At 41.0% G+C, this 72,089-nt stretch overlaps 1 long non-coding RNA gene across 1 annotated transcript; it reads left to right on the top strand.

Annotated features, from left to right (window-relative positions):
* Positions 1–27,954: 27,954 nt before the first annotated feature.
* Positions 27,955–31,395, top strand: LOC132631244 (uncharacterized). The gene is made up of 2 exons (XR_009578825.1): positions 27,955–28,540; positions 31,175–31,395. It is a non-coding gene; the product is annotated as an uncharacterized LOC132631244 (long non-coding RNA).
* Positions 31,396–72,089: the final 40,694 nt, after the last annotated feature.

Raw genomic sequence — 72,089 nt, 5'->3', positions numbered from 1 at the left:
GTTGATATGAATTCTTATGAAGGTAACGGCGCGATATTGAAGGAGAACGAGTGAGCGATATCTTAGCTAAACGACCAAGGTATGTGAGGCTAGTCCCTTCTTCCTGATGGCATGAATCTTGTAGCACGAAATTCCTATTCTCTCCATGAGTTCTTATAGTCCGAAAGGCTAAGAGTCTAACTCCTTAATGTCTATATAAGATGAGGAATACGATATGATGATGCTAGTATAATGATGATGTTAATTATCGCTTACACTCACCTTATGTACTAGTTCCTTCAAGGTGAGGCAGAGTATCAATAGTTGTTCCATAATGGAATCGGGGGATCACGACCTTACGTCACCCCGATAGAATAAAGTTGATCTTGAGCCTTATGCATGTATTACAATGAGATAAGTATTTTATGATGAGTATATTATTATTATGAGCATTTTATGATAAGCATGACATGAGCATTTCACACCGTGCCTAGTTGGCCCGGCAGTCACCGCCAAGGCGGGCAGCTATACGGATACACCATGACCTTCGGGCATGGGCAGACACCACTAGTGGGCGGCATGAGATGGTACCCCGGACGTGGGAGGCCTGGACGCGGGCTAATATTATTGATTATCACACCGTTCCGACATGGACGGGCAGCTTGCGTATGATGCATATATGTTATGAGGATGAGTGTGAGTAAGATGGCACGCATGATTTCTTTTATGATTATCAAACAGATCCGGATATTTCACGTTGATGTTATCACTATGTTGTTGATGTTTTCTTTCATTGTTTATGCTTCTCATACTCAGTACAATATTAGTACTGACGTCCTTTCTTCGGACGCTGTGTTCATGCCCACAGGTAGACAGAAAGGAGAGCTTGGCCCAGATCCTCAGTAGCAGTCAGCTGGTTGAAATCACTCCATTGTCCGGAGGTGCTTAGGATTATCCTTTTGGTATATATGTATATTTTGGGCACGACGGAGTCTTGTTCCGTCCATGTATATACAGTATGTTAGTAGAGGCTCGTAGATACGCAGTGTGGGTTAGATGGTCTCACAAGACGTTTTCATATGCGTGTATATTATTTTGATGGCCAAAAGGCAATTGTATATAAAGTATTTATGTTTGTTTAATTATGATTTTCCTACAACTGGTATGTAAATTGATAAAAGAATATTAAATGAGCAAGATAAGTCGTAGAGTGAGCGGTGCTCGGTAACTAGCTCCGGGTACCCGTCGCGGCCCCTAGTTGGGTCGTGACAAGTAGGCTCCAAATTGCAATACTCAGCTCCTAGGCTCACATTACCTGTCATTTACCAATCTGGCTCAAAAACCATCATCACTCCGTCCTGAAATAATTCTCTTCGGACATCACAAATATATCCTCAAAAGCACATGAGATACTATATAAAGCATGAATATGACATGTACTACCATAAGAAATCAAGTTAAGCAATAAAGACTCAATCTTTAGCTCTTTTTCACTTTTAAACGAGTATTTAGGATTGATGAGAACATACAATCACAGACAAGATAGGTAGTAAGCATAGAAGCAATGAATAAGAGACCTCATATCCCAATCACAGACACAAATCAATCTATGCTATTAGCCAATGCCCAGAGCATGACATTCAAACCAAGCTATATAATTGAAATTACTCAAGTACCCATATCATGGCACTGGTACCCGATACAAGTGCTCGTCACCTCACAAGTTTTGGGACCCCCTTAAGTTACCACATTAACCCCTCTTACTAGTCCAATTAAACTAACCACGATGCTTAAGTTAAGGTCAAAAGTCTCAACATGCCTAGAATAGGAGTCCGACAATCACAGCAAAGCCTTGCCTTTTTGCAGAGCCTTTGAACGATTTCAATCAGTTCAAACATGGGTTATATGTAAGAATATGAGTTAACCGATACCCATATTTCCATGTAAAATATTGGGTCTATAAAATCAACCCAAAAACCCCGTTCCAAAACTCGAAGGTTAAAACTGTAATTTCGTTGCAAAATCAGGTTCAATATTGTCACGACCCGACTAGGGGGCCACGACGAGCACCCGGTGCAACCCCACCCGGGCACCCCGTTATCATGCATATCATAACATCTAGGTGAACCATAATTCATTTCATGCATTTTAAATCATTAATCAAGCTAGTCCCATTGGACGATCAGCATCAATTAACATATCATGGGCATCTATGCCATGTCAAATATACAAGGCCAACGAGGCCAACAAAAGATATACAAAACATAGGCCGACATGGCCAAACATCTCTACCCACATACACATGACTACGAGCCTCTAAGAGTATGACATATCATGAGCGGGACAGGACCCCGCTATGCCCATAGTTATATACACAAAAGAATGAGTACCCAAAAGATATGGCTCCGAAGGAAATGGAGCTCTCTATGAAATCTTCAAATAGGCAGCTATGGGTCAAGTCTGTCTCCCTGTGCACCTGCGGGCATGACGCAGCGTCCACAAACAAAAGGACGTCAGTACGAAGAATGTACTGAGTATGTAAAGCATGATTAACATTGATATACAACATAATGAACAATATATGGAATAGCATAGGAGGGGAGACAATAATATCATCATCATCATGTCGCTTACTTACTCACATCGTCATTCGTATTCTTATACATAGTCTCATCACATTCTTTTACATAATATATATACATACATAATCATTTCGTATACATGGCATTTACATAGCGTACCCGACCTCATTGGATCAGTATTTCATATACATACTTGGCCAACCAAGGCTCAATGTTACTCATACCTGGCCCTACCAAGGCTTCAGGGTTATCCGTACCATCTGCAGATGTGTGCGCGCGTTTCGTAATCGTATACATATTCTATACATATTCCTACACATATATTCTACCCGGCGTTAGAGGCTCGGGGTTTCATTATAGCCCTTCATAGGCACGTATGAGTATAACAACCCATAGGCACCTTTAGCATCATTATTATCACCATCATCATTACTATCATTATCGTTATTGTTACTTCTATATCGTAGTCTTACTCGTCACCTGAGGTGCGTAGCGCATTCGTAGTACCAATCAAGGATAGTGAGCTTATGAGCTCGGAAAGTGAAACATTTGTAGTCAACATGCTCATATAGAGGGATTAGGAGTTTGGCCAAAGAGCCATGCCTTATGAAAGAAGGGTTAGCCTTACATACCTCTTTGTCGAATTATTCTACACTTGCACGTACTCCTTCGATGCTCACGTTTTTACCTTCATTAAGGCCATACTATCATTAGTATCGATAACTAGTGCACATGGCTAGAACTAGAGAAAATTGGACAGCATCTCCTTTATCTATACAACATTTGTCCATATCATAATTCAACCCCAAACGTCAACAACACATTTATAATATCATTTCCATGGCCATTAATCATCTACATTATCCACATTCTCAATTCACTTCCATTTGTCCCTATTTAGGGTCACAACACCCAACTTCGTTCATCCATATACAATGTTTATTTCATGATCTTAACGTCATTTATAACACACTCATATCACAATACAACAACAATCATGATTCAATTCAAACTATGTCTCAAAAACGTCACTATTCATCATTCATGTCCTAGTGGACCATGTTTTCTACAATCCATGCATTTTAATTCTCCCATACCGTAAACATCATATAAAAATCATGAATCTTACCTTAGAAGTTGTAGGGACAAGCTTTTGTTGATAATACTCCACTTTGAGCAAAACCCTAGTCTTTCTCCATTTGGGTTTCTTGACTTTAGATGATCCTTGATGGGTTTCTACCTTGGATTTACTTGTTTAATGTGGTTGATGGATTAATACCCTTGAAAACTTGTACAAAAGTTGTAGAGAGATGTTTTAGAGAGAGAGAGGAAATGTGGAAATGATTTTCATGAACTTGGTCTTTATTTATTAAATCATCACCGAATTGCCGGGTTCCATTATACGGTCCATTATACGGTCCGTATAATGGTTATACGGTCCGTATAATAGACCGTGAAATGGGTCTGCCCAGCACCCCTTCACTGTGACTACTTGACGGTCCGTTATACGGTCCGTAAAACAGTTTTACGGTCCGTATAACTGACCGTAAAACGTTACTAGTGAGCAACCTTTCACTGTGACCATTTGACGGTTCGTTATACGGTCCGTATAAATTTTATACGGTCCGTATAACTGACCGTAAAATTCCACCAGCAACCAACCTTCACTGTGATGGTTTTACGGTCCACTATACGGTCCGTATAATGAGCCGTAGAACTCATCAGTCACTGAACTTAGTTTCGCCACTTCGTTTGATCTCCGATCCTCATGGAACCTTCTTAACACTTGTTTAACACTTCAATACTAATCTAAGGGACGTTATAACTCTTTCCCAACATGCCCTTAAGTCATCATTAACCCGATACTCGTATTTCGCTAGTTCATTCACTTGCGTACCAACGGAAGATTTTTCCGAGGTGTAACATTCTCCCCCCCTTAAGAACATTCGTCCTCGAATGTCGAGAACACCCGGGATTTTATAAAAATTTCGCCAGAGTTTCCCCTATAACATGGCACTAACAACCTGTCACAACAACCCATAATATCGATGCCACACAGGGCCACATCATAACAACATGAAAATTTTTGGCCACACACGACCCATAAGCATAAAAGGAAAACATCCATACCTTATGATTTTGACGTCTCATCTTGGACTTCTCCCAAGGGCTGAAATAAATGCGGGTACTTGGATTGCATATTTTCTTCCGCTTCCCATGTCATTTCCTCTCGATTATTATTTTTCCACAAAACTTTAACTGAGGCCACTTCTTTGTTTCTAAGCCTCCGTACTTGCCTATCTAATATGGCAATGGGTATTTCATCATAAGTTAACTTTTCTGTCACTTGAATATCATTCACTGGGACGACCCTCGTAGGATCTCCAACACACTTCCGAAGCATCGAGACATGGAAAACCGGGTGAACTGACTCCAAGTCTGGAGGTAAGTCTAATTCATAGGCCACTTTGCCTATCTTTCGCACAATTTCATAAGGCCCTATATACCGGGGACTAAGCTTCCCCTTTTTGCCAAATCTCATAACGCCCTTCATCGGCGACACTTTCAAAAACACCCAATCCTTAACTTGAAACTCTAAGTCCCTTCGACGATTATCTGCATAAGACTTTTGGCGACTTTGAGCCGCCAACAACCGATCTCGTATGAGCTTGACTTTCTCTATGGCTTGTTGGACCAAATCGGGCCCCATTAACTTGGCCTCTCCCGTTTCAAACCACCCAATCGGGGATCTACACTTTCGCCCATATAAAGCTTCATATGGTGCCATTAGGATGCTGGAGTGATAACTATTATTGTAAGCAAACTCAATGAGTGGCAAATGGTCATCCCAATTTCCCCCAAAATCTATCATGCATGCCCGTAACATATCTGCAAGAGTCTGGATGGTGCGTTCAGCTTGCCCATCGGTCTGTGGGTGAAATGCCGTGCTAAGGCGCACTTGGGTCCCTAGACCCCCTTGAAAGGACTCCCAAAATTTGGCCGTAAACTGAGTTCCTCTATCGGAGATAATAGACACTGGGACACCATGGAGTCTCACTATTTCTTTAACATAAAGCCTTGTATAATCTTCTGCCACATAGGTCGTCCTGACCGGTAAGAAATGAGCTGATTTAGTGAGTCTATCCACAATCACCCATATGGAATCATACTTGCGTCGAGAACGAGGTAGCCCTGTAATGAAATCCATATTAATCACTTCCCACTTCCAAGTTGGGATTTCTATAGCTTGCAATAAGCCACCCGGCTTTTGGTGTTCTATTTTTACTTGTTGGCAATTGGAACATTGGGCTACAAACTCCGCTACATCTTTCTTCATCCCATTCCACCAATATATAGACTTAAGATCATGATACATCTTCGTCGTTCCAGGGTGAACGGAGTAACGGGAACAATGAGCCTCTCTCAAAATCTGGTGGCGTAAGTCTGCCACATCGGGGACACATAGCTTGCCTCGGCATCGGAGGGCTCCGTCTCCCGAAATATCAAATGGTGACCCCTCTTTCTGAGCGAGCGTATCTCTGTACTGCATTAGCCTGGAATCCTCACCTTGCCGCTCTTTTACTTCCGCTACTAGCGACGGAACTGCCGAATTCTGAATGGTAGCTCTGCTGCTACCTGAGTCCACTACTCGGACCCCTAGGCTGGCTAGCTGCTGAAGTTCACGGGTCATTTCTCTCTTTTCTTGTCGCACATCGCATAAGCTCCCCATAGACCTGCGGCTAAGAGCATCGGCCACAACATTTGCCTTTCCGGGGTGGTACAGGATTTCGACGTCATAGTCTTTTAGCAACTCTAGCCATCGTCGTTGCCGCAAATTTAACTCTTTCTGCTTGAAGATGTACTGGAGACTCTTATGATCTGTATAAATATCCGCGTGGACACCATATAAATAATGTCTCCATATCTTTAAAGCATGGACCACCGCGGCCAATTCTAAGTCATGGGTAGGATAATTCTGTTCATGTTTCCGTAATTGTCTAGAAGCATACGCGATCACCTTACCATTTTGCATCAATACACAGCCTAGCCCGACGCCTGAAGCATCACAATAAACAACATATCCTTCCACTCCCTCTGGAAGTGTCAAGACTGGGGCAGAAGTCAATCTGTCTTTCAACTTTTGGAAACTACGTTCACAAGCATCTGTCCATTGAAACTTAGCTGACTTCTGAGTCAACTTTGTGAGCGGTGCAGAAATAGAAGAGAAACCCTCAACAAATCTTCTGTAATACCCGGCTAGGCCCAAAAAGCTACGAACCTCTGTAGGGGTTGTGGGCCTTGGCCAAGTTTTCACTGCCTCGATCTTTTGACTATCCACTCGAATACCATCAGCTGCAACAATATGACCCAGGAATGATACCGAGTTCAACCAAAACTCACATTTGGAGAATTTTGCAAACAACTCTCGAGCTCGAAGAACTCCAAGGACGGTTCGCAAATGCTCCGCATGCTCAGCCTCGGATCTAGAGTACACTAGGATATCGTCGATGAATACAATCACGAATAGGTCCAGAAAAGGCCTGAATACATTGTTCATTAAGTCCATAAACACTGCCGGTGCATTAGTTAGCCCAAACGACATTACTCGGAACTCGAAATGGCCATATCTTGTTCTGAAAGCTGTCTTAGGGATATCTTTCTCCCTAACTCTTACTTGGTGATACCCGGACCTCAAATCAATCTTTGAAAACCATTTGGCACCATGCAATTGATCAAATAAATCATCAATCCTCGGGAGGGGATACTTGTTCTTAATTGTCACTTTATTCAATTGCCGATAATCAATGCACATTCTCAAGGAGCCATCCTTCTTCCGGACGAACAATACGGGTGCTCCCCACGGGGATGAACTAGGCCGAATGAAGCCTTTTTCAAGCAAGTCTTTCAATTGCTCCTTCAACTCTTTCAACTCTGCGGGTGCCATCCTATAGGGAGGAATAGATATGGGATTTGTGTCTGGCAACACATCAATCGCAAAATCTATCTCTCGCTCGGGAGGAAGGCCTGGAAGCTCTTCCGGGAACACATCCGGAAATTCGTTCACTACCGGAACTGATTGAAGAGTCGGCGACTCAACTTCTACATCTCGAACTCGCACTAGGTGATAAATACACCCTTTAGTGATCATCTTCCTCGCTTTTAGATAGGAAATAAACCTACCCTTTGGTGACGCCGTATTCCCTTTCCATTCTAAGACTGGTTCGCCCGGGAACTGGAAACGAACCATCTTCGTTCTACAATCAACATTGGCGTAGCAAGAAGCCAACCAATCCATGCCCATAATAACATCAAAATCTACCATTTTTAGTTCATGCAAATCAGCTACTGTACGGCGGTCACATATCACCACTACGCAATCTCTATACACTCGGCTAGCTATCACCGATTCGCCAACGGGCGTAGACACCTCAAAAGGCTTAATAGACTCCGGCTCAATTATAAATCGACCCGCAATATATGGAGTAACATAAGACAATGTGGAGCCCGGATCAATCAAAGCATATACATCATGAGAGAATACCGATAATATACCTGTGACCACATCAGGAGAAGACTCAAGATCTTGGCGTCCAGCCAAAGCATAAATACGGTGCTGAGGACCGCTGGAACTGGGAGCTCTGCCTCTACCTCTACCATGGCCAACCGGTGCATGTGAACCTGGCCCCATAGGGCGTGCAGATGCTGAAGACCCGGCTATCGACCCTGATGGCTGGGCCCTACCTCTACCCTGTACTGAGGGGCAATCATGCATAATGTGGCCTGGTCGACCACAAGAATAGCAAGCATCTGAACCTGATCGGCACTGACCCCAATGCAACTTCCCACACTGGGAACATCGTGGCACGGGTGGTCTAGACTGGCCTGAATCATCTCTATACTGAGGCCCCGAATAACTCGGGCTCGGCCCTGAATGAGCAGATCTATCCAATCTCTGGCCTGAAAACCGTGGGAGCGCACTGGTCATAGAGTAGCCTGCATGCCTAGGGGGCTGCTACCGGTGCCCACCTCTGGACTCACTCATCGGCCCCGAAGATCTAGCCCTCTTGCTATGTCCCCTATCCTGTTCACGTTCATTCCTCCGCTGCTGTAGGTGTTCCTCCAATTCCTGAGCATGCGCCTGAATACGTGCAATATCCATGCCATCCTGAAGAGATGCAGTCAAGCATTTATCCATCAAATGTGGCCCTAGGCCCTTCACAAACCGGTGCACCCGATCGCCCATATCCGCTACCATGGCCGAAGCATACCTAGCCAAGGAATTGAAGCGGAGACTATACTCTGTAGCACTCATGCTACCTTGCCTCAGATTCAAGAATTTATCGGCCCTAGCTCGCCGAACTTCTGGAGGCATGTAGTGACGGAGAAAAGCATCGACAAACTCTTGCCATACCGGCGGAGGTGCATTGGCTCACCGCGAAGCCATCCAAACCGTGTACCACTGGATTGAGACATCCCTCAATCTGTATGACGCTAGCTCCACCGATTCGGTGTCTGAAGCATGTATCAATCGGATCGTCCTTAGCATACCATCAACAAAGTCCTGGGGATCCTCCTCCAGTTTCGACCCAAAGAATTCCGGGGGTTTCAAAGCAATGAAGTCACGGGCCCTTGCGCTAACAGTCCTGTCACCTTGCCCCGCGCTTGGCCTCTGAGTCTGGGCCGCAACCAACTGAGTCAACAAATTAATGGCCTCTCTTACGTCTTGGCCTGAAGCATTCGGCGGAGGAGCTGGAGCTGGGGCTGAGGCTCCCACGTGCTCCTCAGTAATAGGCACTGTCTGGGAGGACTGAGATTGAGCCGCACTCTGGGACTCATCTTCCTCTACTACTGGTGGCGGTGCTCTTTCAGCCCGCTTTTCTGCCACCGTCTTGCCCCTTTGGGCTGCTGTAGCCTTTTTCTTTTTAGGCATCTCTGAAATACACAACACACGATTTAAGAACAAGAATTTCTTACATCATAGCTTTATCGCACGATTCTTATGAAGAAAGAAGGTCATATATTCCTAAGATGTCCGCAGCTTCTCGTTTATAAGTGTGGCGCGCAACACACCCATAACCAAGACTCTACTAGACACGGCTCGTAGAAACATCCTAGGACTCAACTGCTCTGATACCACTTTTATCACGACCCGACTAGGGGGCCACGATGAGCACCCGGTGCAACCCCACCCGGGCACCCCGTTATCATGCATATCATAACATCTAGGTGAACCATAATTCATTTCATGCATTTTAAATCATTAATCAAGCTAGTCCCATTGGACGATCATCATCAATTAACATATCATGGGCATCTATGCCATGTCAAAGATACAAGGCCGACGAGGCCAACAAAAGATATACAAAACATAGGCCGACATGGCCAAACATCTCTACCCACATACACATGACTACGAGCCTCTAAGAGTATGACATATCATGAGCGGGACAGGACCCCGCTATGCCCATAGTTATATACACAAAAGAATGAGTACCCAAAAGATATGGCTCCGAAGGAAATGGAGCTCTCTATGAAATCTTCAAATAGGCAGCTATGGGTCAAGTCTGTCTCCCTGTGCACCTGCGGGCATGACGCAGCGTCCACAAACAAAAGGACGTCAGTACGAAGAATGTACTGAGTATGTAAAGCATGATTAACATTGATATACAACATAATGAACAATATATGGAATAGCATAGGAGGGGAGACAATAATATCATCATCATCATGTCGCTTACTTACTCACATCGTCATTCGTATTCTTATACATAGTCTCATCACATTCTTTTACATAATATATATACATACATAATCATTTCGTATACATGGCATTTACATAGCGTACCCGACCTCATTGGATCAGTATTTCATATACATACTTGGCCAACCAAGGCTCAATGTTACTCATACCTGGCCCTACCAAGGCTTCAGGGTTATCCGTACCATCTGCAGATGTGTGCGCGCGTTTCGTAATCGTATACATATTCTATACATATTCCTACACATATATTCTACCCGGCGTTAGAGGCTCGGGGTTTCATTATAGCCCTTCATAGGCACGTATGAGTATAACAACCCATAGGCACCTTTAGCATCATTATTATCACCATCATCATTACTATCATTATCGTTATTGTTACTTCTATATCGTAGTCTTACTCGTCACCTGAGGTGCGTAGCGCATTCGTAGTACCAATCAAGGATAGTGAGCTTATGAGCTCGGAAAGTGAAACATTTGTAGTCAACATGCTCATATAGAGGGATTAGGAGTTTGGCCAAAGAGCCATGCCTTATGAAAGAAGGGTTAGCCTTACATACCTCTTTGTCGAATTATTCTACACTTGCACGTACTCCTTCGATGCTCACGTTTTTACCTTCATTAAGGCCATACTATCATTAGTATCGATAACTAGTGCACATGGCTAGAACTAGAGAAAATTGGACAGCATCTCCTTTATCTATACAACATTTGTCCATATCATAATTCAACCCCAAACGTCAACAACACATTTATAATATCATTTCCATGGCCATTAATCATCTACATTATCCACATTCTCAATTCACTTCCATTTGTCCCTATTTAGGGTCACAACACCCAACTTCGTTCATCCATATACAATGTTTATTTCATGATCTTAACGTCATTTATAACACACTCATATCACAATACAACAACAATCATGATTCAAGTCAAACTATGTCTCAAAAACGTCACTATTCATCATTCATGTCCTAGTGGACCATGTTTTCTACAATCCATGCATTTTAATTCTCCCATACCGTAAACATCATATAAAAATCATGAATCTTACCTTAGAAGTTGTAGGGACAAGCTTTTGTTGATAATACTCCACTTTGAGCAAAACCCTAGTCTTTCTCCATTTGGGTTTCTTGACTTTAGATGATCCTTGATGGGTTTCTACCTTGGATTTACTTGTTTAATGTGGTTGATGGATTAATACCCTTGAAAACTTGTACAAAAGTTGTAGAGAGATGTTTTAGAGAGAGAGAGGAAATGTGGAAATGATTTTCATGAACTTGGTCTTTATTTATTAAATCATCACCGAATTGCCGGGTTCCATTATACGGTCCATTATACGGTCCGTATAATGGTTATACGGTCCGTATAATAGACCGTGAAATGGGTCTGCCCAGCACCCCTTCACTGTGACTACTTGACGGTCCGTTATACGGTCCGTAAAACAGTTTTACGGTCCGTATAACTGACCGTAAAACGTTACTAGTGAGCAACCTTTCACTGTGACCATTTGACGGTTCGTTATACGGTCCGTATAAATTTTATACGGTCCGTATAACTGACCGTAAAATTCCACCAGCAACCAACCTTCACTGTGATGGTTTTACGGTCCACTATACGGTCCGTATAATGAGCCGTAGAACTCATCAGTCACTGAACTTAGTTTCGCCACTTCGTTTGATCTCCGATCCTCATGGAACCTTCTTAACACTTGTTTAACACTTCAATACTAATCTAAGGGACGTTATAACTCTTTCCCAACATGCCCTTAAGTCATCATTAACCCGATACTCGTATTTCACTAGTTCATTCACTTGCGTACCAACGGAAGATTTTTCCGAGGTGTAACAAATATGGTCAAATTATCATTCTAGGAAGTCACATGAATCCAATGATACCCATAATACTATACTTCAGTTCCGATCCCAAAAGGTCACCCAAAATAGGATACTGAGCCACTAGGGCAAAATAAGAAATCAATCCAAAATTAGTTTACCCAACATTTGTGGAGTCTATATCCCAAAAATGAACCAAATCCATCATCAAATTCATGCTTAAATAAATAATTCCCAAATTCTAACTTAGGGTTCATCAACCCCCAAATCCCCTCCTTAATTCATGATTTCTAACATGGAAATCATTACTAATTAATGATATAGAGGCAAAGGGAGGTTAGAAACTTACCCACTTGATAAATCTTGCAAATCCTTTCAAATAGCTCCTTAAACTTAAGTTTCAAGCTCGAAATATGTGGATGAGGTCTAAACTCGAAATGGGGTTTTAAATCTGCCTAGTTATTTCATTTCTCGCGACCGCGGGACCTATCATTGTGATCGCGGGACCCCAAAAAATATCTCTCTTGTGATCGCGGCCCAAGGCATCGCGATCGCGATGGCTAATTGTGCAGAAACACTCAATCGCAGCTAGAGCCACTTGATCGTGATTAAGCACACCAGCAACAGGTTAAACCAAAAAAATTGGTTTCGCCAAATCTTGTTCTAATACCCGAAACTCATCCAGAACCCCCAGACACAAACAATTTCAATCATAAAACACATTAAAAACTCACTCACATATCAGAATTTCCAAAAGAGGTCATCTTGACCCAGTGTTGACCGAGGCCAACTCCAAATCTCATAAAACTAGATTTCCAACCAAAGGACCAATATGCCCCTGATTCCTTTGGGAACCGAACTAACTACTCAACCAAGTCATAATCGACAATCCGGACCTAATGGAATTGACTAAACTTCCAAAAAAGACTCATTTACCCCCAATGTTGAATTTGGTCAACCTAACACTTATGAACTTCCATAAATCCCATTTTCGTACCCAATTATCATCTAAATGCCTCGAGAATCGCGCCACTCATCCCCACAAGTAAAATATACCATAACGAAGCTAGGGGAAGGGTCAACAAGGGTAAAATAGTCAAAATATCCAAAAACGACCTAACAAGTCGTTACATCATCCACAGATGATTCTTCCAAGCTTATACGCATTTTTCAAGAGGGATTCAATTGCTTTTTCGTCAACCAAAAGGATTTTTGCCAAAAAAAAGTTTCAAATGATATGCCATGACTTTATATACAAGATTTTAAACTACTTTTAAGCAAATGATTACAAATCAAACACTGAAGCTCGAAGGTCAACCGTATTCTACGGATTCTTAAGATCGGGGCATCTTAACGCCTTCCCTGAGGAATCACCAGAACCCTTACCTCGAACTCTAGTTTAAAATGTTTTTTCTTTGAATAAACCCTTTTACTTGGTTTTCTTAATTCCCCTTATAAATTAGGCGGCGACTCTAAAAAAAAAGCAAATAAATCCAAAAGAGTCCACAAATTCGAAGTAGCTTTTATGCCTCGGGTAAAAGTGAACCATAACAGATGGAAACTCTGCTGGGTATTTTTCAAATAGGTTCTAACCATTAGGGTTTCAATATAATGTGATTTGTTGTAATCATTTGCTTAATTGTTTACTTTCTTGTACATATAACTGTCATTGCATGCATATCATAAATTCCGCCAAACTGGAAAAAAACTGCATGGTTTCAAAGGTGACACGCGCGTTCACGGTTGATCCTTCACTAAAAATCCAAATTATGTCCTTGGAACATGTTAAAGGCGGAGTTGGTTTTGTCACGAACCAACTAGAGAGCCATGACGGGCACCTGGAGCTAACCTGCCGAGTACCTCTAAACATACATCTCATAATCATTTCTAGGTGGGCCATAAGCTAGCTCATATGCATCATACTCTGTAAGGATGTGTATCACAAGGTAATGGCACGTCATTACGTAATCACCAGCAACCATGCCCATAAACATAAGCTAACAAGGCTGCCTAAACTCTATACATCAATATGTACTGATAAGACTACGGAATATCTAGATACACACATTTGTCTACGAGCCTCTATATAAATAATACAGGAATCCATAAGGACGGGGCAAGACTCCATCGTGCCCAAGTATATACACAAAAGAGTAGTACCGATAAGCTGCAGCTTCGAGACAATTAGAGCCTTTCTGAAACTCTGCTGGTAAAGCTCCTAAGGATCAGGTCCGTCTACCTGCGGGCATGAATGCAGCGTCCACAAGAAAGGACGTCAGTACGAATAATGTACTGAGTATGTAAGGAATGAAAATAACATAAAAATAAATATGGAACATAACATGAGATAAAGTTAATCTGTACATCTGATTGCCTCGTAATGCGGATATCATGTATGCTTAGCTTTCTTAAAAAAAACATTTCTCATACATATATAACATAATAATTAGCCCGCATCCGGGCCTCCCGTATCCGGGGTAACCATCTCACGCTGCCCATTAGTGATGTCTGCCCGGCCATGTAGGTACGGTGTTATTATCATTATCCATAAGTCGTCCACTATGCCCACCGTAGTGGTGTCTGCCCGGCCAACTAGGCTCGGTGTAATCATACATATACATAAAGCATGCATGAGAGCCCAAATAAAGGCTACAACTCTATCGAAGTGACGTAAGGTCGGTAGCCTCCGATTACATTATGGAACAATCATCATCGCTATATCTCACCTTGAAGGGACAATTAACATGAGGTGAGATCAACAACAATGAATAGATCAAGAGAGTCATGAAATAAACTCAATAATCTCATGATAGCATTAAAACCATAAACTTTGGAATTTCTAGAAATATGATGATGATCATCATCATCATTATCATCATAAAAACATACTCATCTTCAGCATTATAAGAACTCAAAGAATCATGAATCTCTGGCTTTTGGGAATAGGACATTGTGGAAACATATATGGGTTCACCAGAAAGGAATCATGCCTTTGGAAAGAAAGGGACTAGCCTTAACATACCTGATTGATCTCCTACTACTTAACGCTTATTCTCCCGAACTCGTAAATCTACATTCAAGAGAAAGCATACTACTGTTAGACTTATCGTCACATGTCTATCTCAAGTCTTTAAATTAAACTCCTTTAGAATCTGCCAAAATTCGGGCCGCATCTCCCCTGTTTATATCCCTAGCCCGAAATCACAATACCAACAACCAACACAACAACAATAACAAAAACGCCAATAACAACATCATCAATACCAACATATTTCATAAAACGTCCCACACAATGTTTATTCAATTTCTCAACTAACAAATTTGGTATACGATCATTTAATAGTTGTACATTTGTAAATAAGCCTAAACCAATATCAATAAAGGAAGATTCATACCTTACTCTTGCTAGAACTGCAATACTTTCAATATTCACCTTGAATTCCAGCCAAGATTCACCGCAATACGATATTATAATCCCAACTACACGTTGTCCGAATCGAAATCCGAAGATTATACTTGATTTAGGCTAAAATTTGATGAATGGAAGTTGGAAAAAAGTTTCCAGAAATTTAGAGAGTTTTGGGGTGTTTTTGGATGGAAAATGAGGGGGTAAGCCCCCTTTTATAATGTTCCAGAGTCTTCCTGAACCGACCTAAAAATTACTCAGCGTGTTCGCGCCTCGTTGGGGCGCGTTCGCGTTGAGTTGACCTTCAGTCTTCTACGCGTTCGCGCTACCTCCAGGCACGGTTGTGTAGAGTAAATTCTTGCTCTGGCAATCCGTCTTAAAATGCTCATAACGGTTGATTCCGATGTCGGAACGATGTGCAGTTTGTTGCGTTGGAAACTAGACTTCTCGAACTTCAATTTCGGCTTTTACTTTACCACAAAACCCTTCATATACTAAAAGATTTTCTTTCTCCAAGTTAGACCAAAATTTCCCCTCATATTTTCTCCAAAGCCCAACAAACTTAGTTTTCTTGATTCACTTGCCCTCAAATCCTTCTGTAGCTTATTATATGAACTTAAACCCTCATAACTATAAGATAAGCGTATATAATCTCGTATATCCTTGGAGGTATCTCCAATGTCCGCAATTGAACACCTAACAGTTAGCAAATCTTAATGTACAAAAGTTACGAGGTGTAACAGGTTTACGGTCGTCTAATATCCAACAACAGTTCACCTCAAGTAGTTCGTTCGAGTCCCAAGTCATTTGAAAAGCCCACTCTAGTATTGCCTAGGATAGAGCGAAGCCAAATCCTAACGGACTAGCGTATACTTACCATGACGGGCTTGGGTATTTTAGACGTATCTAATCCTATTAATATATTACCTTGTGTCAAGACGGTCTATGACCTGAAGGCACCGTAACCCACTATGTGCTAGTTGGAAACATGATTTGTGCCTATGTGTTGAACCATTGTCCTTTGAGGCGAAGAGATTTAACCGTGTTTTGTTTTGAATATGCCGACCAGTTTAAAGTTCGACATGGTCCTCGAGGCACCCGATATGCTAAAAATTTAATGGGGTTGGTTAGATAACGCATAACAAAGGGAAGTCACAAACTGCTTAGGACACCTACCCTCTTTGATAACTATGAAGGGTTTTAGGGAGATAATCAAAGTGCTTGCGGAATATTGAGATTGTGATAGGATGGTGTTTAGGTTTGGAGATGTAGAGATGACGCCGACTTTAGAGGAAATCTAAGATTGCATAGATAGCAATGGAACCTGCTTAAGGAGGAGGAAGAAACTTGACCATCGCTTATTAATGCCACATAAGACTACCCCCGATGAAATCCTAAAACTACTTTCCTTAGCCCATGCCAATTGGATCTTCGGTCCGACCGTAGCCTTTAGGGATTTGTACAACTGATTCTGAACCAAAAGAGGATTCTTCGACTATTACGTGGAATTTCAAACCTTTGCTGATTCGAAAGCTACCTGACACTTGGACTTTGCCATATACCTATTGGGACCCATGGTCTTTCCCAAAGATAGACACCAAGCCATAGACACCCGAGTCATTTCTGTCACCTATGCTATCTTTCATGGCATAAACACAAACGAAGAAACCAAATACTTTGATGTGGTCTTCGTGATCCTTGTCGGCATATACCGAGCCTTAGGCCAATTCTGAAACCATAATAGGTACTTCCAAGGGTGAAACCTACTATTACAATGGTGGGTCATCAAACATCTGAACAAATTTGAGGGTCTTCAATACCTAACGGCCAAAATAGAAAAGTTAGACTCAAATCCCACTATCCAAATTTTGGGTATCGGACCAAAAGGGTTGGGCCTTCATCTTCTCAAGGCTTAGGAAGACAACTTACAATGGATGCTCCCCTACTTCAATCCGACCGAGTTGTGGTTAGGAAGGAAATTCTCATTCCTACCACTCATGGAAATTTGAGGGATCCGCCCTTATGCACCTGCTAGAGTCTTGAGACAATATGGTAGAACCCAAGTGATACCCCAAGTAGGAAACATGGGTCAATATGTGTTCGACTATGAGGAAGACAACAGTCAGAGTGTGGGAGACCTCATCCGGGAATGTAACGGCAGAATCATTTGGGTCCTGAGACTTTAGCTCAAGATAGGATTCATCCTAGATATGAAGAAGGCAATAAAGATTAGTTGAGGGAACATTTGCAAGGCACCCTCGCTCCCGGACCCAACTTATACCATTATGTCTAAGACAAGCCTTCTCAAGCCGAGATCAAGATGCTTCTAACCCAGAGGCGAGCGGATGATAGGGATGCAAAATATTTAGAGAAGATTGAACATAATCAAGGCGTCATAGCTAGCTTGAAACATGAGTTAGGGTTCACACATGAGTGGTTGGAGGATCTCGATGATCGCATGACGAAAGCGATGGATAAGACTGTACCCATGACATTAAAAAAGATAGGGTTCTTGATAGAGTCATTACTGACATCGACTCATCTCCAGATTTAGACCACCCTTCAAAGGGCCAAGAAGGCTCAGACGGATAAAGCATCATCGTCTTCCACTGGAGGCCATTTTTGCTGATTTTACTTTTATAGCCCCTTGTCGGCTTTATCATATTTTGTAACCCCGTTGGGGAAAATATTATTAATGAAAACTATGATTTATCGGGGCAATGCTTTGATTCGACAAATGAACAATCATGTTTCAAACGATTAGAAGGGCCTTGTTCAAAGGTCTAAAGAACGTGCATAGCATAATTTATTGCAATTATATGATTATGTGATTACACATGTATGCTTTCATACATTTCGTCTAAAGGATTGATTGATTCTACATTCCGACTACTACCCTAGAGAAAAACACAAAAGAATACCAAAATAGCCAAAGAGCACCACATGCTAAATGACTAACTATTTACACCTCTAGAAGTTGACTTGCTACCATGGACGCTCAAGATAGCTAAAGTACTGCCACCCCTATTGTCAACTTGGTTAACGGGGAAGAGAATGAGGGCTCACTCCGTAAGAATATCCATAGGCTAGAGCGAAAGATCAATTTGGTCAAGGTAAAGGTCAAAGAGGCCGACCAAATCTTAGACCTGGCTGGAAGCCCACCGAAAGAAGCTGCTGAGTCAGGATGCTACTGTAAATCTCTCAGACGAGGTAAAGGGAATAGTACCAAGCTAAACACCGCTTCTGGGCAAATCCAAAACACCCAAACAGGAAACTGAGACTACCAAGGAAAAGGTCGAACCTTATGAGGAAGAACAAAATTGGTTGTCCAAAAAATCCACCACTACTGCCTCTGTTGCTGAAGCTGACAATTATGAGATACCTCAAAGGTCCACCTGCCCACCGTCACCAACTTGGTGGGCAATTGCCTTCAAATCCCATGCATGCCCCTACAGAGTCATACCAAGGCATATACGATACGAGGAAATAAACAAAACAATGAAGGCCATGGGGGTTGCATGCTCTAGTCACAAGAGGCTCCCACCATGCACTCCAAATTATGCATACAAAAGGTGCCCATTCCATAAAAATCAACCTGGTTACATAGCCGACGAATGCGTGGCCTTCAAAAGGAGGATCATAAGACTGATTAACGACAAGACAATCTACAACTTGGCGGGACCACATTTTTTATTGGTCCATGATCCAATCATCCCTAGTGAAGGAATCATGATGGACACACAAATTTGTCGTTATCACTTCACCATCTTCAAAGACTCGTATGCGAGCATCTTTCAGAAGCTGGCAAGCACTGGAAAAATCTACCCAATTGAGGCTGTTTGGAAACCCTCACCTAACGGATCAAGTCGAAGAAGAATCTGCTTGTTTCATTCTGGAGCATCGAGCATGACATAGAGGAATGTGAGGCCTTCAAGTTCGAGTTGGAACATCTAGTCCATACCGGGGAAATTTGGGTAGTGCTCCCTCCCGATTACTACAAGTAAAGGCATTAGCAATATATGTTTGTAAGGACGACCCGCCATGATCTCAAGGAGAGATCATCTTTTGGGTGGAATTAGGCGTCCTTCTTCCTCAAATCAAATGGTATCCCCCTATTTACGTGTAAAAGAAACTACGCCTGACCTGATGTTCCAAGAAGGGATACGTAGGAAGTCCTTATTGGGCCTAGTCCGGGAAAATCTTTTGGGTAGAATAAATTAGGGGATATTTCCCGCGGAGAGATACGTAGGCAGTCTATGAATGACTCGGTCCCTATATTATATAAAATATATATTCCCCATTCAATGAAAAGAGAGCTTCAATAGCATCACTCAAGGGGGTAAAGTCCCGACGACATTGCAAGAAGAAAGTCCACCATAGACTCCCAAACTGAAATCCACAAAATCAAAATGCGCAAATACCAAAACCTCAGAATGGAGGATCAACCAACATTTGGATAACATACATGAATTTTTAGTCCTTTCTATTCTTACTTGAAAATTATATGTGATATCTTATATTGTTTATTATTGCCTAATGTACTCACGTTGTTTGCCTATGAGTTTTTCTTTTCCAATAGAAAAGGATCTGTGTCATGTGACGCTGGCCTACTTCACTAGATCCAAAGCTGCGATAGCATCCCTTACTGAACAAGACAAAGGCAAAGAGAAGATGACTGGTACTTTAGAAAATGAATGCGACAAGAAAAAACTCGTCCTAAGGGGTTCCGAATCCCCGGACACAAAGGAGGCGCTATATTCCGAGGATGTAATCGCCATGTTGTTTAAGAAAGTTGTTGACCTGCAAGAGAAGGAAGCGAGACCTGAATTGGCTAATACCGTCAAAGAAACATCTGTTGAAGTAAGGAGGCCTCATCGGCCCATTCCATCTCTAAGTTCTCCACTACTTAACCACTTTCCCACTTACCCTGTTGGAACCATACCACCTACCCAAAACCCGCTTACTGCTGAACCTCCCCACATTGGTACATCATACCACACTCCACTACCCGTCAACACAACCCAAATCCTCGGAACTACTCATTATGTACCCTCATACCAAGCACCATAACTTGCTCACACCAACCCCACTATCCGACCAAGCACAGTCGCCTTACCTACTCGCAAACCGCCTAAACGCCCAGAAAATACCCAGTATACCCAACAGTATACTTTTACATCCCTGTCACTCAAAATGACTTCTCCCCAGAACACCATGAACTCGATTATTATAAAAAGATGGAAAAGGCCTAGAGAGCCGAGCAAGACAAACGTGATAAGCAGATGGAGCGGACGATAGCAAAAATGCTCGAACAATCTACAAAGGCCTCCCGAAAATCAACTGGCCTCAGTTATGACGATCTCAACATGCATCCTGACTTGGATTTACCCGAGGGCTTCAAAGTGCCCAAGTTCAAAATGTACAATGGAACGGGAAATCTCAAGGCTCACATGCGGTCCTACTGTGAGCAATTGGTCGGTGTCTAGAGAAATCAAGCATTGATCATGAGCCTATTTAGCCAAAGTCTGACAGGAGAAGCCTCCGAGTAGCTGACTGCCATGACATGCGCCGATGGAATACATAGGAAGATATGACGGAATCCTTCATGGAAAGATTGCGATTCAATGTCAAGACTGTTCCTGACCGATACTATCTAGAAAAGATAAAAAAATCCACCGAGAACTACTGCAAGTACGCAAGTAGTTGGAGGGTCGAAGCCGCACTATCGAAGCCGCCAGTGCAACCACCAATGAGCGAAGATGAGCTGGTCTCTATCTTTATCCAATCTCAAGAATCAGAATTTTATGACCTAATGTTATCTATGGCTGGAAGGCCATTTTCAGAGTTAGTCAAAATGGGAGAGGCTATAGAGGATGGCCTCAAATCTGGAAGAATCATCAGTGTAGCCAACAGGGCTACCCACGAAAGTACTGCGGGACCCGTTAGGAAGAAAAAGGAGGACGTGGCAAGTGTTTCTCATACACCTGGCCCGAAACCCAAAAGGCGAGAAGAGCCGCACTCTCTGCTTAAGATATATTAATCACCACCACCAAATAGCTATTTGCCAGCACCATATAGCCCTGTGCCTATCTTTTATGCACAACCCAACTTTCAAACACCACCTACCTATCAAGCTCTACAAACAAACGTCCAAACACCCGCCCCTACCTGCCAAGCTCCACAGCCAAATTACAAAGCTTCCACACCCGTGTACCGAGCTCCACAAAATAACCAGCCACCAAACTACCAAAACCAACCATCTCCAAACACATATAATTTGTCACGTCCTAACTAAGAGAATAAACCTCCACGTGTTTTCATCCCATTGATTGAAACACGAACTCGATTATTTGATAGATTGAATGTTGCTGGTCTAATCCAGACCGTTCCTCTAAAATCTGCCAATCCCAAAAATCATTTTTTCCGAGCTGAAAAGACATGTGCTTATCATTCTGGCAGGAATGCACACAGTACTGAAGATTGTATCAACCTGAAGCATAAGAAATAAGATTTGATCGATAAAAGAGATATCACTCTTCAAACAGCTGCACCAAATATGAATACCGGTCCTCTGCCTAATCATGGAAACACCACTATTCACATGATTGAAAGAGAAAAAGATTGGGCTATATGCAAGACATTGATCCAAGACATTGTCAAGTCACTTGAGCAGACGGTGGCCTCGCTCACAATTCAAGGTATTGATGCCTGCACTGGTCGTGGCACCAATATCCCAAGAGATAGTACTGGTCCCAAGGACAAAGTTTGTAGTCCAAGCGGCAGTTTCCAATGGTATGACTCGATCTGGGAGATGCTATACTCTCAAAGAATTAGCCCAAGGAGCGCCAAGAAAGGAAGAAAATGAAAAGAGGCCCATCACTGAAGGTGAGGCCGAAGATGGCACAGAATGTAACCAAATGAATACTTCATCGTTGAACATCAAAAAAAGATGTAGGCCGAAATATTTGGGTTGGTATTGCTATAAAGTTCTCCACAACACCTTCAAGCTCTGATGAGGGTGTTGGACGAAGCTTATGTCCCCGCAGGCACAAGTAGTAAAAATATGGCCAATATGGTAGCCCATGTCATAGGAGAGCATCAGATCTCCTTCACTAAGGAAGAATTGGCCAGAGAAGGTACGACACACAAAAAGGCGTTATACATAACTGTCAAGTGTCGAGATAAAATTGTGACCCGAGTGTTGATCGACAATGGGGCTGGCCTCAACATCTGTCCCAAGTCTACCCTCAGTCAATTGGGTTATGAGCTCAGACAGATCCACCAAAGCCGGACAAATATGAGAGCATTCGACGGAGCCCAACATTATCTTGTTAGAGAAGTCAACCTGTGTGTCCAAATAGGACCTATTCAGTTCACCATTGAATTTCAAGTCATGGAAATTGCTGCCAACTACAATCTACTACTGGAAAGGCCATGGATCCACATGGCTGGAGCTGTACCGCCATCTCTTCATCAATCTGTGAAATTCGTATGAGGGGCCATGAGGTCGTAATCCATAGAGGGTAGCATTCATAACTACCCAAACAATTTTGTACCGGTAATCAAAGAAGCTCCGAAAGGAACATATTTTCATATCGTAGAACTAGTGAAGGCCGCCCATAAAGAAGACTCTGCAAAAGCTCCCATGCCAGTAGTCCACCAAATGACTGCATCCACCATGCTTCAAAATGAGTTTGAACCCGAATGAGGTTTGGGAGGGAATCTGCATGGCATAGTGGAGCAAATCCCGATCCATCAAGACAATTTTCGCTTTGTGCTGGGATATGTTCCCAATGCTGATGAGGCCTTGGAAGCCAGCAAAAAGAGAAGGAATCCTCCAAACATATGCATGCCAATTTCGAACCTGTACCAGTCATTCCCAGTCCGAATGTCAATGTCTGATGATGGAAACGTTGAGGAAGGGTTAGGGATGCTATTCCAAGAGAAAGATTGTCTGGTGATACTGGAAGAGTCCAATGAAGTGCCCGTTATCCGAGATGTTGATCCAGGCGAGCAACTATCCAATTGGACCTTTACCCCTACTCTTGGTTCTTCGGTAGAGATGATAAATTTAAATGCTTTATGAAATCGGCGAGAATTGGTCGTGGCCTGATTACTCACCATTTGCACTTTAAATACCTCGTGATATTTTAAAAATGAAAATGACTCGATGTTGAGCCGAGTCAGGACCACAGTTTGTACTTCTTTTGTTAATTTAATGAAGCCTCAGTTTATGAGAAAAATGACCTTTTTTTCTTTACATACGCATATGTATTATTCTAACCATGCTTTGCCTTGCTTTTTCAGTAATAATAATGATAAAACAACCCTAAATGTCATGACATGTCGCAAAACAAGCGAGTCAGGTGATATAAATGAAGAGGAATATGAAGAGTACAATGAGGAAAAAATGTTACTTGAGGGTCTCGTCGAAGAGGTAGAACAGTTTGAGAACAAGCAAAAACCCAACCTAGATGAAACAGAAGTAATTAATCTAGTAGATGAGGAAACCGTCAAGGAAACCATGATAAGCACGCATTTAGAAGCGCCCCAGAAAGAAGAATTAATAGATTTGTTGAGAGAGTATGTGGACATCTTTTCTTGGTCATACGCTGACATGCCTAGGTTAAGCACTGACATAGTGGCCCACAGATTACCCATCAATGCAGGTTTCGCTCTAGTTAAGCAAAAAACCAGCAATTTAAATCAGATTTTAGTATCCGAATGAAAGACGAAGTGGAAAAACAAACTTAATCCAGAGTAGCGGAAGTAACTTTGTATCTGACAAGGTTGGCCAACTTCGTACCGGTACTAAAGAAGGGCAGAAGATCAGAATTTGTGTGGACTACCGCGACCTCAATAGAGCTAGTCCCAAGGACAACTTCTGTCATGACAAAGCTGGATAGGCCATGACGGGCACCCGGGCCCTACCTGTCGAGCACCACTAAATATATACATCTCATAGTCATATCTGAGTGGGCCATAATGCTAACTCATAAATATCATAAGCTGTATGGGACACAAGCTTTATTCCGAACTATGTTCGACTTGATTCCTGTTGCGACAGGATATGAAGGCGCTACTCGAGCTTAGTCGTACCAATCAAAAAACCCAAGAAACACCTAAGAAGCCACAAGGATAAAATTTTGAGATAAATTTGAAATTGGCACGAGAGTTCGCCAACACATATTAAATTAGGGTAGAATTTTTTAGAGGATCTCAAAAATTCTTTGACAACAGTTCGGCACAAGAGCTAGCCAGCCTAAACCCTCAACCTGGATAGAATTTTTTAGAGGATCTCAAAAATTCCTTCACAACAGTTCGGAATAACAGTCAGCGACCCAAATCTTCAACTAGGACAGACCTTTTGAGAGGGTCTCAAAAATTCATTCACTAAAATTCAGCACGAGAGTTCGCCAAGACAAGACTTTAAACTGGGATAGAATTTCTGAGAGGGTCTAAAAAATTCCACCAAATAAAGCAACACGCTGCCCCAAGATGTCGCGAACAACTAGAATTCTCACTCAAATGCATGTGTCATGATGACGAACATAAATAGTTTTTGAAAATTATATTCCATTTTTTTACAATCAAAGGTTTTGAAAGACTAATGATCAACACTTTGCAAAAAAATTATTTTGTTTCACTTTACTTTAAAACGAATTCATCTCTCGAACTATTGAATCCAAGAGAATCGGAACCAAGATTACAACCAAGCAAGCGAAGAAACGGAGCGACACGAGTCGATGAAACGAATCTATCTCATAGGGAACTAACAGTATTTCTATGGATGCAGGTTCCTAGTGTCATCAGGAGGACGACCATTTATGTTACTAACCCTATTTGCTCGTAAAGATAAAAAAGGTAAGAAGCGGCTCATCAGAGGAGATCCCAGCCCACAGTAAGGGCACAAATCTAGCCAAGAGGGTTACAAGAGGACGAAGTGCCACAAGGGCGACACAATCGAGCCAAAAGGACTACGAAAGACAAAAGCGCCAAAAGAGCGGCACGATCTGGCCACAAGGGCTGCAAAGGAAAAAAAAGCCACAAGAGTGACACAATCTAGCCAAGAGGGATACAATGAGCAAAACATCATAAGGACAAAATCATCAGGTCAAAAAGACCACACGACAGACAAAGCGATCGGACCAAGAGGGTCACAGTCGACATAAAGGACGAAAGAACGACGATCTAGCCAAAAGGGTCATAACTGTCATTCAAGCATTTCCATGCTGAGAGGGCCATTCATTTATATCAAGCTGCCGAAAGGGGCATTCATACAAACTGCCGAAAGAGTCATTCATACAAACGCCGAGAGGGCCATTCATACAAACTGCCGAAAGAGTCATTCATACAAATTGTCGTGAGGGTCATTCGTACAAACACTGCTGAGAGGGCCATTTATATCAAACATTGTCGAGAGGGTCATTCGTACAAACATTGTCGGGAGGGCCATTCATACAAATTACCGAGATTCATATAAATTACCGAGATGGTCATTCGTACAAAGACTGTCGTGAAGGACATTCATATCAAACTGCTAAGAGGGCCATTCATATCAAGCATTTCTGAGAGGTTCATTCGTACAAATATTGCCGAGAGAGCCATTCATACAGACCGCCGAAAGGATCATTCATACAATCAATGCTAAGAGGGTCATTCATATAAACAACGCCGAGAGGGCCATTCATACCAAACACCAAATGGCCGTTCATTCAAAAGAAGCACCAAAAAGGCCATTCATTCCAACAAGCACCAAAAGTACCAACAAATGTCGAGAGGTTCATTTCATGCAAGCGACGACCAAAAGAGTCAAACAAATAAAATGGTGCCAAGAAGGTCACCTGTTCTTAAAAAGTTTAGCCGAGAGGGTCAAGTTATCAAAGACACACAAGGGAAGTAAGACTAATTACACAAGACCAAGATGGTCATTCAATTCAAACAGGGCCGAGAAGGTCACCCCATAAAATTAAACCAATAGGGTACAATTACTAAGCCACGCAAGGGTGGTAAAATCAAAAACCAAGACCAAGAGGGTCAACCATAATGTTTCCCAGCAGATGGAAGCTGGTTCGTAGCCGCCAAAGAGAGGATTAGGCCAATCAAACCAGATTTAGACACATGCGGAGCAAACGTCAAACTTTTTCTGTCGCAGCCGGTCGAGATAGGGTGCCACCGAGAGTCAAGCTCTTTGGCCAGGAATTGGAAGATCGCTCCACCCCGTGCTCAGCCGCACAAATTGATTTTTGGAAAATTTCTCTTTATTTTGCCTTCTTCTTCAAAAATCCAGCAACCAGTCGGACACATACCGGAAAATATACAAAGGCATTCCCCAATAAGGGATACCCATTCCACCGTTTGAGTAGAACTACAAGTGACATGATTTTTGAAACCGGGGATATGTAGGCGGACTCAATACCAGAGAGTTGGTCATATTCTAACAGTCCATTCCGGGACTTCTCAGTTCTGACACTGGAAGATTCGGGATTTGTTTTATGAAATTCGCGATAGAAGTTTAATTGAGTCGAACTACAAGTGGCCTGCATTCTCATAAAGCCTGAGATATGTAGGAAACCCAGAGACCAGGGTCCGGCCATAATTTTGAAAATTACATAAAAAGAAAGAAGAATTCTGAATTGGTCAGTCAAAAATAAGGTTTGTCAAATTTTGATGATTAGGGATGGACTTGCCACCCCCGAACAGTGAAGGGGCATTTGTTGACACCTAATGTTTTCCCTCCAATAATTTAATTTAATTATTTGGAGTTCTTGGGCCACAAACGGAGTGGATTATACATTTTACAAGTCAAAAATGAGTTTACAAAATTACTTCGGTGACATTTTGCCATGTCATTTGGTAAAATATCATCTTGTATATTTGGTATATGTTAAGGATTTTAAAACATATTTATCAAGATTTTAAATCAAAAATAGTAAAAAAAAAACAATTATTTAATTAGTTGTTTGAACTATTAATGGTCAATTGTTAAATATTTTACCCCGTTAAGTCAAGGAATTTGATTAATCGAATAAATAATCAATTGCATCTCAATTTTACAATTGGCTTGGCTATAGATGCAATTTATTTCAAAAATGGCTAGGATTGAATTGTCAAAATTAATTTCTAGTATTAAAATGTGGTCGCAATTGAAAGAATCAATTGATTTCTATGCGGCTATAATTGAAAGTGGTAAGTTCAATTGAAACTTTGCAATTACACCCCATTCTTGCACAAATCGCCATTGATTTCTCTTTAATTCAGCCAACTAAATGAGTTGGGCTACAAGCCCAATTCCTCCCCCTTCAATCGACCAGGTCCAACCACACCTTAACCCAAGCCACATCCTTGTAACACCATAAATACACACACAGAGACTCCTATATCGTACAAGGTAGAAATGAGGGTTTCTGTGACCGCCGCCTTCGTCTTCTTTCTCTCTCCAAGAGTCATCATTGCCATTTTTTGCAACAAGTCATGCGTACAACGCTTTTTTCAAGTCTAGCATGGCTGATTGAGGCAAACGTTTTAACTCCTCCTCTCTTCTACTTTTTCTATAGATTACGATCAAAGAAGGACGAATCCTTTAATGGGGTTTGTCTTATTGCTAGTTTGAATGGTCGATTCCTATTGATTTTGGTGAATTTAGGCGAGATTCAAGAGGAATCACCCAAAACACTTCAGTCCCACATCGATCTTTCACAGTAAATTTAGGATTTTGGGATTATATATAAAGAACCCCACCCTTCACATTCACACAAACCTTCACAAGCTCAAAATTTTGATACACATAAGTCTTGATCATATGAGCAAAAAATACTCGGTTTACTTAGGGATTTAGCATTAGCTTGCTGAAACCTTTACTTAATCGAGTTTTCCTAGTCTAAAATTTCCATTTCTTGTTTTGTGGCTGAGTCTCGGGTAGGGAGCAGGCAGGGGATTCCAAATCCAATCTCGACAAGGGCTGTACATAAGAAAGGTAAATACTACTCCTTTCTTTATTTTTGGTTTAGTTTTTATAATGTGTTTATGTGTTGGTTAATATGTGTTTGTTTTAGTTTAGTTTTTTGAGTTTATATGTTAGTTAATATCTGTGTTAATGTTTGTGTTAGATTAGATTAGCTTGGTCTTAGCTAATATAGCATAGCACTAATTGTTTAGATAGTTTAGTCTAATAGTTATGTATGCTAAGTCAGTTTGGCTAATATATGCTTATAGTTTCTATTTAGCTTATATGTTGTCTAATCACGTGCTTGTTTAATATCTGCTAGTTCATTAGGGTGCTTAGTGTGGTTCAGTGCAATACTGTTTAGTTGTAGGTTTGTTAGCTTAACTTAGTTAACATGCCTCATGCCTTGCTGATATTAGTTTTGTTGTTGTTTAACTACAGATATGCATATTATGAACTTGTCATCTAATTTTAGCTCAAATTCTGAGCATGGAACTTGATTTCGACTATGACCTATAAGCTTATGCTAGCATTAATGATTAGTTTTAAGTTTTATATATATGTGGAGATCAGTCTACTTCACTATTAAGTTTAACTCAACATGTCTTACCTGTCTGATGTGATATGGATGAAATAACTGGATAGCAATCTAAGTGTGTGTAAAGGTGATGAACTATGAATCTTGAGTTTAAATGCTTATATGTCTTGAATGATCATGTACCTCTTTCATATGACTAGACTTTTGAAAGTTTGTTTCAAGCATATGATAGCATGTTAAGAGTGAATTGTTGTTTCAGTAATTATAATGAGTGAAGATTTATGTGGCTTATAAGAAAAATCTTAATCTGAAGTAGTAGGATACTATAACTTTTATTGCTTGAGAATCCATGGACCCACTTCATGTTGTCAAAATCATTTGAATGATGACTATTTTGAGGAAGTTGTTTAGACTGTACTCGAAGGTTAATATCAATAGCATGATTATGTCTTGTTGGTCTGTGGAATGTTTTAAAACCTCTGTCTGATTTTAATATGTATATACATGCCCTCCATGCCAAGGGAATTGATTAAGACGTCTGATATTGTACTATCATATCTGTTTAAGTGAAGCTGGTAGTCTGAAATAGCTAACAAATGTGAAAGATAAAGGGTTGGACTTCTTCATGATAAGTTGAACAGATAAGATTCATTTAGGGTGAAAATGAAGTTGTCATGATCACATAAGTATAAGAGAAGCTTAAGAGGTTGTCACTTGGATGGGGTAAGGCAAGGAGTGATTATCCTAGGGCTAGGGAAAGGTTAAGAAAGACTTTTGAGTTCTTCTACTCAGTCTAGTACTACTAATCCTAGGCTGTTGGGGTTCTTTTTTGTTGAATCACAATTCCATTGGATCCTCAAGGCTTCAGCAAATGGAAAAGGGGAATCCTGAGTGAATAACATGTTGAAATGGAGTACTGGGGTCAGTGGGCCAAGTAGCACGGTCTCTGTGTAGCCTTGTTTTCTTCTTGATGTTTATGTGTTGTACCCTGCCCTGCTGCTTCTTGATGTACTAAAATATTATTTCTCTTCTAAGATAGTCTAGGCTATAACATGTCCATACTTGACTATTTTCATGCCTAAGATACTTTCCAAATAATCTGAATTCTCTTGTGTCTTTTCCCAAGTATAAAAGAAATGATGAAGTATAATAATAGATCAATATGACTATTTGCTCCTTTTTCGCATTTCTTTTTCTATGGTTCTGGGAGGTGTGGTCCAGTCTTAAAAGAAAATAATCCCTCTGGTTGTGTATACTCTTTGGCAAATATGAGTGCCTGTTTAGTCTTCTTGAGATTTGAAATGCCTGAACCCAGTACTTCATTTTTTTGAATGCTATGCTTGAAATCCTGAACATAAAATGTATGACAATACATTGATATGGCTCATGAAGCCCTTTATGTCTTTTCCTTGTTTTCTCTTAAAGTTGAATGGGAAACTTGAGTTGCCTGTGTGTGTTTGGCTCCTTTATCTCATGAATATCATGGCACTTTTGAGGAGTGAATATGTTGAGTATATTGATGTATATTCTTTATATATGAGTGTATAGATCTGTGCTTTGAGACTGATTTAAGGAAAATGCTAGACCTTTCTTATTCATACTGTCTCTCCTCTTCTCTTTCCTTCTTATCTGGTATTTTTGTGGTTGAATATATACCAGGTATATATATATATATATACACACACACACACACACACACACACATACTCCATATATACCCTGGTATATATTGGGTTGTATATCATGTATGCCCATGGTATATCATGCTATTGTTATGGATTGGAACTGATATTAGCTGAATTGGGCCCATCCTTTTAATGCCATCTCCTTAATAATTAATTTGGGATTTTCCTTGTTGTTATTTGCATACCATATCACATTGGGCTTGTGGTTTTCTCTCTTTTTTTAGCATATATGGCCTTGTTTTCCTTTTGGTTTGTTCTGATGCTTATTATATCATTCCAATACATATTGCAGACTACATTCGATATATGTTAACATATGTGATTGTGTTTGAGTATTTTAGATTCATGTTAAATTAATTGTTAAGCATCGATGCCCTCTAACCTTTATTCTCCTTTTCCCCTCTCCCTTTTGCATGGAATACAACGACGTGGGCCACTTAGGCCAAGTCTGCACCAGCTAGTTTGTTGGGTCAGAGGCCCAACATCCTTTTTCTTTCATCGAGTCCGAGTAGAATTTCTGAAGGCCTAACTATGGGTGAAATTGGTTAACTGCTGGGATCGGTAGGCCCATCAGCCTTCCCACCTCTTTGTTTTTGTACAGATATTTGTGAATATATACTTGTAAAGAATGATTGTAAATGTTGGAATCCATTTGGTTAGAACTTAGACGAAATAGGCAAAACGATACGTATATCATTCAGAACGGATAGGAACCCGAGTAGTTTTCAAACATGGACCCTACAAAAGATAATATTACTTCAAAGAATTTGACAAGAAATAACATTGCGACCTCTCTTTACGAAACTGGAAACTGGCAGTGGAACATATTTTCAAGAAAATCAATTGCTTTTTCCTAACTTGGAATTTTTGGGAAAATTGGAAGCGGAAATAGTATATTTTAAAGAAAAAAATACAACTGTCTTTTTAAAACTTGAGAATTGCAAAAAGGATTGTAAAACCTGATTGTGAAAAAATAATTGAAATGGGCTTCAAAATGATTTCAAAATTGCTTTGAAAGAGTTTCTAAACATCTTTGGGCTAAGCCCACTTTAAGTGGAAATAAATAGGAGGAATTTTACTTGGACCTTAGTTTAAGGAAAGGGTTCAAAATGGAGCATGGTTGACATCTAATATAAATAAAAGTGGATAAATGACTTCTGATTAAAAAGGGAATACCTTTTTTAAACTTGTATAACTCACATGGCATTTTTTACAAATGATACACACTTGGAACACTTTTTTAATGAAAACCTATGAGAATGAAAAGACATAACATTTGGTTCAAATTAAGTGGAACTCTATTCGAGAGAAATCTTTAGTGTGTATTGGTCTGAAAATGAGATGACTCTTCTAACCTTCTGCGCATTTTTCAAGAGGGATTCAATTGCTTTTTCTTCAAGCAAAAGGATTTTTGCCAAAAATGTTTCAAATGATATGCCATTACTTTATATAAAATAATTTAAATTATTTTTAAGCAAATAATTACAAATCACATATTGAAGCTCGAAGGTCAACCGTATTCTATGGATTCTTAAGATAGGGGCATCTCAACACATTCCTTAAGGAATCACTAGAACCCTTATTTCGAACTTTGGTTTAAATTGATTTTTCTTTGAATAAACCATTTTACTTGATTTTCCTAATTCTCCTTATAAATTAGGCGGTGACTCTAAAAAAAAAAAATCCAAAAGAGTCCACAAATTTGAAGTAGCTTTTATGTCTCTTGTAAAATCGAATCGTAACACTGGGCCATACCTCAAAGAAGCTCAGGATATGCACCAAAGTGTTCTGAAGAACAAGAGTAGCAATGAATCAAGTTGGTGCTTGGGCAGGTCCAACCTCCTTCGCCTGAACCGGCTCCTCCTCCAGAGTCTCCTCTGGGTCCGGAGTAACATCCCTAGCATGGGTCTGAGCAGCAGCTGGTGCTTGGCCTCTACCTAGTGTAGCAATGTGGGATCTAGCCCTGCCTCGCCCTTTACCACATCCCCTGCCTCTCCCAGGAGCAATAGTGGCCGCGGGTACGGGCGCGGTACGGGCTCCTGGTATCCAACTACGGTCTCCTCACCATCTGTGAGAGAGTAAAAAAAACTCTTAGTATCCAATAGAATCAAGTACGTACGATAAGGAATGAAAAGATAAGAATTTTCCTAAATGTCTTATAGCCTTTCGAAGATAGGTATGGAGCTCATCATGTCGATCTGCAAGACTCTACTAGACATTGTTCTTGTACATATGTGATCGATGAATCTAATGGTCTGATACAAATTTGTCACGACCCAATTTAATAAGTCGTTAAGGCACTAACTCCCACCAAGTTAGTAAGCCATCCACAGCCCGTTAGAACAATTTATTAAGGAAATTAATGTGGAAAGAAAATCATACCGGGTCAATTTAAAGTCTTGATAAAGCCGATAGTCAAAAAGACATAAATAAAGAGTTAATACCCCCAAAATTTGGTGTCACTAGTACAAGAACTGACTAATGAAAGTACATGCCCGGGATGTAATCCGAAATACTGTCTAGAAAGAAAAGACATGAAAATAAGGATAGATGAGAGTCCGGTGCTACGGATCTTCTTGTAGCTCACCCTGAAGTCTCGAAATGGCCTCCTCAACGACCGGTAAAGTCTCAAACAGCGCGCGTACCAGACACAGAATCTATACACAAAAATGGTGCAGCAAGTGTAGCGTGAGTACGGGAAACAACGTGTACTCAGCAGCACCATCGACCAACCCTAATAAAAACGGAGACGAATGTTGCCCTATAATTATTACCTCCACACTTAACCGCCATTAGTCCATAATAATAATACTCATAATAAGTGCAATAACCTCGGGTTACAAGCCTAGGTAAAACATCTAAATCCTCAAGTCCATCAACTATTCAATGAGCATTTAAAACAATCCAAATAAGTCATACAATCAAGGAAACCAACAGAATATCAAGAAGACCAACAGAATATCATGATATACGAAATGCTATGCAATGCAAGGCCGTTCCCATCACTCGATACACACACGATCAAACTCTGTGATCGTGACCCATGGGAGACTCGCGAGGTCATTATATCAACCTGGAATTCTTAGATCTCTCATATCACATCGGGTCTCAACCATTTTAGGCTTCCAATCACAATACTTAGACCCGTAGGCTCCAAATTGTAATACTCAGCTCCTAGGCTCACATTACCTGTCATCTAACCAATCTGGCTCAAAATACCATCATCACTCCGTCCGGAATTATTTCCCTTCAGAAGCACATGAGATACTAGATAAAGCATGAATATGACATGCACAACTATAAGAAATCAAGTTAAGCAATAAAGACTCAATCTTAAGCTTTTTTCCACTTTTAAACGAGTATTTAGGACTGATGAGAACATACAATCACAGACAAGACAGTAATAAGCATAGAAGCAATAAATAAGGGACCTCATATCCCAATCACAAACACAAATCCGCTAATGCCCAAAACATGGCATTCAGATTGGACTATACAATTGAAATTACGCAAGTACCCATATCATGACACCGATACCCGATACTAGTGCTCGTCATCTCACAAGTTTCGAGACCCCCCTTTAGTTACCCCATTAACCCCACTTATTAGTTCAATTAAACCAACTGTTATGGTTAAAAGTCGCAACATGCTTGGAATAGGAGTTCGACAATCACAGCAAAGCCTTTCCATTTTGCAGAGCCTCCGAACGATCTCAATCTACTTAAATACGGGTTATACATAAGAATACGAGTCAATCGATTCAGTCTAGAAAGTCAACCCAAAAACCTTGTTCCAAACCCCGAAGTTCAAAACTATAATTTCATTGTAAAATCAGGTTCAATATGGTCAAATTGTTATTCTATGAAGTCATACGAATCCAATGATACCCTTAATACTATACTTTAGTTCTGCACCCAAAATAGGATTCTGAGCCACTAGGGGCAAAATAGAAAATCCAACCCAAAATTAGTTTACCTAACATCTATGGAGTCTAATCCCAAAAATGAACCAAATCCATCATCAAATTCATGCTTAAATCAAGAATTCCCAAATTCTAACTTGGGGTTCATAAACCCCCAAATCCCCTCCTTAATTCATGATTTCTAACATGGAAATCCTTACTAATTAATGATATAAAGGTAAAAAAGGGAGGTTAGAAACTTACCCATTTGATGAATCTTGTAAATCCCTTCAAATATCTCTTTAAACCGAAGTTTCAAGCTCCAAATATGTGAATGAAGGGTCTAAACTAGAAATGAGGTTTTAAATCTGCCTAGTTATTTTGTTCCTCGCGATTACGGGACCCTGAAAAATATCTCTCTCGTGATCGCGACCCAAGGCATCACGATCGCGATGGCTAATTGTGCAGAATCAGAAGATCGTGGCTAGAGCCACGCGATCATGATTAAACACACCAGCAACAGCTTAAACCAGAAAATCTGGTTTCGCCAAATCCCGATCTAATACCCGAAACTCATCCGGAAACCCCCCCCCCCCCCAGACACAAACAAATATGCATTTTAATCATAAAACACGCTACGAACTCACTCACGCATTCAAAATTTTCAAAAGAGATCATCTTGACCCGGTGTTGACCGATGTCAACTCCAAATCTCATAAAACTAGATTTCCAACCAAAGGACCAAAATGCCCCTGAGTCCCTCTGGAACCGAACCAACTACTCAACTAAGTCATAATCGACATTCTGAGCCTAATGGAATTGACAAAACTTCCAAAAAAAGACACATTTACTCCCGATGTTGACTTTGGTCAACCCAACAATTATGAACTGTCATGAATCTCATTTTCTTACCCAATTCTCATTTGAATGCCTCGAGAATTGTGCCACTCATCCCCACAAGTCAAATATACCATAACGAAGCTAGGGGAAGGGTCAATAGGGGTAAAATAGTCAAAATAGCCAAAACGACTAGTTTGGTTGTTACATCATGTCAATCACGTATGCTTCAATTACCATGTTATGTCATATTGTATGTTAATGATTTAGGCTGGCCATTCCCTCGTGCACCCCTTTACTTTCTTTCATTCAATTGGTTTTACATATCAGTTCGATTCCATAGTGCTTACGTCCCTTTTGCTGTGGCGCTACATTTCACAATGCTGGTACATATATTTAAGGCAACACGTATCCACGCTGGTGTTACACCTTGGAAAATTCCCCGTTAATGTACAGTGAATAGGCTAGCGAAGAACACGAGGTATACGATGATTTGGATAAGTAAGAAATAGCATTTGATGACCTTAATCGAGATTAAAAGACATTTGACTAAAATGAAGAAGTTTGGCAAAGAAAGTAAAGGATATATTATGTGTCGGGTAGGAATTATGAGTGACAAGTCAATGATGGCATAATGATGTCTTAGAGAAGGGTGATAACGTCCCTTCGATTGGTATTGAGGTGTTAAACAAGTGTCAAGAAGGTTCCATAAGGATCGGAGATCAAACGAGTCGACGAGAACGAAAACGGAACAACTGGCACTATACGGCCAAACATACAGACCGTATAAATTATACTGGCCGTATGTGTTATACCCCGCGTTTTCAGAGCATGAGCGTGACACGTGCTTCCTCAAAAAAAAAATTGACAATTATGTTGTTGCTACATAATTTAAACTCACGTCGATAGTATTATATCCCGTATTTTTGTACGTCGGATTATTCGTAAGCCGAGGTGGGGTCCACACGTCGAGATTTTTTTTAGGGACACATGACAAGTTATATGAATCACATATGTGAAGTTAAACACAACTCAAGAAGGACCCTTGAGCCAAATCAAAGTGGAAGCCCTCCAAACAAATAATTTTAAGTTACATTTTTGGGTGATCTGACTTCGGGAGGCCATAACCCCATCGGTATTTGGGAATTTGGGAAAACTTACAGAATGAAAGTTGTAGATAATTGCATTATCTTTCCACCCATAGGTCGTGGGTCCATAGGCGACGTCGGTATAATGAGATACAGACATTTTAAGGCAGAAAGGTCAGTGGGCTAGGCCCAATCCGGGCCCAACCGGGTTAGGCCCATGACCCATGCCTATTTAAGTGAAATTTCAGCCCTTTCTCCTCATTTTTCAGACCAAGAACACCAGAAAATTTTGTAAAGAGAGAGAGAAGAGCCTTGGAGAGAAGAAAAACCAATTTTGACCAAAATCTGAGCCCCGAATCCCGAAGCCCATGAAGAGAAAAGTGTTGTACGCTGCGTTGTCTTTAATTTGAGCTAAAAATCAACCAAGGAGAAGAGTGATAACGTGGTGGCTGCATGCTTAAGGTATGAATAAGGTTCCTTTTCATGATTAACGAGTTTATTTAGAGCTTTAACGGATTAGAACGGAGGGAATAGCCTGATAAATTCGTTTGTTGGTGCTGTGAATTATGGAACGAGATTTGAAGAAAACTTTGGATGAAAATAAATGTATTTAACTTGTGAAATGTGGAGGATGTGGTTATTGATGTTGTTAGTGTTAATTTCAGCTTCTATATGGAAATAAAATTATTAAATAGTTATATCGCAAATTTGGTTGGTTGAGAAATTTAGAAAATAGTGCGCGAGCTGTTTTATGGCATACGTCGGTATTGGAAATGATGTTAATACTATTGGTATTGTTGTGATGTTGTTGGTTGTTGAATTGGAATCTCGGGCTAGGCATATAAACAGGGGAAATGCTGCCCGAATTTCGGCTGAATTTAAAAGGGTTTTAATTAAAGTTTCGAGACGAACGTACGACGATGATCCTAATGATATTATGAATGATTCCATATGTAGAGTACGAGGCTACGAATAATTCTTGAGCGAGTTGCAAGACGGGAAGTAAGTTGAAAGTCGAGAATCATCTTTCAGGTGTGTAAGGCTTACCCTTTCTTTCTTTGACATGTCCTAGAGCTAAGTAAGGCATGACACGCATTTCGGGGTAACTCCATTCTTTAATTCCGAGCTTGTTTACGATTCTTATTCACTTCTTGACATGAGTATACTTAGTATAGTCAAGCTTATTGTATGATTTAATATCAAGCAAAGCATAAAGGGTTCTTGCTCCTAAAAGAGATCTATAAGGATTAATGTCCCTAACTTTCATAGGCGGTCTCGGATTGCTTTGAAATGTTTGTAAAGGTTTTTGTAAGGGATAATGTCCATAACTTTCTTATACTAACTCGGATTGACTCGAAACGTGGTTGTGATTTTTCAAGCGTCGATTAGTGTACTTACCTATCGAGTCTTAAAAAAATTGCTTTTATGCATGTGGTTTCTCACTACTCTGCTCGTGCACGCCTTAATATGCCCTTCACCGAGTCCCGGGTCGGGTATGTTATCGTGCATACTCCACTGCATTGTTCACCGAGTCCCTCACTAGAGGGCCAGGTACGGTATTGTCACGACCCAACCCCGTAGGCCGTGACTAGTGCCCGATCTGGGCACTCAAACACATTCTAGTATATAGCAGAAGCCGACAAGGCTTTATTTCCAATTTAGATAATTTCCAGAAAAATTTCGGCAGAGTTTCCTTTGTTTTACGGACTATCCCATATACCCTGCACGCAGAAAATACCAACAAAGGCCACACAGGGCCAACAGAGTAACATTTAAATATATGCGGACCGGCCGCCGCGGCGAATGGGATCGCCCAAACACAACATATACACACAGCTGTACAGAAAGATCCCAACCCACAAACATGTCTACAGACCTCTAAACAGACCAACAGAATCATATGGCGGGACAGGGCCCCGCCGTACCCATGAACGAGAATATACATATATAGAAGTGACAGACTGTACCAAAAGATGGCTCTGAATAAAAGAGCGCTCCAAATGGCGGAAAAGATATCCTAGACAGACGGATCGGCAAACCTGTCGTCAGTACTTGCGCGGCATGAAAACGCAGCCCCCGAGGAAAGGGGGTCAGTACGAAATATGTACTGAATATGTAAAGCCTGAGTTGCAGAAACAAAATCATAACTGGTAGAGAACGTATAGAAAGTAACCAGAAAATACAAAGTATCAGATATATATTTTCAAAACATGCGGAGTGTGTACAGAAACATATGTCATATCAAATCCGGCCCCTGCCAAGGGACTCGGCAGACAGAACGTGGCCACCCTCCCGACGCTGGTGCCACAACACAGAAGAATCAGAATAGGGGCATAACCCCGTAACATAATATGTCATATCAGATGGCCATAGTAAATCATATCAGAACAAGCGTACATGGCACAACATACTCCACAAACCCATGTACGCGTATACCTGCCCCCTCACATCGAGGCACGGCGAACAATGCAAAGGATCACGCTTGACAACATATCCTGGCCCGGGCTCAGTGTGGGAAACATTGGGGCATCCACGAATAGATGGCACATATGACACACATTCGTTATTGAATGGAATTAAACAAAGATTCAAGATTACCTGCGGGCGTAGGGAACAAATGAGGATACTTCTTCTTCATTTCCTCTTCGGCCTCCCAGGTAATTTCTTCCCTATTGTTATTCCGCCACAGCACCTTAACAGAGGCTACATCTTTGTTTCGGAGCTTTCTTACCTGGCGGTCCAAAATAGCTACGGGCTGCTCCTCATAAGATAACTGCTCCGTCACCTGAATATCATCCGCAGGAAATATTCTGGAGGGATCACCAATGCATTTGCGGAGCATAGATACATGGAATACCGGATGCACCGCCTCCAAATCAGATGGCAGATTTAACTCATAGGCGACATTTCCAATTTTCCTAACAATCTGATAAGGCCCAATATAACGCGGACTAAGCTTACCCTTTCTGCCGAACCGCATCACGCCTTTCATAGGCGATACCTTCAGAAATACCCAATCACCAACCTGGAATTCCAAAGGACGATGCCGTTTATCAGCGTATGATTTCTGTCGACTCTGGGCTGCCAATAGCCGCTCCCGAATAAGTTTCACCTTATCAACGGCCTGTTGGATCATATCTGGGCCAATTAACTCTGTCTCGCCAATATCAAACCAGCCGATAGGTGACCTGCATTTCCTACCATATAAAGCCTCGTACGGAGCCATCTGGATGCTGGAATGGTAGCTGTTATTATAAGAAAATTCAATCAATGGCAAGTGATCCTCCCAGCTACCTCTGAAATCAATAACACAGGCCCGCAACATATCTTCAAGCGTCTGGATAGTGCGCTCGGCCTGTCCGTCACTCTGAGGATGAAAAGCTGTGCTCAGGCTCAGCTGAGTCCCTAATCCTTCCTGAAAAGATCTCCAGAAGTTCGCTGTGAACTGAGCACCTCTGTCAGTGATAATAGATATAGGAACTCCATGAAGTCGCACAATTTCATTAATATAAAGCCTGGCATAATCCTCAGCGGAGTAAGTAGTTCTGACGGGGAGAAAATGGGCTGATTTTGTCAGCCTATCAACAATAACCCAGATGGAATCATACTTCCGTGGAGTGCGAGGCAAACCTGTAATGAAGTCCATATTAATGATCTCCCACTTCCACGTCGGAATTTCCATTTCTTGCAACAGTCCACCCGATTTCTGATGTTCAATTTTGACCTGTTGACAATTGGGACACTGGGCGACGAACTCTGCGATATCCCGTTTCATGCCATCCCACCAGTATAGGCATCTAAGATCATGGTACATCTTCGTAGACCCAGGATGGACCGAATAGCGAGCATAATGTGCCTCACTCATAACCTGCTGCCGAAGGCCTGCAATATCAGGTACACACAACCTGCCCCTGAATAATAAAGTCCCGTCCGGAGTGAACTCGAACGGAGTCTTCTCCTTATCATAGGTTGTGTCTCTGTATCGGGCCAAAATAGGATCTTCATATTGATGCCGCTTGATATCTTCCTTAATAGATGATTCAGAAACCCCTCGGACAGAAATCCGTGTACCTCCAGAATCGGCCAGACGAACCCCAAGATTAGCCAACTGATGAATGTCACGCACTATCTCTCTCCTGTCTGGCTGTAAATCTGCCAAGCTGCCCATAGATTTCCGGCTAAGCGCATCTGCAACAACATTAGCCTTGCCCGGATGATACAGAATATCCACATCATAGTCTTTCAAGAGCTCCAGCCACCTCCGCTGCCGCAAATTAAGCTCTTTCTGCTTGAAAATATACTGGAGACTCTTATGATCTGTATATATCAACATGAACGCCATATAAATAATGTCTCCATATCTTCAGGGCATGGATCACCGCTGCAAGCTCCAGATCGTGAGTAGGATAATTCTTTTCATGCTTTTTCAATTGCCGAGAAGCATAAGCTATAACTCTGCCGTGCTGCATCAATACACAGCCCAATCCCACGCCAGAAGCGTCACAATAAATAACATATCCATCGGGTCCCTCTGGAAGAGTCAGAACTGGGGCTGTAGTCAGCTTCTCTTTCAGCACTTGGAAGCTTCGTTCACAAGCATCAGTCCACTGGAACTTGGCTCCCTTCTGAGTTAGCCTTGTCAAAGGCGCTGAAATCGAAGCAAACTTTTCCACAAATCTTCTGTAATAGCCTGCTAACCCCAGGAAACTACGTACCTCTGTGGGCGTCGTGGGTTTGGGCCAATTTTTCACGGCCTCAATCTTCTGTGTATCCACTCGGACACCATTAGCTGCAATAATATGCCCCAGGAATGCCACTGAAGCCAGCCAGAATTCACATTTAGAAAATTTTGCATATAATTTCCGATGCCGAAGTACCCCAAGTACCGCTCTCAGATGATCTGCGTGCTCTGCCTCGGACCGAGAATAAACCAGGATATCATCGATAAATACAATTACGAACATGTCTAAGAACGGCCTGAATACCCGGTTCATTAAATCCATGAATACCGCAGGAGCATTAGTCAGCCCAAAAGACATAACTCTGAATTCATAATGCCCATATCTGGTCCGGAATGCTGTCTTAGGAATATCAGCCTCTCGTACCCGTACCTGATGATAACCTGACCGAAGATCTATCTTCGAAAAATATTTGGCGCCCTGCAACTGATCAAACAAGTCATCAATTCTGGGGAGGGGGTATTTATTCTTTATAGTTACCTTATTCAGCTGCCGATAATCAAAACACATACGCAGCGACCCGTCTTTCTTACGCACAAATAATACTGGGGCTCCCCAAGGCGAAGTACTGGGCCTGATGAAGCCTTTTTCTAACAGATCCTTCAACTGCTCTTTCAGTTCTTTCAATTCTGCCGGTGCCATTCTGTACGGGGCAATAGATATCGGCTGAGTATCTGGAAGCAAATCAATAGTAAAATCTATCTCCCGCTCCGGAGGAAGGCCTGGAAGCTCATCTGGGAATACATCCGGAAATTCATTAACCACGGGAACTGACTGAAGAGTCGGTGTTTCTGCTGTCAAGTCTTGTACCCGAACCAGATGATAAAAATAACCCTTTCTGATCATTTTCTTCGCCTTAAGGTATGAAATAAACTTACCTTTCGGCGATGCTGTATTACCGGCCCATTCTATAACTGGCTCCCCGGGAAACTGGAAACGAACTACCTTATTTTGGCAGTCAACATTAGCATAACATGAGGCTAGCCAGTCCATTCCCATAATAACATCGAACTCGACCATATCTAACTCCACCAGATCTGCCTTAGTGTCACGGCCACATATAATTACAGAACAATTTTTATATACCTGTTTTGCTACAATAAAGTCCCCAATCGGTGTGGCTACCTCAAACGGCTCTATAGGTTCAGACGTTATACCAATTTTACTAGCAACCAGAGGCGAAATATATGACAAAGTCGAACCTGGATCAATCAATGCATACACAGACCGAGAGAAAACCAATAATGTACCTGTAACGACATTAGGCGATGCCTCCTGATCCTGGCGGCTGGACAGAGGATAAATGCGGTTCGAAGGACCGCTAGTACCAGAAGCTCCACCACGGCCTCTGCCGCGACCCGCTGGTGCTGAAGTACCTGGCCCCGTAGGGCGCATAGCCACTGATGAAGATGAAAACCCGGCGGCTGACCCGGTAGGCTGCGCTGCACCACCCGAACTACCCTTATACGGGCAATCTCTCACAGAATGGCCCTGACGGTCACAAGAAAAACATGCACCGGTGGCTTTGTAGCACTCTCCCGGATGATATCTGCCACAATAAGAACACTGAGGCCTAGGTGGCCTCGTCTGACCAGAACCCCTGTCTGTCCGCGAACCTGAAGCCCTGGAGCTCTGACCTGCTCCTGAATACCCTGGGCTATCAAACCTGCGACCTGTCGGTTGTGGAGGTGCGCTCTGTGCCGGCTGGGATAGATGTCTGCTAGGCTGCTGCTGCTGCTGAGGCTGTCTGCCCCGAAAATCTCCAGAATACCCAGACGATCTGGCCCTCTTGGGCTGTCTCCGATCCTGACTCCTATCAGGCTGACGCTCCCTATGCCGGTCCTCCATGCCCTGGGCGTGCGCTTGAATCCGGGCAATATCCATGCCGGGCTGAGCAGCCAATACCAAACAGCTGTCGACAAAATAACGGTCCAGCCCCATAATGTACCTGTGCATCCTGTCAGCCATAGTAGCTACCACAGCAGGTGCGTATCGGGCCAATGAGTCGAACTCCATACTGTACTCTCGAACACTGCGACCCCTCTGTCTCAGCAATAAGAATCTGTCAGCCTTGGCCCGCCGTAGCTCCGGAGGTAGAAAATGGCTAAGAAAAGCCTGAGAAAAATCATCCCAAACTGCTGGGGGAGCGCTGTCGCCTCTGGATAACTCCCATGACTCGTACCAATTAGCCGCTACATCATACAACCGGTACGAAGCCTATGTGACTGACTCCGTCGCAGAAGCATTAATCAAATGTAAGGTGCGCCGCATCTTCCTGATAAACTCCTCAGGATCCTCCTCGGGCTTTGTCCCGAAGAACTCTGGAGGGCCACAAGTCAAGAACTCACGAGCTCTCGAACTGTCACGCCTATATGCTCGGTCACCTCCCAATCCGTGCCCCTGAACCTGTCCTGCCACAAGTCTGGTCAATAGCTGGATTGCCTCTCTCATAGTCTGATCCTCAGTCCATGGCCGTGGAGCTGGAGGCTCAGGTACTGGAACTGCGGGAGCTGGCGGTGGAGCCGCCCCTCGACCTGCAGCTGCTGCTCCAATCTCCTCTACATGTGGCGGTGTGGAAGAGCCCTCTGCCGGGGGCAAAACATCAACAGCAATATGAGCATGGGCCCTGGTAACCCTCTGGGCCCGACTAGTCTCTCCCACAGCTGCTGCCTTGGCCTTTTGGGCCGCTGTCGCCTTCTTTGGAGGCATAACTGCAAATGTAACAATTCGTTAGGGAGGAATCATCCTGATAACACAGCTCTATCGCACGATCTAAGACAGAAAGAAGGGTAGTATCCTAAATGCCCTGTAGCCTCCTGTTTATAGGTGTGGTGCACAACACACCGATAAACAAGACTCTACTAGACACGGTCTGTAGACATTCCGAGGATGAACAGCTCTGATACCACTTTTGTCACGACCCAACCCCGTAGGCCGTGACTAGTGCCCGATCTGGGCACTCAAACACATTCTAGTATATAGCAGAAGCCGACAAGGCTTTATTTCCAATTTAGATAATTTCCAGAAAAATTTCGGCAGAGTTTCCTTTGTTTTACGGACTATCCCATATACCCTGCACGCAGAAAATACCAACAAAGGCCACACAGGGCCAACAGAGTAACATTTAAATATATGCGGACCGGCCGCCGCGGCGAATGGGATCGCCCAAACACAACATATACACACAGCTGTACAGAAAGATCCCAACCCACAAACATGTCTACAGACCTCTAAACAGACCAACAGAATCATATGGCGGGACAGGGCCCCGCCGTACCCATGAACGAGAATATACATATATAGAAGTGACAGACTGTACCAAAAGATGGCTCTGAATAAAAGAGCGCTCCAAATGGCGGAAAAGATATCCTAGACAGACGGATCGGCAAACCTGTCGTCAGTACTTGCGCGGCATGAAAACGCAGCCCCCGAGGAAAGGGGGTCAGTACGAAATATGTACTGAATATGTAAAGCCTGAGTTGCAGAAACAAAATCATAACTGGTATAGAACGTATAGAAAGTAACCAGAAAATACAAAGTATAAGATATATATTTTCAAAACATGCGGAGTGTGTACAGAAACATATGTCATATCAAATCCGGCCCCTGCCAAGGGACTCGGCAGACAGAACGTGGCCACCCTCCCGACGCTGGTGCCACAACACAGAAGAAGCAGAATAGGGGCATAACCCCGTAACATAATATGTCATATCAGATGGCCATAGTAAATCATATCAGAACAAGCGTACATGGCACAACATACTCCACAAACCCATGTACGCGTATACCTGCCCCCTCACATCGAGGCACGGCGAACAATGCAAAGGATCACGCTTGACAACATATCCTGGCCCGGGCTCAGTGTGGGAAACATTGGGGCATCCACGAATGGAGTAGTGAGAGACTAATGCAATTAAAATATCATAAATGTTTTAATAGACTCGATGAGGCATATCAAAGACAAACCGATCCAATGAAGTCGAACGGGAACATAATAAACGAGTTTCGGATATCATAATGGATTACAGAAGTATAACCTTTCTGGAATCGTTCCGAGTGTCAAAACAATTTATTGGACTCAATGGAATATTTAAAACAATGTTTGTTAGGTAATTAGAATAGTAGTCAAAACGTTTCTTTTAAGAACTGCTCGAAAAGAAGACTTAAGTACATTAAGGGAAAAACCAGGAATAGCGGGCCCACCTCGGGACAAACAAGGCGGCGGCCTCAAATTATGCCCTTTTAAGCTTATGGGGTCACCTAAAAAGGTTCTACGGACATTCTATAGCTTTCCAAGTAATTTAGAGAAAGTTTGCATAATTTCAGGGAAAACACACCAAATGGGCTCAATCTTACTGAAGGAAAAAGCGAGATTTTCAATTGCGGATTCCGAGGGGCAGGAAGTCTTTCGAGGCCCGAATTCGATTCTAATACACTTAGGCATGCCAAAAGAAGGATCGGGTTAGCTTTACATACCTTTTGAGCTTTTTGAGTCTATCCAAGCTCACTTCCCGTTTCGTCAAAAATCTGCAAATGGTCACATTTACCAGTTGTGACTTATGGATGCCATGATTTCAACTTAATGCATATTTGTCTACCGAAAATTTCGGCAGCACTTCCCCTATACCTATAGCACCCCCGAGAATTCAACTCGGTTAGAAACCATCAACCACAACCCAAACGACAACATCAACATCAACAACGAACATTAAAAACACAAATATCCTTCAACTAGTCATCTTTCTAACAAGTTGACATAACCTTCATTCTAACCCAAACTTTCAAATTGATATCAATGATTTCACATTCATTAACAATCAAGATCATCACAATTAGCAACTAAACAACTTCATTTTCTTATTGTCGGAAAAATCATACTAAAACGACATAGGTTCCTACATTCCAATTCAATACAAACTTATATCATTCTAACTTCATTTACATTGCAACCATCACAATAACACACTAACATACTAAACAACTTAATTCATTTCCATCCCAAATCCAACATACCACACGGCCAAAAGCCTTTTTTGTCAACTTCAACTAAATCATTCAACTTCCTATTCCAATATGCATTTCATCACAACCACAACTAGAATATAACATGAATTCAACACATTGTGGCTATACCACCTATACATACACACGGCTACAAGCCATATTCCAAACCCGCTTCAGAAACTTCCATTTTTCCATACAATCAACACATTTCTATATACTACAACACAAACAAGACTTAATAACACAAAGATAAGGGAGAAATTCTTACCTTTTCCTCAAGTCTTCTTCACTTGGAGATATGATCACTTTGATGAATCTAAAGCTTCTCCCTGCAAACCAACTATACCAAGTTACAAAGAGACCTTGAATTAGTGGAAATCCAACAAGAGAACAATTTTTAGAACAATATTTTTGGTAGCCAAATTTTCCTCCCAAACCCGAGACCTTCCTTCTCTTCTTCTAATTTTTGCTCTTGTTTATCTTCTTGTTGATCTTATCCTAGTCTTCTAATGTGTATATAATTGAAGTGCTTGGTCACATGACCAAGCACATGACCCATAAAATGGGCTTGGACCAAGCCAAAGTGGCCGGCCAAGGTCCCCTCTTTGGGCCTCAATTCCACTTAAATATTTGAGCCCAATAACTTGTGAATCACATTTTGTAATTCCCGAAACTAATTTCCAAAATTCCAAATTTTCCCTTAGCTTTGTCCCACACCTCCATGACTCTAATCTTTCATACATAACTCCTATGTTCAACAAAATATCAAATTGACCTTATTTCTCACAAATCAAGATTGTTTTCAAATTTTTCCAACGTGTGAAAACACGGGATATAACAGGTATATATATATATATATATATATATATATATATATATATATATATATATATATATATATATGATGACATGAGGATATGTTATGGCGGCCAGGAGGGCATATGATGACTTCATTGTGATTTTTCAAGCGTCGATTAGTGTACTTACCTATCGAGTCTTAAAAAAATTGCTTTTATGCATGTGGTTTCTCACTACTCTGCTCGTGCACGCCTTAATATGCCCTTCACCGAGTCCCGGGTCGGGTATGTTATCGTGCGTACTCCACTGCATTGTTCACCGAGTCCCTCACTAGAGGGCCGGGTACGGTATATATATATATATATGCATGCATGATGATATGATAGTATGATGACATGATTTTATCCACCGAGTCCCTCACTAGAGGGCCGGGTACGGTATATATATATATATATGCATGCATGATGATATGATAGTATGATGACATGATTTTATCGACCGAGTACCTCACTAGAGGGCCGGGTACGGTATATATATGCATGATGATATGATAGTATGCTGACATGATGACATGACTTTGTCCACCGAGTCCCATAATGGGCCAGGTACGGTATTTGATAATGGCATGCATGACTTTCATTTTAAAAGGCATATGTATTGATGTTTTAAAAGTCATACTTGTTTCTAGTAAATCTCCATTTTGGTTATGATCCTCTTTACGGTATTTCATGCTTACAAGCTCAGTACATATTCTGTACTGACCCCCTTTCTTCGGGGGTTGCGTTTCATGCCACGCAGGTACATACAGATGAGTAGAAGACATTGCTAGAGGCTGTTCCAGCGGGATTGACGGGCTCCATTTCTTTCCGGAGTATTGCCGAGTCAGAGTGTACATGTTATGATTTTCCTGATTGATGTTAGAGACTTTGCAGACAGGGTCATGTATATAGAAAGTCAGTCTCGTAAGCGGCTCTGTAAGCCGACGTACCATTGTGTATTATGTTACAAATTCTATATGATTACAGATTTTACTTGATTTGATTACCACGAAAAGAATGGTTTTGATCAGTTTTCGTTATGCATTTCATTTCGTAACATGAGAGTCCAGTGGGGTTATGAACGTAGCGGGAACTAATGGGGTTCGCTCGGCTCTGAATATGGGGCCGAGTGCCCATCATGCCCTACCAAGGTTAGGGTGTGACAGTATGTGAGGCCGTATAATTAGCCAAGAGGGAATCCACTCTCTGGACCAAACATACGGACACACATACGGTCCGTATAAAATGTACGGACCATATGTTGGTCCGTATAAGTTGGTCGGGACAGCTTTCAATTTAATATAAGGGACCCTTTCTCATTTCGTTTCATTTCATTTCCACTCTCTACACTTCAAGAAACTGCTAGAATATTCTCCATCATTAATCCATAAGAATTTAAGGAAGAACCAAGATTAACAACACCAAATCCATGAAAACAAGTGTATGAAACCTAGCCAAAGTTCATCTACACCAAGAAAACTCAAGGTGAGAGAAATAGGGTTTTGGTGCTAGAAGAGTATTTCCATTCAAGGCTTGTTCATCCATCATCTAAGGTAAGTTTCATGACCATACCATGTTGTTTAAGGTACTGGAAGGCTAAGAGAGTTGAATTGTAGAAAGACATAGAAAATGGATCTTAAATGAGTAAATAGTGTCATTGTTGAATAGTGGTTGGGGTGAATCATGAATGTTGGTATGTTGTGATTGTGAATATGTTATAAATGACATTTAGACCATGGAATAAGTATTATATATGAGAAAACGCGATAATGAGCTATAACCATAAATTGTGGGGAAATTGAAGAGAAGTGGTGAATTGTGGTAAATGTAGATAAATGACGATTGTCGTGTGCGATATTGTGAATGTTGATATGAACGTTTGGGAGTTGATATAGAACATGAGAAAAGTAGTATAAACAAAGGAAGTGCTGCCCAATTTTCTCTAGCGTTAATAAGTCTGTTCTTATAATTGTTAGCTAATGTCGATACGAATTCTCTTGAAGGTAGAACGTGTGCATTAAAGGAGAACAAGCAAGCGATAGATTAGTTAAACGACAAAGGTATGTAAGGCTAATCCCTTCCTTCAAAGGCATGAATCTTCCAAGTTTTTCCATGATTATCCTATATGATGGAGCTTACGAGTTCGTAAATATACCAAACTACATTCAAGCATGATAATGATGATGATGAGTTAAAGTATAGAGATTCGAGAGTTCATGGTATGATGATCCGATAACGTTAATGATGTCATTATTGTTAACACTCACCTTATACACTATTTCCTTCAAGGTGAGGCAGAATACTCATAAATGATCATAATATAATCGGGGGGTTCACGACCTTACGTCACCCCGACATAGCCATAGTCGCTTTCAAAGCCTAATGTATGCTCCTAATGATAAATGTGAAATGATGCTAAGTCATGGTATGTCAATAAGATGATCAATAATGCTAGCCTGTAATATGCCTATGTTATGTATGAAAATGCCAAGCTATGATAAGATTATGATATGTTCATGAGACGTGTAATAATGATGGGCTATGATTCACTATATGATGATATGATTCCACCGTGCCTAAATGGCCGGGCATGTCACTGCTAAGGCGGGCTGCTATGTTTACACCGAGCCTAGAAGGCCGGGCATGATCACCACTAGTGGGCGGCATATGATGGTTACCTGGACGCTGCATAACGATGAGGATTATGATGTGATGATATATGTGATGGGCTGATATATGTACCATGATTATGTAAATTATGATATATATATATATATATATATGTACGAAATGTATTTGCCTATGAAACTCATGCAGGTTATATCTTTCTCTTATGGCTCATGATCCTTCTATTATATTTATTTCATTCCTGTCTTACATACTCAGTACAATGTTCGTACTGACGTCCGTTTTCTTTGGACGCTGTGTTCATGCCCACAGGTAGACAGGGAGGCGAGCTTGATCCAGACTCGTAGGAGTTGATAGCTGATTGAAACCACTCCTTAGTTCCGGAGGTGCTTGATTATTCTTTTGTGTATATTTGTATATGTTGGGCACGACGGGGTCCTGTCCCGTCCTTATGTCTAGTACTCTAGTAGAGGCTCGTAGATGCGCAGTGTGGGTGATGTGGTCTCACGAGGTTGCTACTATGTATATATATTATTTTGATGGCCGAAGGGCTTAAGTAGACAAAAGTGTTTATGTTTTCAAATGAAAGATGATTTTCTTATAATTTGGGTATGAAATTGATAAAGGAACGTTGAATGAGTATAATGAGTAATAGAATGAGCGGTGCTTGGTGGTTAGCCCCGGGTACCCGTCGCGGCCCCTAGCTGGGTCGTGACAAAAGTGGTATCAGAGCAGTTCAGTCCTAGGAGGTGTCTACCAGCCGTGTCCAGTAGAGTCTTGTTTATGGTGTGTTGCGCGCCACATCAATAAACAGGAGGCTACAGGGCATTTAGGAAAAACGACCATCTTTCTTCTTAAGAGATCGTGCGATAGAGCTGTCTTATAAGATTTTCCCCTCCTAATAGTGTGTTATGATTTCAGAAATGCCGCCAAAGGGAAAAGCTACAACCGCCCAGAAGGGCAAGACTACGACAAAAAGGCGGGTAGAAAGAGAGCCGCCCATGAATGTAGAAGAGAGCGAGTCACATAATGAGGCCCTATCTAATACTTCCTCCACCCCGCCTAATGTGGAAGAACAAGGAGGAGCTCCAGCTCCAACTCCTCCACCGGGTGCTTCGGGTCAACAAGTGACTGAGGCCATTCACTTATTGACACAGTTGGTTGCCGCTCAGGCACAGCGGCAGAATGTGGGCCCAAGTGATCGGTCAGCTAGTACCCGAGCCCGTGACTTTATGAGTTTGAATCCTCCAGAGTTTTTCGGGTCGAAGCCGGATCAAGACCCGCAAGGTTTTATAGATGAGATGTTGAGGACATTGAAAATTATTCATGCCTCCTAGACTGAATCGGTGGAGTTGGTATCGTATAGACTCCGAGATGTGGCAGTATTGTGGTACAATAATTAGATAGCATCGAGACAAGAGAATGCGCCTCCACCCATATGGCAATAATTTGTAGATGCTTTTATCCGTCACTATTTGCCGCCCGAGGTCTGCCGAGCTACAGCGAATAGATTCCTAAATTTGAAGCAAGGAAATATGAGTGCCCGGGAGTATAGCATGCAATTTAATTCTTTGGCTAGATATGCCCCGACTATGGTGGCCGACATGGGAGATCGGATACATAGATTTGTGAGTGGCTTAGGGCCACATTTATTTAATGATTTCTTAACGGCTTCATTGCAAGACGGGATGGATATTTCCCGAATACAAGCCACTGCCCAGAACTTAGAGGGACGACAGCAGCCACAAAGGGGTGATCGCGACATTGATAGAAGGCACAGCAAGAGGGCCAGATCTATGAGGGCAGGTAGCGATTATAGAGGGGGATCGAGGCAGACTTATTCCCAACATTCAGGCCAGTCAGTGACTAGTGCGCCTCCACGATTTGCAGATAGGAGATTTGATCACTCTTTTCCTTCAGGACAGGGTCAAAGTTCGAGAGCTTCGGGTTCTCAGTTCGGGGTGATTATAGTCAAAGGAGACCACCCGTTCCACGATGTAGCCGGTGCAGGAAATTACACTCAGGGCCATGTCGCCAGGACATAGATGCTTGTTATGTTTGTGGATAGACTGGGCATTTGATGTAAGATTGTCCCTCGCGGTATGGTAGAGGTGGGGTTCAGCCCACAGGTTCAGCAACTGGTTCTTCCTCAGTACACCCGGTAGGGCAAACTCCCCAAATATCAGTAGGTCGAGGTAGAGACAGAGGGGTAGCATCTACTTCAGGTGCCACTCAGGCCCGTGTATATGCTTTAGCGGGACGACAGGATCTAGATGTGGTTACAGGAACATTATGCATATTTTCCCATGATATGTATGCCTTGATAGATCTGGGTTCTACTTTCTCTTATGTTACTCCATATGTTGCTGGTTGTATTAAGGTGAAACCTGAGCCAATCAAACCTTTCGAGGTATCTACTCCGGTTGGTGATCCCGTGATAGCTAGACAAGTGTATAAAAATTGTGTAATTGTGATATGTGATCGTCAGACCAAAGCTGACTTAATTGAGCTGGAAATGCTAGATTTTGATGTAATCATGGGTATGGATTGGTTGGCATCATGTTATGCTAATGTCGATTGCCGAATGAAAGTAGTTCGTTTCCAATTTCTGGGAGAGCTCGTGCTTGAATGGAAGGGAAATGCAGCATCTCCGAAAGGTAGATTTATTTCCAACCTTAAGGCAAGAAAGATGATAGCCAAGGGCTATATTTATCATTTAGTCCGAGTTCATGACACCGAGGCAAAGTCGCCAACTTTCCAATCCGTTCCGGTAGTGAATGAATTTCCAGATGTATTCCCAGATGAACTTCCAGGTCTTCCTCCAGAAAGAGAGATTGACTTCGTCATTGATGTATTGCCGGACACCAAACATGTTTCTATTCCTCCGTATCGAATGGCTTCGGTAGAATTGAAAGAGCTAAAAGCGCAGTTGAAATATTTACTTGAGAAGGGGTTTATTAGACCCAGTTCATCACCGTGGGGAGCACCAGTCTTGTTCGTGAGAAATAAAGATGGATCTCTATGAATGTGCATCGATTACAGGCAGTTGAACAAAGTGACGATAAAGAACAAATATCCTCTCCCAAGGATTGATGACTTATTCGATCAACTACAGGGTGCCAAGTGGTTTTCTAAAATAGACTAGAGGTCGGGTTATCATCAAGTGAGAGTTAGAGAAGGAGATATTCCAAAAATAGCTTTCAGAACGAGATATGGCCACTATGAATTCCGAGTAATGTCGTTTGGGTTGACTAATGCTCCGGCAGTGTTCATGAATTTTATGAATAATGTGTTCATGCCACTCTTGGACTTATTTGTGATAGTATTCATTAATGATATTCTGGCGTACTCTCGCACAGAATCAGAACATGCAGATCATTTGCGAATTGTCCTTGGAATCCTTCGAGCCCGAGAATTGTATGTAAAATTTTCAAAGAGCGAGTTTTGGCTAAATTCTGTAACGTTTCTGGGCCATGTTATTTCAGATGATGGCATTCGAGACGACACTCAGAAAATTGAAGCTGTGAAGACTTGGCCAAGGCCTACTACGCCTATAGAAGTTCGTAGTTTTCTGGGATTGGCAGGTTATTACAGAAGATTCGTAGAGGGCTTCTCATCTATTTCAGCCCCATTGACGAAGCTAACCCAGAAGTCGGCTAAATTTCAGTGGAATGATGCTTGTGAGCGTAGTTTCCAGGAATTAAAGGACAGATTAACCTCAGCTCCAGTCCTAACACTTCCAGAGGGGCCAAATGGTTATGTGGTGTATTGTGATGCTTCCGGTGTTGGGCTAGGATGTGTATTGATGCAGCATGGTAAAGTTATTGCTTATGCTTCGAGACAGTTACGAAAACATGAAAAAAACTACCCAACTCATGATCTCAAATTGGCTGCGGTTATTCATGCATTGAAAATGTGGAGACATTACTTGTACGGAGTGCATGTCGATATTTATACATATCACAAGAGTCTTCAGTACATTTTCAAACAGAAGGAGTTAAATCTGCGACAGAGGCGGTGGTTAGAGTTATTGAAAGATTATGATGTGAACATTTTATACCACCCCGGAAAAGCGAATGTAGTGGCCGATGCGCTTAGACGCTGATCAATGGGCAGTTTATGTGAAGTCCCTCCGGAAAAGAAAGAGATGATTCATGAGCTCCACCAATTAGCCAATTTTGGGGTGCGTGTAATCGATTCGGGTAGTGCAGGGATTGGTATTAATGATCCCACAGTTTCATCTCTGAATATAGAAGTGAAAGAGCGTCAGTATGAGGATCCTCAATTGTGTCATCACAGAAACACATCTTATGAAAAAGAGAAGTCCCCATTTGATGTTTCCACGGATGGAATTCTTAAATACCGAGGCAGGCTATGTGTGCCGAATGTGGCAGAATTACGCCGACGGATTCTAGAGGAAACCCATTATTCTCGGTATTCTATTCACCCAGGTGCCACCAAGATGTATCATGATCTTAAACTAATATATTGGTGGGATGGCATGAAGAGAGACATAGCAGAATTTGTAGCTCAGTGTCCAAATTGCCAACAAGTAAAAGTCAAACATCAGAAGCCAGGAGGATTATTGAAAGCAATGGAAATCCCTACTTGGAAATGGGAGGTGATCAATATGGATTTTATCGTGGGGTTAGCCCGTACCCGAGGCAAGTATGATTCCATATGGGTGATTGTGGACAGACTCACAAAAGCAGCTCATTTTCTTCCGGTTAGAACTACCTACTCAGCAGAAGATTATGCGAGATTGTATCTCAAAGAAATTGTGCGACTTTATTGTATTCCACTATCCATTATCATAGAAAGAGGAGCACAATTTACAGCCAATTTCTGGAAGTCTTTCCAAGAAGGATTGGGTACTCAAGTAAGGCTCAGCACGGCATTCCATCCGCAGACTGATGGGCAAGCCGAACGTACTATACAAACCTTGGAAGATATGCTACGAGCATGTGTGCTAGATTTTGGTGGTAGTTGGGACGATCACTTACCCCTTATTGAATTTGCATACAACAATAGTTATCATTCCAGTATCCAGATGGCTCTGTATGAAGCATTATATGGAAGGAAGTGTAGATCCCCGATTGGATAGTTTGAAATAGGAGAAGTGAAGTTAATAGGCCCTGAACTGGTTCAGCAAGTAGTGGAAAAAGTCAAGGTGATTCGAGAACGATTGTTGACAGCCCAAAGTCTCCAAAAGTCATATGCAGACCATCGCCGACAAGACTTGGAATTTCAGGTTGATGATTGGGTATTTTTGAAAGTGTCGCCCATGAAAGGGGTGATGAGATTTGGTAACAAAGGGAAGTTGAGTCCCCAATACATTGGACCCTATAGAATTATCCGCAAGGTAGGTCATGTAGCCTATGAATTGGACTTGCCTTCAGAGCTTGAACCAGTCCATCCAATCTTCCATATTTCAATGCTCCGCAAGTGTGTTAGAGATCCCATGAGGATTGTTCCGATTGATGATGTGCAAGTGACAGAAAAGCTAACGTATGAGGAAGTGCCCATTGCCATTCTAGACAGGCAAGTGCGAAGACTTCGAAATAAGGAAGTAGCTTCAGTCAAAGTCTTATGGCGAAACAACAACCGGGAAGAAATGACTTGGGAGCCGGAAGAGAAGATGAAATCCACATATCTGCACTTATTTCAATCCCCAGAGGAGATTCAAGATGAAGCCCCAACATTATGAGGTATGTACGCTTACTTTTCGTGCTTTTGGTCGTGTGTGGACATAGATATGTTACTATTATGTTGTGGCCCTGAGAGGCAGTGATATTATGGGTTGTTGTGACAGGATGGTAGTGCTATATTACAGGGGAAACTCTGGCGAAATTTTCACAGAATTCCCGAGTGTTTAACATTCGAGGACGAACGTTCAGAAAGGGAGAAGAATGTTACACCTTGGAAAATTCCCCGTTAATGTACAGTGAATAGGATAGCGAGGAAAACGAGGTATACGATGATTTGGATAAGTAAGAAATAGCATTTAATGATCTTAATCGAGATTCAAAGACATTTGACTAAAAGGAAGAAGTTTGGCAAAGAAAGTAAAGGATATGTTATGTGTCGGGTAGGAATTATGAGTGACAAGCCAATGATGGAATAATAATGTCTTAGATAAGGGTGATAACATCCCTTATATTGGTATTGAGGTGTTAAACAAGTGTCAAGAAGGTTCCATAAGGATCAGAGATCAAACGAGTCGACGAGAACGAAAACGGAACAACTAGGCACTATACAGCCAAACATACGGACCGTATAAATTATATTGGCCGTATGTGAGGCCGTATAATTAGCCAAGAGGGACACCACTCTCTGGACCAAACATACGGACACACATACGGTCCGTATAAAATGTATGGATCGTATATTGGTCCGTATAAGTTGGCCGGAACAGCTTTTAATTTAATATAAGGGACCCTTTCTCATTTCATTTCCACTCTCTACACTTCAAGAAACCTCTAGAATATTCTCCATCATTAATCCATAATAATTCAAGATAGAACCAATATTAACAACACCAAATCCATGAAAACAAGTGTGAAACCTAGCCAAAGTTCATCTACACCAAGAAAACTCAAGGTGAGAGAAATAGGGTTTTGGTGCTAGAAGAGTATTTCCATTCAAGGATTGTTCATCCATCATCTAAGGTAAGTTTCATGACCATACCATGTTGTTTAAGGTATTGGAAGGCTAAGACACTTGAATTGTAGAAAGACATATAAAATGGGTCTTAAATGAGAGAATAGTGTCATTGTTGAATAGTGGTTGGGGTGAATCATGAATGTTGGTATGTTGTGATTGTGAATATGTTATAAATGACATTTAGACCATGGAATAAGTATTATATATGATAAAACGCGATAATGAGCTATAACCATAAATTGTGGGGAAATTGAAGAGAAATGGTGAATTGTGGTAAATGTAGATAAATGACGATTGTCGTGTGCGATATTGTGAATGTTGATATGAACGTTTGGAAGTTGATATAGAACATGAGAAAAGTAGTATAAACAAAGGAAGTGTTGCCCAATTTTCTCTAGCGTTAGTAAGTGCGTTCTTATAATTGTTAGCTAATGTCGATACGAATTCTCTTGAAGGTAGAACGTGTGCATTAAAGGAGAACAAGCAAGTGATAGATTAGTTAAACGACAAAGGTATGTAAGGCTAATCCCTCTCTTCAAAGGCATGAATCTTCTAAGTTTTTCCATGATTCTCCTATATGATGGAGCTTACGAGTTCGTAAATATACCAAACTACATTCAAGCATGATAATGATGATGATGAGTTAAAGTATAGAGATTCGAGAGTTCATGGTATGATGATCCGATAACGTTAATGATGTCATTATTGTTAATACTCACCTTATACACTATTTCCTTCAAGGTGAGGCAGAATACTCATAAATGTTCATAATATAATCGGGGGTTCACGACCTTACGTCACCCCGACATAGCCATAGTCGCTTTCAAAGCCTAATGTATGCTCCTAATGATAAATGTGAAATGATGCTAAGTCATGGTATGTCTATAAGATGATCAATAATGCTAGCCTGTAATATGCCTATGTTATGTATGAAAATGCCAAGCTATGATAAGATTATTATATGTTCATGAGACGTGTAATAATGATGGGCTATGATTCACTATATGACGATATGATTCCACCGTGCTTTGTTACACCTCAGAAATTTTTCGTGAGCCAACAATGAATAGACCAACGAAGGGCATGAGTGTGCGATGTTTTGGAAATAAGAAAGTTGCAAAATTTCAGTTCAGCCCAGTGGTCGTAAAATGGAATACGGCCCCGTAAAGTGATTTACGGACCGTAAAGTGCCATCGTCCTTCAACATTCCAAAATTTCAACTTTCTGTCAAATGCATCAAATGGTTAAACACGACTTGGAATACGGACCGTAAATTGAAATACGGCCCGTAAACTAAGTCGTAAACTGCCATGATCTTCAGCCTACCTTTCTGATTTTGATATGCTTAAATACGGTCGTAGAGGACGGACCGTAAACCAGTATACGACCCGTAAAGTGGGGTTTACGACCACTGTACACCCCGACTGCTGTTCATTAAAAATCAGATTTTGAGTTATTAAAAAGGGACCCTAAGCTCATTTTATTTCATTTCTCACCTACACGGTTCAAGAACTCTCTAGAGTAATCCAAAACACTTCATCCACAAGAATTTAAGAGAATAAAAGGGAGATCAAGATCAACCACATTAAATCCATGAAACAAAGTGTGTGAAACTCAAGTGAAGTTCATCCAAACCAAGAAGTTCCAAAAGAGGTGAAGTAGGGTTTTAGTGCTAAAGGAAGAACTCCACTCTAGGCTTGTTCCACCACCATCCAAGGTAAGTTTCGTGACTTTATAATGTTGTTTAAGGTATTGGAAAGCTAAGATTCTTGAATTGTAGAAAGACATGGAAAATGGGTCTTGAATGGGAGAATAGTGTCATAATTGAATGGTAGTCGAATGGAACCATAAACATTGATGTGCCATGATTATGAATATGTTGTAAATGATGTTTAGACCAGGAAATAAGCATTATATATGAGAAAACGCGATAACGAACTATAACCATAAATGTGGGAAAAATGAAGAGAAATGGTGGATCGTGGCCCTTGTATATGAATGATGATTGTTGATTGCTATATTGTAATTGTTGTTGTGGCTGTTGGAAGTTGACATGAAATAGGGGAAAAGTAGTATAAACAAAGGAAGTGCCGCCCAAATATTTCCTAGAGTTAGTAACGCGTTCTTATAGTCGATTAACTAATGTAAATGCGAATTCTCTTTTGAAGGAAGAAACGCCCTGTCGAAGGAGAGAAAGCGAGTGATAGTTCAGTTAAACGCCAAAGGTATGTGAGGCTAGACCTTTTCTTTCTATGGCATGAATCCCATGATATGATTTTTCTTCCTTTCCATGATCCTCCTATATTCCGGAAAGCCAAGAGCCTAAGATCAGGAATAGCTACATGAGTCAAGAGATATGATATGACGTTCTTATAAAGTAAATGATGTCGTTCCTCGTATACACTCACCTTATGTACAAATCCCTTCAAGGTAAGGCGGAATATTCATAAATGTTCATAATGGAATCGAGGGTTCACGACCTTACGTCACCTCGATAAAATATAGTTATTCTAGAGGCCTTATGCATGTACGATGATAAGCATATTTTGATAAGCATATTATTATAAGTAATTTATGATGAGCATGTTATAATCATATTACACCGGGCCTAGTTGGCCGGGCAGTCACTGCGAAAGCGGGCAGCTTATACGATACACCATGGCCAGTTGGCATGGGCAGACACCACTAGTGGGCGGCATGAGATGATACCCCGGATGCGAGAGGCCTGGACGCGGGCTAATGTTACTGATTATCACACCGCACCTATATGGTCGGGCAGTTTATATATATATGATATGCATACATGAGATGATGATAAGCTTAAAAGTAAGTCAGCATGCATTAATTTTCATGTAATTCCCAGTCAAGTACAGTTGCTCCATACTTGATGCCTCCCTTATTTCCTTGATGTATTATTATTGTTCATGCCTCTCATACTCAGTACAATATTCGTACTGACGTCCGTTTTCTTTGGATGTTGTGTTCATGCCCACAGGTAGACAGGGAGGTGAGCTCGATCCAGATTCTTAGTAGCTGCCAGCTGATTGCGAGCACTCCATCGTCCGGAGGTGCTCATGATTATTCTCTTGGTATATGTATATTTTGGGCATGGTGGAGTCTTGTTCCACCCATATGTATAGTATGTCAGTAGAGGCTCGTAGATGCGCGGTGTGGGTAGATGGTCTCACGAGAGGCTTTTATGTGTATGTATATATTATTTTGATGGCCGAGAGGCTTATGTATATAAAAGTATTTTTATGTTCTCAAATGAAAATATGATTTTCTTATGTCCTAAGCATTAATTGATAAAAGAGCATTAAATAGGTAAGGTGAGTAGCAGAACGAGTGGTGCTCGGTGGCTAGCCCTGGGTACCCGTCACGACCCCTAGCAGGGTCGTGACATGCTTGATTATTCTTTTGTGTATATTTGTATATGTTGGGCACGACGGGGTCATGTCCCATCCTTATGTCTAGTACTCCAGTAGAGGCTCGTAGATGCGCAGTGTGGGTGATATGGTCTCATGAGGTTGCTACTATGTATATATATTATTTTGATGGCCGAAGGGCTTAAGTATATAAAAGTGTTTATGTTTTCAAATGAAAGATGATTTTCTTATAATTTGGGTATGAAATTGATAAAGGAACGTTGAATGAGTATAATGAGTAATAGAACGAGCGGTGCTCGGTGGTTAGCCTCAGGTACCCGTCGCGACCCCTAGGTGGGTCGTGACAACTGGTTCCTCACGTATCAGCTTTTTGTGAGCCCTACTTGAGATTCAAGGTGTTATCCTTTATTCAAATTATTTAGTATGTGTAGATATTTTTGGGTACAAAATAAATGTCTCATTGGGATCATTCTTAGTAGAGGCAATAGCAACAAAATTTGATGTGGTAGTGCTATTTTGAGCAAACAAGTTACCAAAGCTAGCTAAATTATTACAAACGTCTTCCATTAAGTCTTTAACGTAAAACATAGAATTTTATTCATTACTTGATAGCAACATTATACAAAAGAGATGTCTCATTGGGATCATCGCTCCTAGCAGAGCAACAAATTTCGATGTGGTAGTGCTATTTTGAGCACACAGGTTACAAAAGCTAGCTAAATTATTACAAACGTCTTCTATTAAGTCTTTAACAAAAAAATAGTCAATTTTCTCACACTCTATAGTTTCCTTGGTGAAGCAAGGAGGGGTTGCAAAATAGTGTTTGATATCCATCATATTCAACTTTTTTTTTAACGAAATCGCTAATCAGCGATTAATGATAAGTATATAAAATCAAATAAAGAGTCTTACGAAGCAGAAATACACCTATCAAGGGAAACAACCCATGTGAAAGCCAAAAGAAAATAACAAAACAGCACCGCACTTGGAAAACAGTTCCAAAACTGAAGATGAAAGAAAAAAACACAGGAAAAATGTATAAGCTGAAACTGGAAATAATGTAAGAGAATTGTTACACCCCGTAGTTCTGTATGTTGAGATTTATAAGTGTCGGTTGCTTTAGGTATGGACTCTGGAGTTGCCTTTAAGTATATATACGATTGTATGCGCTTATTTTATGGTTATAGGGGTTTAAGTTCATATAATAAGCTGTGGAAGGATAGGAGGGCAAGTGAATCAAGAAAATTAAGTTTGTTGGACTTTGGAGAAAATATGAGGGGCAATTTTGATCCAACTTGGAGAAAGAATATCTTTTAGTAAATGAGGAGTTTTGGAGCAAAGCAAAAGCCTAAATTGAAGTTCATGAAGTATAGTTTCCAACGCAACAAACCGTTCGTCGATAGGACATCGAAGGTAGGAGTGCTTGATCAGAAGAGGTCGGGCACTCGTCATGACTCCTCAGTTTAGGGCGTGACAGAGTGGTATCAGAGCAGTTCCGTCCTAGTGTGTGTCTACAAACCGTGTCCAGTAGAGTCTTGTTTATGGGTGTGAAGCGCGCCACACTTATAAACAAGAGGATGTGGGGCATTTAGGAATGATTAACCTTTCTTCTCATCTTAGATAATGCGATAGAGCCCAAGTCTAGGTAAGATCGTTTCTAACTCTCTTTTGTGCAGATTGATTCAAATGAAGAGGATGATTTCAGATGATGGGGGTGCAAGGAAGGCCCCCAGCATCACCTCTGGGGCAGATTAGGAGGAGCCTCAGTTATTCTATGGAGAATGATCCTTCCGAGGACATTAAGATGACTCCCCTAGAGTCTGTGACCCCTATAGAGGAGGATCCATCAGAGGCTAGCCACGACACGGATCCGTCTGAGGGTTCGTATGAGACCCCGGTGGAGCAAGAGGCTCCTGAGGTTGTACCATATTTGGCTCCTCCAGTTTCTCTTGTGATGGAGCATTTTGTTAGAGCAGCTACTAGTGTGAGTGTTACAGCGTATTCTAGCCCTCTGTCTTGGCCTTTAGTCAATCAGGAGTTACCAGATTACTCATACCCTACGGACTATGACGGGGAAGACGAGGAAGAGCAGACTAGTAGAGGGTGGGGGGATGACGAAGGAGATGTTTCACTACACAGTTCCCCAGACCGGGATCAGGATAGGCCGACTGCAGGTACATGCGTCCTTTTATTAACACTTCTTATGTTATGTGTGATTATTATGGGATATTATCTAATTGTGGGTGAATGAAAATTTTGAGGAAGTTAATCACCAAAGTAATCATGGATAATTGCGACTAAGACATTTAGTTACCGCTAGCGACCCCTGTATTAAGGACGAAAAGAAGTCGCGTGTGTTGATTTGTGACTGCGGCAATTTTTTGGGCGTTGGAAATTTTAGAGGTCATGATAGTATTTAACCAACCACGGGAGTCAAGGACTTTTCTAACTATGGGGGAAAATGTATTGCAGAGTTTTATTCAAGTTTTCCTTTAGAACTTCAAATAAATATTTAAGGATAGCTGATAAAGACTAGGCTATAATAAAAAGGACGGAAGAGATCCTTCTAAGGAAAGATATCTTAACCTTTTTTTTCAGCAAATATGGCGAAGGTCATTTGACAACAAGAAACATATGAGCCTTATGATTTATCTTACAAGGTACTAAACGCACTGATCAAGTTGGGTATTGAAATTAAGGTAGCCATTGCTACAGGATAAGTGGATATTGTCTGTCTCCGAATATTATAGTAGAGTAATTATGATATATATATATATATATATATATATATATATATATATATATATATATATATATATATATATATATATATATATATATAAGAGTAACAAGATTATGATATCATGAAGAGAGAAGAAGCACGACTAAGGGAAGTATGTGCTAGTAAGGGTTAAGTGGAATTGTTGAGAAGAGGATTAAGGCGAAAAGCCATTTGGGTAAATCCCTAAAATAAGTAAGCAGAAAGGATGGAATATGGAAAACTGTGACAAAGGACAAATGTGAAGATCTTGAGAGCAGACCGGGATAAATAGGGTTAACAGTATAATAACGATGGATATGGATGCGATCCGAGAGGGAATGATCAAGTTTTACGAAAAATGTCAAGGAAAGTCTAACTCTTAAGGTACGTCTGAGAGGATAAATATGAGGCCATATTGATACGTTCGCATAGGGAACGGAACCCCCCCCCCCCCCCCCCCACCCCCAAGAGACGATCTTGGAAATGGAACGGGTTAGTACTTCTAATAGAGTATTTTACAAACTCTGGGGCCAAGGTGGTAAAATGGCAAAGAGGACAAGAGTGCTTTATGAGTGAGGAAAGTTAAGCAAGGTTCTAAGGGCGAAAGTAAGAAAGGGGACTATGGACTGGGCAAGAGAAAATATGCAACCATCAAGGACAAGAAGAATGATAATAAGCTAATAAGTTTGGCCAAGAGACAAAACACCGATGACCAGAGATAAGAGTCATAGTAACAAGTACAGAAATTCAATCATAAAGGAAATAGAAAAAATGTACGAGGAATGAATACAGATAAGTTGTAATATCTCAAGAGTTGGACAAAGGGAGAAGAAGAAAAGAGTATACTTTACGGACATCTCATAATAAGCACAAGAGTTGGTAAATGAAGGACTATGATACCGAACTGTGATGCAAGGGGAAACGAATGAATCGTGAGAATGAAAAGTATAGTATATATATGTAAATTAGGAATTTCAAGTAAGAAGAATCTTAAGGATCTTAGTGAAAGTATTCAGGAATGAAGATTATGGCTAAAAGAGCATTGTATAAAGACCCTGACAAACTTTGATGTCGCCATTAATTCATTGGCATAAAGGATTAATGATAACAAAAGGAAGAAGTGGTTCGGATTGTATTCACTAGGTGTAAACTTTTGGCTCGGTACAAAAGCTTAGCTAATGAAAGGGGAATGACTAAAACCAGGCAATGAAAGGAATTCTAGTATTGTATGGGATAAAGAGTTAGAGGACCACTAAAACTGGCCAGATGATGACCAGAGATGGTGAGTATTTGAATATTACTGGTATATGAAAATATTCCTGAAAAGGCGGGGGAAAGTTAAATTCAGTTTCGAGATGAATTACAATACTCCTAAGCTCGGAAAGGGGCAAATATATCGGCAGGAAGAAGCCAAAGTTAAGATGTACCGGTTTACTAACAGAAAGTGGGAATGGACTAAATGCAGGTGTATATGAAACAAAGGTGGAACAAGAATGCATGACAAGATAATGAAAGAAGTAAAAAGGAGATTTTAGTATAAGAGGAAATGAAGATTTTAACAAAAGGGGAATAACTACAGAAGGTTGTGATTAAGTGAGATTTTGTTAATTATGTTAAGATTTGAAGAGAGAAAATTGGAGGAAAGTTCCAAATATGGATTTAAAGACATCTTTAGTCGTAAGCCAGCTTACGTTGCAATTGTTAATATGTTATGAATGTAAATTTGCTATGAGAGATAATAATAATAATAATAATAATAATAATAATAATAATAATAATAATAATAATAATAATAATAATAATAATAATAATAATAATAATAATAATAATAATAATGAGGAAGCGTCGTATACAAGTGTATAAAGTATTGTGTTACGATTGTTGTCAGGGACGGATTGTGAAAAGAAGTCTGGTTGATTGAGTCCAATTTGAATATAAACCTCTCGACTACTTGATATACAATGGATGAACAATCTGCGAAAAAATCATCATCGAGAATAATAAGATGTTAGTAGGGAAACGTTAATACCAATCACCTGGGTGATACCACAGATGGAACTATGATGAGATTGTAAGGAATTAAGGGGATCCGGCCAAGAAGCTAAAAGGACATGATATGCTATATATATAAAGTCGACCAGTACTAAGAGGGATAATCTAAGATAGTACCAGCGAAGTGAGTAAGGGAAAGTGCTACAGCCGAATAAAAAAAGTTGTCCATTGGTGGGGCAATAAAGAGTCGCGAAACAGACTAGGCTAAGCCAACAGAAGGGGAAGTCATGGAAATAGTTGGAGATAAGATCACGAGAAAAGGATTTAAGGATATAAGAGACCCACTTGATTGATAAACTGAAATGACAGATAGGTGCATCAGACTATGAGGAAGACTTATTAAATGAAAGTCGGGTGAAGGTCCAAAGTAAGAAGAGGACCCTAAATAAAATGATCAAAGGATATCGCATTTGATTACAATAAGCTGGTGACAATGGAACCTCATGGAACAGGCAAAATAATGGCCCTTGTTGGAAGGGGATGAATGAGGCTACAGACAAAGGAAAGGAGTGGAACGATTGGAATTCGCCGCATAACTGGGAACCTTGGTTAATCTTCAACAAACCTCTAAATTCACCCACCCACTCACGTAACCCCCCCCCCCCCCCAATTTATTAACCGGACTAAGGATTAGAAAATTTTAAGAGCGATGGAAGGAGAGGAACCGTTAAAGAAAAGATTCAAGATATTCTTGATACGAATAGCCAGCCCGAACGCACTAAGTCAAATCAAAGGAAGAAAGGATTATGCAAGGGATTTTGGTGTTACACTAGCTGAGAGATATACCGCAGGAATTGATTCGACTGCTGTAAGAAAGCAAAGAAGGCTATAATATGACCAGTTTTCCATCCATCAAACTGGTTCAAGAAGCTTTTAATAGGTTCTCAGCTGCTTCAAGACTTCAGGCCAATGTGGATAAAAGCTCCATATACTTATCAGGAGTAAAATCAGAGCTTAAACAGGAAATTCTGCGTACTCTTGGGTATTCAGAGGTTACTCTCCCATTCAGATATCTCAGTACCCCTTTCATCCAAGAAGCTGATTGTAGCACAATGTATGCCCCTTGTAGAAAAGATAACAGCAAGAATTCAATGCTGGTCGGCTAAACTCCTATCCTATGCTGGCAGATTGCACTTAATTAAATCAGTTTTATTTGGGGTTCAAACATATTGGGCCCAGATCTTTATATTGCCTAAAATAGTTATGAAGCTGGTTGATGCAGTATGCAGATCCTTTTTATGGTCTGGTAAAGCAGAAGTCACAAAGAAAGCACTTGTTTCATGGGCAAGAACCTGCCTTCCAAAGTCAGTTGTGTCACGACCCAACCCCGTGGGCCGCGACTGGTACCCTAACTGGGTAACCGTACATACCTACCTGACCGAATTTCGTACCATACATATTTTTTTTTTTTAAACAGATGTTACAGAAGTACGCCGATACAGATACGGCACGCGCGCAAACATATATATGTATATACCTGAACATGCAGACATTTACAGATAAGCCGATAAGGCTAACATACAAACGAAACCCGTAACCCACACATCTATCTACAGGCCTCTACAGACATACAGAATCATATGACGGGACAGGGCCCCGCCGTACCCAGAACTTCCATACATACAGAACATACGGAAAACAGAAGATATATATACCAAAGTACATGCTCCGAAGCAAAAGGAGCTCTTCAAGATAGCAGAACCTGTGCCCTAGACTGGCGGCGTGTCACCGAGTGCACCTGTACCTGCGGGCATGTAACGCAGCCCCCGAAGAACGGGGGTCAGTACGAAAATGTACCAAGTATGTAAAGCAGAAACATAACAGATACAATCATAGTCCGAACCGGAGTCATAGAAATATAACGGACAAAACTATACATCAGACGGACGGACAGAGTCATGATCCAGACCGACATACAGAATCGTGGTCCACACAGATAAACAGAATCGTGGTTCGGACGAACCGACGGAATCATAATCCGGACAGACGAGCAGAATCAGAATCCATATGGACATACAGAATCAGAATCCATACGGACATATAGAATCAGAAGCCATACGGACATACAGACATAGTCGTAATTCAGACGGACAGACAGAATTATGCATGCAGAGTAGTGCAGAGTCATACTGAACCATACAGAATCATACAGAGACATGTGCTTATATAAATACTGATGGCACATGCATACAGACATACAGATTCCGGCCCTGTCTGGGGGCGCGGTAACAGAACCCAGCCCTCTTAGTACGGGACGCGGTGGACAGACAGAATCAGATCAGATCAGATCATATCAGATGCCATCCTGGCCGCCATCCCCATACACAGATCAATATATCAAAATCATACAGATATAACAGATCCCGGCCCGTACGCCGAGGGACGCGGTGAATAATGCAGAGAAATATGCACGATAACATAACCTGGACCGGGACGCAGTGAAGGAATGCATTGAGACAGCCACGAACAGATCCATGGGAAACCACATACATACAAACTCACATACGGACTCAATCAGACTAAAGGGTGCCAACCGGCAAGTCAGAATCAGAATATACGGATAGTATGCATAGTACGCGCCTATATCCTATTTGGGAAAGCACGATAGATTATTATCAGAATCAGATTCTCAGATGTTCAGAAATAATTTTGTAAGAATTTCATAAAAATAGTTGTATCATGATCAAAATAATAGTTCTGATGGTTTCTGAGAAAATCGGACAAAACGGAAGTATTTAAAGTATTACAGAAGATATCGGGCCTTGCGGGCCCGCCTCGGACCAACTCGAGGCAACATATGTAAATTATCACTAATAGACCTTATGAGGTCATCCATAATCGTTTGGAAGTGTTCCGACTCCGTTTAGGGAAGTTTTGTACAAAAATTCACTTTAAAGGCAATTTGTAAGAAAATAGCTTCAGTTGAATTGAAGGAATTGGAGCGGTTTTCCGTCTCGAATTCCGGGGAACGGAGTCGTACTTAAGGCTCGCGGCCGAGCCTATCACATCCAGAACATGCCTAGGAACAAAGGGAAGTGCTTCACATACCTTGATAGCGCCTTACGCTCGCTTGGCGTCGACTTCAATTTCGTCCAAAATCTAGAAATGGTCAAGTTTACCATTTGTTAGTTTCAAACTTTTCAATAATCCAACTTAACACTGACTTTCCTACCGAAATTTCGGCAGCATTTCCTCTGTATATAAGACATCCCCGAGACTTAGCTCGGCTCAATTCATCATCACAACAACCCAGAAATAGCATCAATAACAACAATATGCGTTAAACATACGATATGGCATCACTAGCCATCCTTTCGACATAACGAAACATTTTGCATTTCAACCTTACATTTCCAACCCAAACTTATTATTCTCATATTCATCATCCATCAAAATCATTACAACATACGTCGGAAGCATCCATACCATTTTCACACAATATTCATAAGGTATGCAAACATTCAAACTTTCCATTAAGCCACTACTTTTCCAATTTTTCCTAACCTTCAACATACAAGTTCATTATACATTTCCATCTTCCAAATTCATCCACAATAATCATAATTTGCCTCTTGATACTTTCATTTCCATTTTTACATAAACCATAACAAAGTTGTATGTTTTCCTACAACAACTTAATAACCATTAAGTTCCTTCACTCTCCTCACATAATCCATGATTAAAACAACCAAAATATTAATTCAAATCAGTCCATCAATTTCAATTAAAACAGCCCCTCACCCATAAATTTCAACAAAACAACAAACGAGTTTATAATGTTGTTTTCTCCGTTCTAATTCGTTAAAACTCTAAATAAACACTTTAATAACATAAAAGGAATTTTATAAATACCTTATCAGAAGCTCCACCACGAAAATTTCATCCCCCAAGACCAATATTTATCTCAAATTGAAGGCAACGCAACGTACAACGTTTTTCTCTTCATGAGCTTCGGGATTCGGAGCTCGGATTTTGATCAAAATGGCTTCCTTAGCCTTGAAGTTTTCTCTCTCTCTCTAATGTTCTTGGAAGATCGTATCTGAAAATGATCAGCCCTAAAGTGAATTTTCCATATATATTAACGTTAATGGGCCTCATGGGCCGAAACATTAGTGTTTGGGTCGGGTCCAAACTTGCTGCCCTGCCAGCCCAAATTGCATCGTCCATATTTCCTTATCCAAACATCATTTTGACGAGAGGTTTGTTGCGTTGGAAACTAGACTCGATGAACTTAATTTTAGGATTTTGAAACACCTTAAAACTCCTCATATACTAGGATATATGCCTCAAACAATATGGGCTAAAAATCTGGTCCGAGATTTTTCTGAAGTTGTTCGGATTCATTTCGTTCAGATTCGTTTAACTTCTAATCCTCTTCCGACCCTCGTGTAACCTCTTATACATGCATATACATAGTCATATACATACATAACAATCCATACACATCTCGAAGGGTCCGGAGAATCACAATAACCTTAAACGTAACTGGAGAACTTACGAAGCTTCGACGAAACTCCAATCGCAAAAATATATTCATATCTTTTATCCATCTTCTATAACATTACTAATAATCTCAAATACTTTAAAAGGACACTCACATTACCTCATATACGCTCATAACGCGATTTCAAATCCTTTAGGTTACGATGTCACCTCGGGATACTTAAGGCAACCATACATATATAACGATATTCTTACTAACTCGATTAACTTTCCTTGAACTTTCTTAACTCATTTTTTTCTTGTCTTAATTAAAATAGCACAGACTCTTACCTGGTGTAACAAGTTGGTGGACAAAATATGATGAATATATGTCTATGGAACAAAGCAGCAGTGATTATGGCTTGGCTTTCAGAAAGCCATAGGGAATTGGCAAGATGAATTACAATGGATGTGCAGCTGGGCGAAAAAGAAAACTGGTAGGGGTAAGATGATCAGTTGTGTGTTTACACTGGTTGTGGAATCAATTTGGAAGGTGAGAAATGGCATCAGATTTCAAAGAACCATCTTTCAAGGTGACAGGATTTGCAGGGAGATTGCAGTACACATACATATTCAGGGCAGGGATCTCACTAAATGGCAAGCTCCTTTGGCACTTCTAGACTCCATTCCATGATGCTGCTAGAATTATTTAGCTGTGTAATAGATAGCTTAATACTTTGTTAGTGATAGTGACTATAATGGAATAGATTGTAATTAGGCTCTCTGTAATTGTGACTCATTGTCTTTACTGTTGAGAGACAGGTGATCAACCCTGTCTAGGTCTGTAACTATTACTTTTGGTATTAATAAATCATTTATTTACCAAAAAAAAATTATCTCAAGAGGAAAGTGCGACAACCCCAACAAAACAAAGGCCGGGGATATTTGTGAAGTATAAGAAGGATACGTAGAGAACGGAGAGAATAAGAATTCCTGAATAGAATGAAGATGGGATCAGAAATTAAATAAAAGTATGTACCGGAGAAGAAAGAGAATATAAGAGTGTAGACAATGGAGGTGAAGAGATAACGAGAATGACTAAGCACGAAGAGTTGGTAAGAAAAAGGGGCGACCTTGAGCACGAGCATAAATTTTTGCCACAAAAGAAGAAGGATAAGTGGCGCAATTCAAATAAGTTCAGTCTTAATGAGCAAGTCAGACTTCACGAAGTAAAGTGAATACCAGCAAATACAGGTAAGAACACTGACATCGACCTCAGAGCAAACTCTACTTCAACATTCGAGAACGAATGTTTTTAAAGGGGGGAAGAATGTTACAGCCCATAGTTCTGCACGTTGAGATTTATAAGTGTTGGTTGCTTTAGGTATGGACTCTGGAGTTTCCTTCAAGGATATATACGATTGTAGGCACTTATTTTATGGTTATAAGGGTTTAAGTTCATATAATAAGCTACGGAAGGATTCGAGGGCAAGTGAATCAAGGAAATTAAGTTTGTTGGACTTTAGACAAAATATGAGGGGCAATTTTGGTCCGACTTGGAGAAAGAATATCTTTTAGTAAATGGGGAGTTTTGGAGCAAAGCAAAAGCCTAAATTGAAGTTTATGAAGTCTAGTTTCCAACGCAAAAAATCGTTCGTTGATAGGACATCGAAGGTAGGAGTGCTTGATCAGAAGAGGTGATGTGCCGTGAAATTATGGCACATCTAATGCTTTTTAACTCTAAGTTTTACTTGTTTTCGAGCAAGTTTGTGTAGTTTGATGTGTTTTGTGTGTTGTGCAAGTATTTCAAAGTTAGAATGCTCGGAAAGCGAAAAAATGAGGAAAGTAAGCAATCTGATCTGATAAGAATAAGGATGGACCATCAACATGCTCGACGGTCCGTCGAGTTGCCTCGGCAATAAGTTTCTACAAAGTGACAAATCATTAGATCGTCGACTTGCACCGTCAACATGATAGACGGTCTGTCGAAGTGCTTCGACGTGGAGTTCCTGCAGAGTGAAAAACAATATTCAGATCGTCATTATGGTCATCGAACATGTCGCGACCGTCGAAGTGCAACGACGACCCGTCGAAGTACAAGCCGAGCTGAAACAGGACTGGGATTGATTATTCCGAGTTTGACTTGCATAAATACCTGTTTAGGTTTTATTTTTCAGACATCTGGAGTTTTAGACTTGTAGTAATTACTTTTGAGTTGTTATTGCTTTTGAAGGTTTTCCAGACAATTACATTCATTACTTTCAAGTTTTATTCGTAAGTTCAATACAAAATTCAATTATGCAATCTTCAATCTTTTATTGTTTTCTTGTTGCCATGAGTAGCTAAACACTTTTACTAAGGTTGTGAACCCAAGGATGGGTGTGTTGTGATTGGGGATCGTGAAAGATATACACATAATGGATTGTTACGGTTTATTTGTTTTTCGTTTTCATCATATAGTTAGTGGTTGCAATAGCTAACGTCATAAACTTTAGTTTATTTGGGAAAATGGCTAGGGTTAGGTAAAAACAAATAACAAGAACTCAAGGCTTTAAACCTTGTTTAATAAATTCACTGAGGAATAAGAGGAATTTAGTTGGCGTAATTAACCGTTCTTCATGCATACTTTCTTAACTTTGGAAAAAGCATGGAAAGAAATAATCTTTTCTTATTGGGAAATAGTTCAGATTCACATAGAGGTTAAGTGCATCCATACATACGATCCATTAGAAGTATATCAAGATTGATACCCATGATCATACACTTTATCTGACGGGGACACAACCTTGATTCTTTTTACCCATATATTTACAACCTAAAAATTCTAGTCACTTTAAATTAGTCCACACACAAAAATAACTATAAAACCCTTTTTCTGGAATACATCAGGACCGCAAGATTAGTATAATACTTGTTTAGTAAACTTTTCATACCATATTCTCTATGGGATTCGACCCCAACCTCGTTGGGTTACTATATTTGACATCGTCCACTTTACGCTATTAAAAGTGTAAATTTGAGCATATTACATTTTGGCGC

This window comes from Lycium barbarum, chromosome 3, assembly GCF_019175385.1.
Source record: "Lycium barbarum isolate Lr01 chromosome 3, ASM1917538v2, whole genome shotgun sequence".
Classification (NCBI taxonomy): domain Eukaryota; kingdom Viridiplantae; phylum Streptophyta; class Magnoliopsida; order Solanales; family Solanaceae; genus Lycium; species Lycium barbarum.
This window is presented reverse-complemented; position numbering and strand designations above follow the sequence as displayed.